Source organism: Sycon ciliatum, chromosome 5, assembly GCF_964019385.1.
Source record: "Sycon ciliatum chromosome 5, ocSycCili1.1, whole genome shotgun sequence".
Taxonomy (NCBI): domain Eukaryota; kingdom Metazoa; phylum Porifera; class Calcarea; order Leucosolenida; family Sycettidae; genus Sycon; species Sycon ciliatum.
The window spans coordinates 27,403,940-27,476,028 of NC_088647.1; the positions used below are offsets into that span (position 1 = coordinate 27,403,940).

The 72,089-nt window shown below is 47.8% G+C and overlaps 2 protein-coding genes across 2 annotated transcripts; both read right to left on the reverse strand.

Moving 5' to 3' along the window:
- Positions 1–1,572: 1,572 nt before the first annotated feature.
- On the reverse strand, positions 1,573–24,506 carry LOC135816947 (uncharacterized). Its single transcript, XM_065330052.1, has 3 exons — positions 23,530–24,506; positions 11,495–11,627; positions 1,573–3,762 (listed from the first exon to the last, which is right to left on the reverse strand). Exons 1-3 carry the CDS (start codon positions 24,504–24,506, stop codon positions 2,248–2,250), a joined length of 2,625 nt encoding a protein of 874 aa, XP_065186124.1. The 3' UTR covers positions 1,573–2,247.
- Positions 24,507–54,678: 30,172 nt separating this feature from the next.
- LOC135818220 (Krueppel-like factor 14) lies at positions 54,679–58,382 on the reverse strand. Its single transcript, XM_065331577.1, has 2 exons — positions 57,802–58,382; positions 54,679–56,609 (listed from the first exon to the last, which is right to left on the reverse strand). Exon 2 carries the CDS (start codon positions 56,583–56,585, stop codon positions 55,293–55,295), a length of 1,293 nt encoding a protein of 430 aa, XP_065187649.1. The 5' UTR covers positions 56,586–56,609; positions 57,802–58,382; the 3' UTR covers positions 54,679–55,292.
- Between the last annotated feature and the right edge of the window lie 13,707 nt (positions 58,383–72,089).

Sequence of the window (72,089 nt, forward strand, 5' to 3'; positions counted from 1 at the left end):
CGGGTGCGAGTGGCTGTCGCGCGCCATGTGGTGGCAAATCACATGATTCCGTACTTGCCAGGCATGAACTTTGCAGCATGCCTACACCTTAACATAAGCTCCGTTCGCTTGTTGAGGAAGGTGCTGCGATCTGATAAGCTGATGTGCTATTTCTGAGTTTCTCCGTGGTACGAAAATTGCGGCGCTTGGTGAGATTAGTGGGCACGTTCCTTGATGGACCAGCCAATCTCGTAGGTCTAGTTTTGGCGTTTTAGGCGACATACGTACTTCGCCAGCTCGGTATTTGTTTCATTGAGTACTCTAGCAAAACTGACAGCTCACTGTGCTTCTTGTCTGCTTCAGACAGAAGGCTGTTGGTTTGCGCACTGGAGATGTGTTAGACTAGAGCTAGGTGTCAGGTCGCTCAAACAAAATGTCTCACTTGGCGGTCAGTTTTATGCCCTATTATCACACGTTCTGAATCGATATCATCTTGTTACACTCGTGGATAGTTGCTGCTTAACACGTTCTCATGTGTTTTTTCTCTTAAAAAAAGAATTCATTTTGGTAATGAAGATTCGTGGTAATCTGTGACTTGTGTGTGCACGTATCTGATATGAACTTAAACTACACTCCCTCGCATCGGCTTGGCGGAGCACTATTTCTGGTTAGCGTCACAGAAATCTGCCCGTGTGCAAAGCTCGCCGGGTTGATCGCAGTAACACGCAGTTAGAGCAAACAGAAAACTTTCTCTCTCTTTGATCCTTTCTGCCAGTTAAAAAGCTGTGCCGTTCGTTATACTTCATTTCGATCTGGTAGGCCAGTAGCTGCGAGCTGGGTTGACGAGACGTAATATGGTCGAAACAGCTAACAGTCTGGAGATTGAATATTATACATAATTATGCATATTATGCATGTGTACCATGTACATGTACAAACGGTACCGGTAATTGCAAAACACACATGTACTAACCGGTGGGCCCACTTCATTCCTGATGAAGGTTATTTCATAACCGAAACGTTGAATTAAAATATTTTTCTAGTGAAAAGCAGTGATTGAGTGTGAGCCAGTGTTGCTCACAAACCAAACTTTTACATGTACGTAAAAGTGTAATCGTACTGTCTTCAGAGTACATGACATGATTTAACTATAAGTACATGACATTGTGCACATGTACCATGAAGAATGCACATATTACTCAACACGATACTACCGGATGTATAGTTGAGTTATTGAGTCCACGTCGATTGTTCAAGACATAGTGTATGACATTATGCACCATGGCATGCTATTAGAAACCAAACAAACAACCGACCCACCCTGTAACATGGTAGTGGTGATGAGCGAAACCACCCGAAACAAGGAACAAGAGAACTTGTCAAAAAGTTCAAAGCCCTGCCTATCCTTTTTGCCTCCGCCATCATTTGGGTTAATTCAAACCGATAGAAACGTCTTTGCAATGGCTGCATGTTTTTCGTGTTTTAGAGTCGTTACTTTCAGTTTGACTTCCATGCATGAAAACCTTGTTTTACACGGGCGTACGGTGTGAAACTCCTGAGTACCGCACGAGCACAAACCCACAGCTGAGTCAATTCAAAGGTGCCAGACAAAACTTTTGGCCGAAACGGCTCTAGACGGTGCAATACAGTTCATATGAAGAATTGAATGAATAACAACAACGCGTATGGTATCATGATATAGGGATCATCCAAAGCCCAAAACAGGAGCAAACAAAAATAATTGAGTTTTATCAACAACATTAGCACAGCAGCGGAAACAGAGTCACGCTAAAAAGGCTAGCAGCAACATCAGCAGCAGAGACGATCACCTGTATTTACACAGCTTTACATTCAGTACGAAGAAATGTTTCACTCCTAGGTGACTTGGCAATGAAAAAGAGAGTGGGTCGCACACACATCCACACAACATTAGTTTTTTTAATTTTTTCACCGGTGTGAGGGAACGATACAACGGGGAAGAGAGAGATTGGGCGTAAAGTTGCCAAGTCTTCAGACTTGGGGCTATGCAGCAGCAGTTCCAGCGCGAATGATATAGAATAGAGCTGGGGACTTTTAAATGCCAAATCCACACATGCCCACACCATTACACCCACATACACCCACACTCTCTCTCCCTTTTCTCACATACACATACACATACACTAAATATACACTACATTGGCAATAGCATGCCAGTCCAGACCAGTGCACAACGCAGCATATGTTGTCCTTTTGGGACTAGACGATGTTTTGGATACTGAGCCGAAGTTATCCACGAGGAATGTCCGCTTGACCAATCATGCCAGTACCCTGCTCTGGTTCTGGAACCACATCTGGAGCCAGATGCTGATGGTACTGGTGCTGCTGGCCTTGTGGCTGCTGCTGCAAATGATGTTCCTCCTGCGGCTGCCGTACGTTTACCGTGGATGAGACACCCATGGAATAATTATGATGCTGTGTCGCGGCGGCGGCGGCGGTGCCCATCGATGCAGCACACCCATTAAAAGGTCTAGCGGAGGCTGCACTACTAGCCGGCGGAGTTGCTGTGGCAGAGAACTGGCTGGCTGTACTCAGTGCGGGCAGTGATGCCAAGCTCACCATGTTTGTAGCCAAAGGCGTACCACCGAGACCTGGTGAGTGTCCGTGCTGCACTCCTAATGCTTCGCTTGACTCTAGCAATTTGTGAACTTTTTTCATATGGCGAAGCCTTTGGTCAGACCGGGCAAACTCCCTAGGGCAATGCGGACAATGATAAGGCTTCTCCCCGGTATGTGTGCGGAAGTGTGTCGTGAGGTGGTCCTTCCTTGAAAACCATGTATTGCAAGTTTCGCATTGAAACCGCTTTTCGCCTGTATGCGTACGTGTGTGGCGGTTCAGCTCGTCTTTGCGTGGGAAGCGGCGACTGCAGCCTTCATGACCACACGCAAAGGGCCGCTTCTTCATTAGTGGTGACGTAGGAAGCAGTGATGACGTCACGACGTTAACACCTCCATTCATCCCTTGCTCGTGATTGTGGGGAGTTTGTATATGGTCAGGACCTAGCAGTGATGGTGGCCCGGTGGAATCGGAACCATGTGCATTCACATTTCCCGGTATTCCTTCATGACCACACGCAAAGGGCCGCTCCTTCATTGGTAGTGACGTAGCATGCAGTGATGACGTCACGACGTTAACACCTCCATTCATCCCTTGCTCGTGATTGCGGGGAGTTTGCATATGGTCAGGTCCTGGCAGTGATGGTGGCCCGGTGGAATCGGAACCATGTGCATTCACATTCGCTGGAATACCAGGAAACGGATGGTCTGAGACGGTACCTTGCTCCTGCTGTTGTTTATCCGCAGTGGCAGACTCAGCATGAGCACTGCCGGAAGAAGTCATGTTGGAAGCTGTTGAGATTACTGGCACTTGATCAACTGCTGGGCCAGTCATTTCACTTCCCGGACTTTCGGCTTGTAGCCATTCGTCTAGCAAAGCCATCACTGGCATCAGCTCTTCATCCCCTGCAGCCAAGCCCAGGTCTCCATGCCCCGCTAGTGTACCCCAGGCGTTTGGAGCGTGGGCTAGTAATGCCTCCATCTCCTGCATAATATTACTGTCAGGCGGGAATGAAATAGGCACGGCAGTACAACCCAGCGAAATGTTCAAGTCCTGCATATTATCGTAACCAGTCGGCGCATCGGAGATTTCCACATTGTTGCTTGCCTCTTCTATCGGGCCCTGAGCTTCATAGCCTTGTATGGATGGTTTGGACAATCGCATCTTTTGTTGATGAGTTGTACTAGCCTGTAAGGAACCATGAAAAAATACAATCATAATAATTAAAAAACCAGTTAGTATAATAATATTACGAAGTAGTGGTTGCGACTTCAGCGATGATTTGTAAGAAAGGGTTTGCTCCCCTCACCGGAGCTCGCGCTATTCTGCCACCGTCCAGGAGCGACACTGACTCACGCTGCTATCTGGTGTTCACGAGGTGTTTGTCGCGCTGGAAACGGAGCGTCTCTGTAAGTTTGTATCCCTGGTGATGGTTGTGCCTGGACAGCACTATAAGTGGTGCTCTTCAGGCACAATCCTCCTCAGCCTACTCAAGCTCAACTGATGAGGGGTGAATTCCCCGAAACACTGTGTGTTGAGCAGGGAGTGGTGCTTTCTTGCAGGTTTGCCGAGTCGAAGGTTCGATGGACTTCTCGTGTGCTCTGGAAGGCAGTCGTGAGTCAGTCAAGTGTCAAGTAAAGTCGGCGGAATAGCGCGAGCTCCGGTGTGGGGAGCAAACCCTTTCTTATAATAATAATATTATTATTATTATGTTTTTTAATGTAAACTAGAAGGAGAAAACAGAAGAAAACTGTTATTATTTATAGGCAACTATTTTGTTGCCCAGGCGGCGGTTTTTGTAAATGAGGTGAACATTGAACTTATACTTGCGGAGTAAATGCTTGGATCAAAGGAGGTGGTGTGTAAATTAACTGCATTCTACTCTATTCTATCCCTCTAACCTAGGGCCCTAGGCTCTATAGACTAGTAATGGACGTGCGCTGCCTGTCTTCAACTTGGAAGTACACATCATGCTACCTACCACTGCGGCTTTGCCTTTTGATCTTTGGTCTCAATGTCATACAGCGAGGCACAGGTGTTGGGCTGGGTTCAGCACTTTTCCCCCTTGTTCCTCTCTAGCGGCTAGGCATCAGCGGGTAATGCTAGCATTAAAACTAGCATAACTATGTCGTGTACAGATTTGACCTTTGGCTACGAGTTGGTTGGTTGGTTGGATTTATTTAAAGTCGTACAACAAACAGGCATATCTGCCTCCTTATATGAAGACGACTTCTGGCAGTAGCCATTGGCGGACTATGCTCGGCCAATCGTCAAATTATGCTTTTGATTATGCCACAATTATGCCAAGAAATATGCTGAATTATGCTCGGTTCCTCTATGTATTCACGCTGTACATAGAGGATTGAGAAACCACGCATACACACACGGCCATGCCCTTAGCATAATTTTTGTCAAAACCGAATGATTATCCACCATGGTTGGTTAACACCCACATCTCCCGTACTGGCTGATTTTCTTCTCATGCCATGAGGTGTTGTCTATAATAATAATAATAATAATAATAATAATAATAATAATAATGTGGTGACAGTCAATTTTTTCATCAGACTTTTCCCGTTTGTCTCTTTCCCTCAAACCAGTTAATAATAATAATAATAATAATAATTATGCCGACCTTACACGTTGGAATCCGAATATTATGCTGGAGCATCATTTTTTGACCAAATCCCAAGATTAAGCCAAATATTATGCCGGCATAATCCGCCAAGGGCTATGATCCGCCAATGGCTATGACAAGGAGTCGTAACTGGAGTATTAAAAAAAAAATATCTGCAGGCTTTCTGACAAAGCTGTATTGTGCCCCTAAGCATAATTTTTGTCTAAACCGAAAGATTATGCCGACCTTACACGTTGGAATCCGTATATTATGCCGGAGCATAATATTTTGACGAAATCCCAAGATTATGCCAAATATTATGCCGGCATAATCCGCCAAGGGCTATCTGGCAGTAAAATATGAAAAAGAAAAAGAGAAAAAAAGAAAAGAAAAGATTATCAAGAATGTATAGACTGAGCATACAGCTAGCCGGAGAGTGACTGGACACGGTCAAATATTCCCCTGGAAATTGCTGCACGCGATGGTGGACGCTGCCACGAGGTGTCAATGTGGAACTTCCACCGGCAATTCGCCCACGCTTAGCGACGGACTCTTTCCCACTTCTCTGGAAAGATCGTTTTCGGGAAATCGCTACTCTGGCTGGTTCGGGAAGACGTTCACAGGCTGTGCTGACCTCGTCCTCTTCGGACCCTGATTCTGAGGCGTCTTCATCGTCAAACTCGGAATCAAAGTGATCATCGCTACTGCTTACTAGATCAACAATGTCTCTGGCTGCTTGGTCGGACATAGCCATGACGTGTGTTCTTCATCAGCAAAGGGTGGTGGAAACAAAACGCTCCCATTCTCACCGCCTTCTCATGTACACCCATCACAAGTTTTTTTCCCAACGCTTGTGCCCAGACTCCCAGCCAGAGTCATAGATCTACTACAAGTGCAAGTAGTAGAGGGAAGATTTGAAGTGAACCAGTGTTTTCGGATGCGAGCACACTTGAAAATCCCATGTTTTGCAAGAATATGCTAGTTTTCGCAAGAATATGCTATTTTTCTGCAAAACCTGCTGATTATGCTAGTGCAATGCTAGTTTCCAGAAAGTGCTAAATATGCTAGATATAATGCTAGCATTATCCGCTGGGGCCTACTCGCAAACCGTGGCACTATGCCGGAATTTTGAGTTTTTCCGGCCTGGAAAGCCTGTCAGTGAAGCGCAAGAACTTTTAAATCATGTCCAGAGGGCCAGCATAGTGGCAGGAGGGTGTGGTGCAAATTTCACTCAAATCCATTGAGAGACACCAAAGTTATGGTCAATTGAATGCCGTATGAAATTTAAGACCACGCTGCTACCCTTAAGTAGCTACCCAGGCCAACAGAACAAAAGGAAACAAAAAAGGTGAGTAGGAGAGTGCATGCAGGCCAGCTTGGATAAGGTTGTACAGTCGTCGCCAAAAAAATCCGGCCAATGCCAAGTATACGCGTACATAGGTATGGTAGGTAGATCTACGCGGTACTTCATCGCGGGTTCATGCACTGGGGAGTGGAGTGGCACATGCACTAGACTCTAGTCTAGGCCATTGTACTGCCACTGCCACTGGCACTGGACAGCACTGAACAGTCTGCGCCGCACTCTGCCTGCTGCAGTCGGGTTGAGCACTGCGCCGAGCCTGAGTCTGACTCTGAGTGAGTGTAGAAGTTGACGGTTTCAAATAGGACCTACCGGTAGGTTACCGGACCGGACTCAATATTCACTTTCTCTCTTGGTATTTTGATTAGAAAACATATGTCACAGTGAGACTACGATGTGTTATAACTTATACTCCGAGCCAAAATTTCATGGCTCTGCGATGACCAGAAGCGCCACACCAAGCAGGTGAGTTTTTGACGTGTTGCTCCGCACTGCGACTTGAGTTTTACGACTTTCGAAAAATCAACTTCTTGTCGCAGGTAAACAGCGGCTCGCCTCTCGCCAATAAAGCACCGCATACCAATCAAAACTAATGGAGAAGCACACACAAGGCTGATTGTTACTCTGTACTGGCCGTCGTGGAGCGATAGCATTTACCTAATTTCAGACTAATAGAGTGAATTTGACGTGCACTCTAAAACCTTGGCGATTTGGAGCCACCTCTGATTTGAAGCGAAAAATTGGGCAACTTGGAGGCAATGGGTCAACACAAAGGAGTGGCTCAGTTCGATTGACTCTGGCCTCAGAGCAAACTTCAACATGCCAGTTTCCTTCCACAAACATATTTCGAGTGAACAATCAACGCTGATGATAGGTTTGCATGGTTTGGGCCTAGACAAATTTGGCTGACCTGTCAAGCCGTTGTCGCCTCTACATGGTGTATGCGGGCCTAGCCTGTCAGCATGTGAACAGTGAAGTAACTGCAGACCCGGTCTACCACGGTCTACCAGTACCACTACCACTAAGTATGAAGTATGATACAGTGCATGCAGCCCAGTACAGCTACCGGTAGCTAGCATTGCATTTGGCCGGATTTTTTTGGCGACGACTGTAGAAGGTACGGGAGGAGATGCCTAACACTAGAAACAGTACTGTGCCCCACTATCGCACATTCTGACTGTTCATCATCTTGTTACAGTCGTGAAGAGATGCTGCATAACTCGTCCTCGTGTATTTTATTCTCTCTTTTTTTACATTTATTCCTGACTCCGTATCCGAGTTTTTCAAGGATTACCGTTACCCAGAGGCTCTACGCCTGTCGAAGGGATTTCCTACTTGAGATATTTCATGATTCGGGAAAGACCACAAGAGTACAAAGAAAGAAAAGAAAAGAAGAGGACACAGCAATTGCGCAAGTCAAGGTGTTGTCATGCCATCCGTGTAGTGAGTGTGTCGTCATGCCATCCGTGTAGTGAGTGTGTCATCGAAAATGCTGGAAGAGTGATTTAATTCCTAGTATAATATTTATTAGTTCCGTAGCTACATGTATGCATAAGTCTTTACGAATAGTACTGTAGTAGCGTTTGGCTCTGGCCAGTGTCCACAGCGCATTATTGCCTACCTATGCGTGCCTATACGTTGATATGCGCGACCATGCGTGTTGCAAGCATGTTCGCATGTCACGTTTCAGGGCCGAAACTCGAGTACTCCAAAGTGCCAGCAGGCGTGGTCTAGCTACTGTACTAAGTGACGGAGTTGTCGGCAGTATGACGTCATGTACATGTACAACAATGTAGTGGGTAGCCATGGCAACTAACTCGTTTGTTGTTGATGACGTTGTCACGTAAACTACAGTGCTGGCAACTGAAATCCGACCCCCTAGCGCCTCGTACGAATCGCTAACGGGCGTAGCGCACCGCTAGAGGGTCGGATTTCAGTTGCCAGCACTGTAGTACGATTACAGTTAAACCTGTAACTAAAGACCACGTGACTAGCGACCAGCCTGGTACTACCGACCACTTGGCCAGGCACGGACGGTCTCACATTCAAAATGCACTGTGACTAGCGACTACCTGCTGAACGCGACCAGCGACCGCCTTTTCTTGTCCCAAAGACGATTTTTGACCCGTGACTAGCGACCGCGATGTAGGAAATAAAATGTTGCTCGAAGCTCCTTCTTCAAATTTTGCTGATTTTCCATGGTCCTGAAAGGAATCTTTCGGTATACAGCTGAAAAAATGAACGCAGGCCATTTTGACTGTGGAGTCGGTGTGGACTGCACTACACCTGTGAGAATTCCAAGCGCTGTCAAGAATAAACATGATAGGAAACGTCTTGGAGAACGCATCGAAAGCGCTCTCAGCTCGATGTTACTACTCGGAGGAGAAGCGAAGACTGAGCGGCTTTGTCACCCCAGTCATACAAATGAATCGACGATGGCGTCAAGGAATCCAGAAACAAAGCAGCACCGCAAGGTCCTGATGCTGAAGGATTGCGTTCGAACAATCGAGAAGTCAAAACAAGGATAGTCGGTACGATTGATCGGATGAACAAATTTGAAGCCCAGCGCAAACCGAAACTTCTACAGGGAACGTTTGACTCCTGGCTTCAGAAGCAGCAGCTGAATTTGACGTCTGCAAATTTTTTATATTCTCTCTCTCTCTCTTTTGCCTCTCTCCATCTCTCCGTCTTTCTCTCCAAGTGTTGATTGACCTGAAATAAGAACGGCATTGCGCAAGTCCTGGGGAATTGTACTAGCTGCATTTTGATTTGCATATCATATACTGGGATCCCTATATGGTCGCACGGTGCAAACCTCTAACTAAAGACCACCTACTACTAAAGACCGCTTTTGCCGGCACCAAGAGGTGGTCGGTAGTCACAGGTTTTACTGGATTACTATAGCCGAACCGATATGTATAGAAAAGGGTGGTTTACGAAAAGGAATTTGAGAATACGATCAATATAAGGGGTATAATATTACTATAGCCGACAACCCTATAGCCGATCCGCACTGTACTGGGCAAAAAAACTTGAATTTCATCTACAAACCTGAACAACTACAAGTGCCTCAATTTGATCACGCAGTTTTTTTATTGGTTACGTACATATCACTTGAAAACACCGCCATTCCGGCAACAGGCTCTCAGCTGCACCAAATAAATAACTTTGCCAATATTTCGCCCATTGGGCATCATCAGGGCATTGCAGCTGAGAGCCTGTTGCCGGAATGGCGGTGTGTTTCAAGTGCAAGAAATACGCTGCAATGGAGTTTGGGAATTCTGAAGAAACGTTACGTACATACCCTCCAAAAATTAAAGAAAACAAGCTGGAGTAACGTCTTACCTCCGGTGTCAACTGGTATCAAGTGGAGTTTATCCTAGGGTAAACGCGCAGATGTCCAACTGCCGATTTCCAACTGCCGAAGATAATTTTCTCTTCACAAAGAACAACATTGTACCTCAAAGAAATTTCTTCACCTTTTCAACTGAACTACTTGGTAGGAATGAGCACAGAAAATTCTACACAGCTACTATTTACATTGAGCAATGTCTGGCCTCGAGAGTGAGGAACTACGTGACATGCGATGGAGGTAGTAACAATGTGTGGGAATATAGTGGCAGCGGATTAAAAAAACAGCCAACCATTAGATTACGAGAATAGCCTAAGTGGGTATCTACATGTACATGTAGTTAACCGTGGGTTGTGGGGGTGGGGGGGGGGGGGGGCGGCGAGGTCATCGAGAGTGGGAAGATTGACAAAACAATTATTTGTGGAGGATTGTCGCGTGAGACGTCAGCGACCAATCGAAGTAAGTGTTCGTGTTTAGCAGTCAAGAAAATAATGTCAACAGTAGTTCAATAATACAAGTACATGTATACAGTTATGATCTGCAGCGTATGGCGTCTCGTAAACTGTACGCATGGGTCGTGCAGGTAACCGAGGTATGTTTTACAATACAGTAGACTGTATAGGAATGGGTTTGCTACCACACTGGAGCTCTCGTTATTCCGCCGACGACTTGACACTTGACTGACTCACGACTGCCATCCAGAGCACATGAGGAGCACGTCGCACATTCCCCTCGGCAAACCTGCAAGAAAGCACCACTCCCTGCTCAATACACAGTGTTTCGGGGAATTCACCCCTCATCAGTTGAGCTTGAGTAGGCTGAGGAAGATTTTGCCTGAAGAGCAACCCATTCCTAAACAAAATCATCGCCGAAGTCGCAACCTCTATTTAGTACACTGTATGTGTGAACTATAAGTTATAGTTATAGTGAACCCTCACACCACAGAAGAGATGCGCCAGTGGGGTGTCGCGAGCTCATATTATTGAACGTGAGCACGACATGATTATTGTGATCATGATGTCATATTACCGTATAACATAGTTCGTGTGAAATGATCAGACTGGGCCGTCTAAGGCCGCCCATCTGAAACATACTTAGTATGATAGGAACAAAATTAATAACGCCATCTATCGGCTATGAAAGAGCGTTTGAAAGACGGGCCATGGGGTCATGTAAAAGTGATAAAGGCTGGGTGTACCAGTACATTGCTATGGCAACTGCCTGATCTCGCTTTCATTTCGCTCTGCAAAGAGCACTTAGGCCAGTTAGGGTTCCCTGTAAAAAGACGGCAACGTCTGTAGGGATTTCCCTAACAAAATAATAAATTCTACTACTACTACTACTAAATCCATGAATTCTCCCGCCTTCTGTGTTCACAGTCCCATACTCCCCTTGGAGTAGTCTGCACGGCGCTGCTGCTGCTGCTGGTGTTGTTGTTGTTGTTTTGAATTCTTTATTCTCACGATGGCACCATCGCCAATAAGAGTTGTTGTTGTTGTTGTTGTTGTTGTTGTTGTTGTTGTTGTTGTTGTTGTTGTTGTTGTTGTTGTTGTTGTTGTTGTTGTTGTTGTTGTTGTTGTTGCTGTTGTTGTTGTTGTTTTTGTTGTTGTTGTTGTTGTTGTTGTTGTTGTTGTTGTTGTTGTTGTTGTTGTTGTTGTTGTTGTTGTTGTTGTTGTTGTTGTTGTTGTTGTTGTTGTTGTTGTTGTTGTTCTTGTTGTTGTTGCTGCTGCTGCTGCTACAGCAGCTACTGCTGTGGCTGTAGTTACAGCCCCTCTCGTTGTCAGGAAATGTTTGCTTGTGCTACTTCTCATCCAGTTGACTTCTTATTATGACTTTGTATGTTATAATTTTCTTGAGCTCCGGTTTTCCCCTTCATTATAACTCAAGCGCAGTTTAGGGCGTATTGGCTTGTGATTTCCTTTCTTCTGTTTGCTTGGCATTTTATCGCTCCACAGGTACCCTCGGTCTCAGGTGCTCTCACATTTGTGCAATTGTTGATTTTGCTCCTGAATTGTCCTCCCTGTTGCTTTGCTACCGTCCTCCTCCTGCCTCCACCTTTTTTTCTTTATTGGCCTCATTATGGCATTCTCTTCCATGTAATTGGGCTTGTAGCCCGTGTGTACTTGCGAATTCAAATAAATATATACATACATACATACATACATACAAATTGTGTTTTTATTGAACGCAAAAAGCAATGAAGATGTGAATGCAAGGAGGGCAGTGAATTCAAAAGGTGAACAGCAAAATTGTAACAAACTTGAAAGATAACAAATATTAATGGCAACAGCAATGTTTATACATGAAAAAAGGGGAAGGAAAGAAAAGAAAAACATCCAAACCAAAACTGCTTGAACACCGCCAGAAATGAAACCATAGAATTGAGATTCACACAAAAGAAAAACTTCAGGACACCGGAAAAAAACTTTAGATCACATTTTCACCATTATACGAGATGATGACAAAGAAAAACTATGCCCTAGAGAGCATTACTACTACTATCACTAAGTACTCGGTAGAACCCACAATTATACCATTATAACCCACAACTATAATATTAACTGTGGTCTGGGGTCGCCCATGGATTTGCACCATGCGGATTTCGTGCCCATCGGCTGAGCCCAAGCCTCCAAGAAAAGGGGGCGTGCGGTGCTTGCGACCCGTGGCTCAGTAGCGCCATGGCATGCCTGCAGGCCTGCGAACGCACGTGCGGTAAGCTCCACTAGACCACCGCCCGCGCCCGGCTGCCATCAAGGCATACTCCGGGGCACCTTGATTCGCCATGTGCGTTGCGCTACCTGCACGGAGGGAGTGGCTACTGTAGCTGGGGCCCAGAACCCTGCGCAACACTACGTTGATGTCATTGCCATTGGGCGCGCGCGAGCCATCGTCCATTGCAGAACTAATAAAGTATTAGTTCGGCAATGGACGGTTGTTCGTCACTACCCCATGCGCTTGATCTGACGTATGCCTCAAGGGCCAGGACGGGGCATATTTTGCGGGTCTGCATGGTGATGCAGCACAATCTCGCCATCACTTGTCAGCTGCGATGTCTTCCAGCGTTGAAGCCCTAAGCTGGCTGTGACCTGAGAGAGCGCGAGCTGAGCCTGAGAGTTTGACCCGACCCTGCTAGTGCTGGCGACGGGGACGTGTACTCGCTGACTCGCAGATTGCTGTCGTCAGCGCGGCCCATACTGGGCCATAGCATGAGCGGTAGCCCATTGCCGGCTATGTCGAACGCTGCAGGAAAAGATGTAGTGCCTTGAGTCGTACGGCTGCGATAGTCTGTCTCCGAGGCTGGGCAGTTGCGTGCCAGGAGAGCGATGCGCGTTCTTTCTCCAGGCCTGTTATTTCACCAGCGCGATGAGCCAGCTGGATGCAAGGACTTCGACAGGTCCTTCCCTGCAGAGGAGGAGCTTACCTCCGAGCTTACCTCCTCCTCTCCAGGGGAGCCACGCAACGCACATAATCCCCGGGCTGGCATGCATTCCGCAAGTTCCTGCAACAAATTCACCGCGACACGCTGTCAGTATACCTGGTCGCAGTCAGATACAACCAGGTTGTATCTGACTGCGACCAGGTATACTAGTACTTTCAAAGACAAAGTGCCGGCACTGACTGGAAGCGGCAAATAGCAGGATATTATCGTGACGCAGTGAGAGCGTGTCGCTGTGAATTAATTATTTGTTGCAGGAACTTGCGGAATGCGTGCCAGCCCCGGGCATAAGGCGTTGCGTGGCTGCTTATCTAATACTAGTATTGTACTAGCATTGAACTTAGAAGTTGCGACTTCGCCGGTAATTGTCATGAAGTTGATTGTTCCAACTAGGAACACACGCTTCTTACCGAACTTGACACTTGACTGACTCACGACTGCCATCCAGAGCACACGACGAGGAGCACGTCGCACCTTCCACTCGGCAAACCTGCAAGAAAGCACCACTCCCTGCTCAATACACAGTGTTTCGGCGAATTCATCCCTCATCAGTTGAGCTTGAGTAGGCTGAGGAAGATTGTGCCTGAAAAGCACCACTTATATACTGCTCTCCAGGCCAAACCATCACCAGGGATACAAACTATTACTTACAGAGACACTTTGTTTCCAGCGCGACAAACACCTCGTAAAGCTCCAGGTAGCAGCGTGAGTCAGAGTCGCTCATGGAGTTGTAAAAAACAGACGTTGAGAGCCAGTATAGCTATTCGCAACGCTTTCACCTCCAACAACTAGTCGCAACTAGTCGCACGTCCGCGTGAGGGACAACAATACGAACTTAGAAGTTGCGACTTCGGCGGTAATAGTCATGAAGGTGATTTTTCCAACTAGGACCACACGCTTCTTGCCGAACTTGACACTTGACTGACTCACGACTGCCATCCAGAGACCAGAGCACACGAGGAGCACGTCGCACCTTCCAATCGGCAAACCTGCAAAAAAGCACCACTCCCTGCTCAATACACATTGTTCCGCGGAATTCACCCCTCATCACCACTTACATGTATATACTGCTCTCCAGGCCAAACCATCACCAGGGATACAAACTTACAGAGTTTACAACTCCATGTCATGAGCGACTCTGACTCACGCTGCTACCTGGAGCTTCACGAGGTGTTTGTCGCGCTGGAAACAAAGTGTCTCTGTAAGTAGTTTGTATCCCTGGTGATGGTTTGGCCTGGAGAGCAGTATATAAGTGGTGCTTTTCAGGCACAATCTTCCTCAGCCTACTCAAGCTCAATTGATGAGGGAATTCCCCGAAACACTGTGTATTGAGCAGGGAGTGGTGCATGCTTTCTTGCAGGTTTGCCGAGTGGAAGGTGCGACGTGCTCCTCGTGTGCTCTGGACGGCAGTCGTGAGTCAGTCAAGTGTCAAGTGTAGTGTTAGTTCGGCAAGAAGCGTGTGTTCCTGGTTGGAACAATCAACTTCATGACTAGTACATGTATTGGGTTATACTAATCATGTACATGTGCATGGTTAAAGTTCACGATAACTCTACTTGGCACTCGGCCTGAAACTTATTTTTTGTATGTATTCGAGATATTGTGAGCATTTCAGTTGCATACACAACGATCGTCTTGTGACGTCACCCTAGTTAGAATCGTAGCGTTTGGCTCCCCCTTAAACTGAGCCTACTTCAATTGACGAAACGATACCAAACCGATGGTATGTTGAGCGCTGGGCACGAGTTCTGTTGGATTCAGCCTAAACGGTCATATGCTGACCAGGTCACTGTAGATTACTATAATTATTGTGAAAAGAAGAAGGACAAAATGTTACGAGTTATGACTAACTGTCCACCAACGTAACCAGATCTTACACAGTCAGCGAGTGCGACAAAATGGCACAAAACTGACAAGGAGTACTGAGACATTTGGCGACCTGACACCTAGCTCCAACATTTCTCCAAGGCGCAAACAAACTAGGAGCTAGGTGTCAGGTCACCGAATGTCTCAGTACTCCTTGTCAGTTTTGTGCCATTTTGTCGCACTCGCTGACTGTATAAGATCTGGTTACGTTGGTGGACAGTGTTAATCATAACTCTTTGCATTTTGTCCTTCTTCTTTTCACAATTATTTAATTGGCTCACCATCCGAGTTACATTATTATTGATGAGCCGTCACGAACCATACGGCGAAACGTACGTCGGGTGAAACAACTTGTTTTGTAGTCAACTAGTCCATCACAATGTCATGCATGAGGAGTACTGTAGGAGTTTGACTTTCGCCTTGAACAATTCGTTTTCGCAAAGCTTCCCATTTCCTTACTTATCTTCGATATTTATGACCCACCCAAGCTGGGTGGTGTGCTGCTTTGCTGCTTCGAATTGTAGTTAGACCGCTTTGTCAAATATCGTACTGGTCTCGTCATCGTCCAGTAACTATCGACATTCTTTGTCCAGTTGGGACTGTAGCTTCTGCTCGTTTCCGTTGCGCTTGCCTTCCCCCTTTGGTCTTTCCATAACCTTAAACCTTCCAAGTTGGAAGGCTGTCGGTTAGCGCTATGGAGATGTGTTGAAGCTAGGTGTCAGGACGTCGAATGTCTCAGTACTCAGTTTTGTGCCTAGTTATTGCACTTTCTGACTGTATAATTATAGTATCATGTTACAGTGATGGAGAGTTACTCTTAACTCGTATTAATATTATTATTTTGAAAGGCTTGGGAGAACTTCAAATTCAAAGAATCAGATGGGGAAGTGAACTGCCTGAAAAGAGAAAAAAAATCGCCAGACCCTCCAACACTCGAACCTGGAGTTAAAAACTTGTCAGCGCCTTCTAGGTTCAACCCAGTCCCATAGCTCAGTGGTTAGAGCATTGCTCATGACAAGCAAGGTCCGGGGTTCGAGTCCTGGTGGGTCTGGCGATTTTTCTCTTTTCAGGCAGTTCACTTCTCCAACTGATCCTTTGAATTTGAAGTTCTCCCAATCCTTTCAAAATTTAATCACTTTCTTTCACTTTTGGTAGGGTCCAGAAACTGACCGTGGTTGGTCCCCTGGGGTAGGGAAAAAGACCCAAGTGCCATCAGTATGTGTGGCACGTGTTGTGAGCTGCCTTTGGAGTGAAAACTTGTCAGCGCCTTCTAGATTCAGCCCGGTTTCATAGCTCAGTGGTTAGAGGATTGCTCATGACAAGCAAGGTCACAGGTTCGAGTCCTGGTGGGTCTGGCGATATTTTTCTCTTTTCAAGCAGTTCACTTCCCCAACTGATCCTTTGAATTTGAAGTTCTCCCAATCCTTTCAAAATTTAATCACTTTCTTTCACTTCTGGTAGGGTCCAGACTCCAGAAACTGACCGTGGTTGGTCCCCTTCAGTGTCGAGGTGACACTCGGGCTGGCATCAAAGCTACAAAAGGAAAAGAAACACTGCTGAAGCACGATCCGTTGTCTGGAAGAGGTCAACAGGGCAAGCAAGATTTGTTTTTCTTTTCAGCAAAACGGGCTGGTGCCATTTGTGATTACGCAGCAAAACAATGCGCATGACGTCAGTCTTGAATGCAGTACAAAGCACTGCAGTGCAGTGAGTGCGCTAGTTCGGATTGTTGCTAACAAGTACTAGCATGGCACAGCTAGTACCATTTTCAGGCAGTTCACTTCCCCAACTGATCCTTTGAATTATTATTATTATGAAATGATGAGATTCATGAACGCCTATGCTCTATACTTTCAGCAGTCGACATGTAACATCTGTTTACTACATGCAATCAAGCGGACATATTTCTAACTCCTTTCCCTCGCGCCACTGCAATGCTGTACCTGCACCACTTTTCCTGTGTGAATACTGTACGTATATCCAAAATAAAATGTTTTTTTTATCAATCAAGGCATGGTTGACAGCATGTTACAAGGCGGAGCGGAGGACGCCCTCTGTTCAAAAAATTGCTCCTTATAGCTTACTACAACCAGCATCAGTTGGTAGATCCCCGTCTGGCGACCACTTGAACCGTAAGAAGGCTGGTACACAATTATATCACCACCACAGCCAGTTAATTAACAGGTTGACCGTTGCATGGTGCGTACGTCTACTGAGCTCCCTCACTCAGAACCTACCTGTACTTATCAGTCATCTTCACTGCCTATACTCATACTTTGAAGTACATAAAGAGAAAAGCCTCCTACAGGCAAAGCAAATGTGCGTACATAGAACACAATATCGAACTGAAACCCGACGCAAATCTAAAACGTTGGCAAGTACAGACAATTGGGGTCACGCGGCAACAAAAATCACCAAACGTAAGCACTAACAATAACAATGCTAAAACATGGTTGGAGACAAACTACAAGTAAGCAAGCACCGCATACAAAGAAACATTCAGACAGTCACACACAGTCTTATACTTATAAGTTATAGTCTAGGCCGCTGACCTGGATAATCAGGTCATGAAGAGTTACCGCAGCTGGGAAGAGAGTGCCCTATGCACCGAGCCGACACACTGTACTCGGTGGAGTGTGCACAATTGGGATGAGCAGCTCCGCACACGTCATCAGGTCTTTACTGTAGCGCACAGCTACGCACACATCAGTTCTGTACTACTGTAGCGTACAGCTACGCAGTCCGCACACGTCAGGTCTGTACAGCTCCGCACACATCAGGTCTGTACAGCTCCGCACACACCAGGTCTGTACAGCTCCGCATACATCAGGTCGGTACAGCTCCGCACACATCAGGTCTGTACAGCTCCGCACACATCAGGTCTGTACAGCTCCGCACACATCAGGTCTGTACAGCTCCGCACACATCAGGTCTGTACAGCTCCGCACACATCAGGTCTGTACAGCTCCGCACACATCAGGTCTGTACAGCTCTGCACACATCAGGTCTATACAGCTCCGCACACATAAGGTCTGTACAGAATCGCACACACCAGGTCTGTACAGCTCCGCACACATCAGGTCTGTACAGCTCCGCACACGTCAGGTCTGTACAGCTCCGCACACATCAGGTCTGTACAGCTCCGCACACATCAGGTCTGTACAGCTCCGCACACATTAGGTCTGTACAGCTCCGCACACACCAGGTCTGTACAGCTCCGCACACATCAGGTCTGTACAGCTCCGCACACACCAGGTCCGTACAGCTCCGCACACATCAGGTCTGTACAGCTCCGCACACATCAGGTCTGTACAGCTCCGCACACATTAGGTCTGTACAGCTCCGCACACACCAGGTCTGTACAGCTCCGCACACATCAGGTCTGTACAGCTCCGCACACACCAGGTCCGTACAGCTCCGCACACATCAGGTCTGTACAGCTCCGCACACACCAGGTCTGTACAGCTTCGAACACATCAGGTCTGTACAGCTCCGCACACATCAGGTCTGTTACAGCTCCGCACACATCAGGTCTGTACTGTGTACAGCTCCGCATACATCAGGTCTGTACAGCTCCGCACACATCAGGTCTGTACAGCTCCGCACACATCAGGTCTGTACAGCTCAGCACACATCAGGTCTGTACAGCTCCGCACACATCAGGTCTGTACAGCTCCGCACACATCAGGTCTGTAGCATACATCTACAGGATACCGTACTGGCAATATATTATGGTCGCAGTGAGGCCATGAAGCGTTACATTGGCACATGTTTACAGCATGCAGGGCGTTACATGCAAAGTCGCACAGGAGCCGTTACACAGGTTTCTATATTGCCGCAGTCCTTTTTTTGCTATTGCCGCATCACTTTTTTGCTATTGCCGCATCATTTTTTTGCTATTGCCGCATCATTTTTTGCAAACTGCAATGAAAAGATCGCCGCACCCCGCCGGACGCGCGTTACGAACGCAACGAAAATTTGTCGCACTAGCCTGGTCGCGCGTTACGCCGCACCCCCTGCGTTACGCGTTACGCGGCAACATATATTGCCAGTACGGTAATTATACAGGTACAGTACAAACAATAGGAGGACAGAGAAAGCGTTTTTACTCCGAGTTTCACGCACTAAGCGATCATCAGAAAACAGCTATGTACAAGACTTACTCAGTCCTGTGAGTGTGCTTCGGAAACTCAAGTTCATTCGTCACGAGGATTAGATGTGACCAGAGTAGCTTTGGCCAGCTAATCTTTTTCTTTGGTTTAGTGAAGATGCCTTTGCTTCAAGTTGCAGCTCGTGTTGTGTAACGTTTATATGAAGGAGCATAACAGATAGGCGAATCCTTGAAGTAAATGTATGGCTTCTTTCATGTGGGCGACGTTATGAAGAAGATATTTATGCAACGAAGGGAAGAGCAACAATGCTATGATCATAAACCTAGTCAGTGCTTGGATGTTGTCGACGCTTCCTCCATTAACCATGCCGTAGCGTCTGATGACTATGTCGGGAAGGCTCAGGAAAGACAGGAACATAATATCCTGGCTGCCTTTCGAGACAACATATGGATAGTGTTCGATAAAATCGTCCGGGAACTGTCAAGCAGCGACGTACTGAACCTCGCCCTGACCGAGAACGACACGTGCGAATATTTGCTGCCTGTTCTGGAGAAAAGGAAATCTGAGTATTGGAAGTTGCTTAGAACACCGAGAGATCATGCATGCGTCATGTCACTTTGGAAACTGGTTGATCCAGACGAGGGGCCAGAAGCGGCCATGCGTCATATCTCTGAGTTCGGAGCCATTTGCTTCACTGGTTGTTGCTCCCCTATGCTTTCTGAAAGTAGGTCTTGCCAACGTATCCTTCGAGATTGGAAACAGACACTGCGGGCCGGCGACAAAGTGACATGCACAATACTACAAATACATGATGTAGTAGCAAGTGAAAGCGGATTAACAGCAACAGCGCTATACGTGGATTTTAAAGTCGTGGAGACAAAGAACTGTAAGAACCATCCATTACAGCTTGCGCCTGTGGCAATGCCTATACGAGTACATGATGCTTTTAGCGCTGAGGTGCATTTTTTATAGCTCGATATAATTATGTGGGTGTCGCTCGTCTGTTTTCGTTATTTACCGTATCCACGGACTCTGTTCCCCAAAACAGTGCAATCGTGTGGCCCCCTATTCCGTATTTTTGTGTACCCTGCGCCTCTGGAACATAATACAATCCGACTGTCATGTCAATCACTCTTTTTCCCTTGCCATTTGATCTCTTTTCTGTTCTTTCCATTGTTTTTGGCCCCTGTATTTTCCTGTTTTTTTGGTATTTTTTGTTTTTGTCCTCGTTTTTTGCGTTTTGTTCACACATACAGTTGTTTTCATTTTTTGGTGTTGTGTTCTAATCATTCGCCATGCAACTGTCAATTGTATTCTGTTTGCCCGTAAAAGAGGCCTTTATATAATTATTTGTTTCTGGCCCACCTAGCAACAGAGCAATCATGATTGTGTTGGATAAATCTAGGAGTGCTCATACGATCAGCTGATTAGAGTATTGAAACAAGGGTATGATGACTCGGCTTGGGGCCTCTGGATGGCTTGCAGCTAAGCCGCCAAATGACTCTGAGTATACCCGCCAAATTGCCAATAAATATAATAGGCACGCGGATAACCACTTGAGAGAATGATTATTTTCTCAAGGTCTCCACAAGGCCGAACCTTTCCGTGACTCCGAGTGTCGTGTTCAGAACACTCATTAGACGAGAATTCATAATTCTCAAGCACAAGTATTATAACAATTAATGATAAAATCACATATACACATATACACAATCAGAGACGCGAGATGAGGACAAGTAGTGGGTAGGTGTGTGGCGAGGACATCTCGCGGAAGCAGATGTTCTGAAAGGGTTCATTAGTTGCAAGCTCGAAGGTCAAAACTGGAATAAAAATGCTGGAGACATGAGACATAGGCATTGTTATAATACTGTTGAGCTCAGTCGGTAGAGCATGGGTTCGAGCCCCACGTTGGGGGCCAATGTTGAGCTCAGTCGGTAGAGCATGAGACTAATCTCAGGGTCGTGGGTTCGAGCCCCACGTTGGGTGCCAATGTTGAGCTCAGTCGGTAGAGCATGCGACTCTTAATAATGTCAGGGTCGTGGGTTCGAGCCCCACGTTGGGTGCCAATGTTGAGCTCAGTCGGTAGAGCATGAGACTAATCTCAGGGTTGTGGGTTCGAGCCCCACGTTGGGTGCCAATGTTGAGCTCAGTCAGTAGAGCATGAGACTCTTAATAATCTCAGGGTCGTGGGTTCGAGCCCCACGTTGGGCGCCAATGTTGAGTATTTCACAACGGACGACGGGACAACAGACGGAGCGAAATGAGTTCTAGCCAAGATCGTCAGTCGGTCGAGTGAGAGTGAAAGGCGAGCAAAACACAAGGCTATAATTATAATGGCCTGGGTAGCTATGGCAATGGATGTACGAGAGGGCGAATGTAGCTACCCAGGCCAAATGAATGATACTTGAGTGCGAGAAGTAAGTTGTAGGTGTGAAGCGGGAAAGGGTGCATGCCGTGTGTATGAGTGCGTGTGTACATGCATATGTGTGATAAAGGACGTTGGTGTGAGAGTGCGTGCATACATGAACTTGTGGACCTAACAATAATGTAAGCCATGATTGAGAGTTTAGCATGATGGACGATTGACAGCATGCCAGGCTTTATCCGGAGCAGAGTCTTGTTCGAATTGGTGCAAGAGCCATGTTGCTGACCGTCTTGTAGATTTTCCCACAACAGGCGCGGAAACTGCAGTCTTAATCCACGAATGGAATCATCAGCATACCACGTACATGTATGGCAAATGGGGGTATCTACCTGGACTCCTGGAGCCGCTGCACTAATGGCAGTGTCGCAAGGGCATACACACCATTGAAAGCTGTAAAGCCCTCTCGCGAGGACAACTTACCACGGCCCGCTACAATTAATGATTTCTAACGATGGACAATAAGAATTCCAGCAAGTGGGCCAGCACACTTCTGGATGTAGCACACCCTAGCCCTAGGTCGGCGTGGCTAGTCCCTGAGTGAGAGCCCCTACCAGTACATTGCCTGTCTTCCTCTTTTGCTGTCTCGATCATTATTTTCTTTTGTTTTCTTCTTCTCCTCTCTTTGTTAAAGTCTATCAGTAGGAGGTGGATTCAGTAAAAAAAAAAAAAAAACACTTCTCCGATCCTGAAGTTCGCGCGGCACCTTTAGAATTGAAACAGTACATAATGTGGTGATAGCTGTGCTGATCGATGTTTTTTTCAAAGAAGTTGCCTAACCGCGTCTTGTGCACCATCGGATGAGGTGATGACATCGGCAAGATTCAAAGTGCCAGACTCAAGATCCAAACGACGCAGTGCTTCTTGAACCCTTCCAAGTGCCATACCCCTGTCGAATTTGCTTGCTTCATCCAGAACACCACGTAGCACCCGGCCCTGGTGCAACTGCTGGCGCATTCAAATTTACCTGGATACACGGGTCATTCTCCACGAGTGCTTCGTGCTCTTTGCTGCTTCAGATCGAGAGCCAACGCCGAAGGTGATCGCTCTGCTGTTGATCACTGCAACAAGCTCTTAGTCTCTGCAACGCAAGAACAGGAAGGACGGAGAAGCATTATACTATAGCGAATCGGCATCCTCGCCTCTGGATTCGACATACTAAGGCCGCGTTCGAATTGTCTTCATCAACTGTTCGAACAAATGTGTAAAAGAGATTAGTTGAAGTGTCCATCGATAGGAATGCAGCTAGGGAGGGAGGGTGATCAAGTGAGAAAGAGAGAGAGAGAGAGAGAGAGAGAGAGAGAGAGAGAGATAGATAGATAGATAGATAGATAAATAGATAGATAGAGAGAGAGAGAGAGAGAAATAAATAAAATAAGACAAGAAAGAGATGAGAAGAGAAATAAAATAAAACAAGAGAGAGATGATGGACGAGGGTAGTTGCTCATTGACGGGTGGCATAGCCTCACAGGGGGTCCGTAGCCCAGAGCCAATTCTTTTGACGCAAGTGGCGATGGACCTTCGTCTTGACGGATTGGAGAGACTTCAACTGGGGCATCGGATCCGGAAACATGTCTAGCGGAAGCCTGTTCCATTCATCCACTACACCATATGGGAACGAACGCTGGAGAAAGTTGGGGGCCGTAGGGAGGAGCACTACTTGTAGCTGATGCTGGTGGAGGACACGGAGCTGCGACCTTGTCCGCGGGACGAGGCTAGCTTCCTGGCGAGGCGGCACGAGCGCAGAGAGGTCTGGATGGTCTTGAAGGCACATTAGCTTGTACATGTACGTGAGAATGCACACTTGGCGGCGGGCAGCTAGGCTCTGCAGCAAGGCGTCAGGACCAATGATAGCAAGGGCCTTCCGCTGTACTCGGTCGAGACTTTGCAGGTGAGAGTTGGCTGCGCCCATCCATGTCAATGGTGCGTATTTGAGTACATGGCGTACAAAGCCTCTGTACGTTGTCAAGCGTCCTTCACGACCAAGGAAACTTGATGCTCGACGCAGAATTCCTAGCCGGGCTACAGCACAAAGAGAAACATTGCGGAGGTGGCGTCTGAAGGTGAGTTTGCTGTCGAAGGTCACTCCCAGGAGCTTCAGCTCGTCCCCGCAGGGAATATAATGGGCTCCGAACATTAGGTCTGGGAGTGGCCAGGGGTTGCGGTGGTGGCCAATATGCAGCAGCTGCGACTTTGTCGGCTCAAAGCGAACTCGCCATTGTTCTCCCCAGCTACTCAATCGATCCAGGCTAGATTGCATGTCTGCAATACTGCCAGCAGAGTCATCTCTGGATCGTATGATGGTGTACAGCGTGGTGTCATCTGCGTACACACCCATTCGCGTTGATGGGGAAAGGCAGGTCTCAGCATCGTTGACGTACATCAAGCATAAGGTGGGTCCCAGGATGCTGCCTTGGGGTACGCCAGCTTTAATCTGGAATTGAGCAGATTCCTGTCCATTGACGATTGCGCTTAGTGTGCGATTCCGCAAATAGTCCCGTAGCCACTGCAGCAGGCTACCGCCAATACCGAGAGTGGCTGCTTTGTGTAGAACGCCGGGGTGCGACACGCGGTCAAACGAACCAGCAATGTCGACAGCCAGGATGTGGGCACAGCCACCAGAACCAGGTGCCAGCGACCAATCATGCCCAAGCACTGCTAGTAGGTCCGCTGTTCCAAGGCCACTGCGAAATCCGTACTGCTTGGTTGACAAGAGATGATGTTTTTCAAGGTGATTCACAATTTGACAGTTCACAATACGCTCCATCACTTTGGAGATGATGGGGAGGAGGGAGACTGGGCGGTAATTCTTAGGGTTGGATAGGCTGCCCTTCTTGTAGACTGGCACAACTCGAGCACTCTTCCAGGCCTCTGGATGAACCCCTTACGGAAGCACAGGGCGAAGAGAGACGTGAGAGGCGATGCAAGTTCATGGGAGCACTCTTTGAGCACTCGGGCAGGGATGTTGTCCGGACCGGACGCCTTGCCAACGTCGAGCTGGTTCAGGAGGCGTTTCACTGTTTGCAGGTGGAAGTGGATTCGGCTAAGTGGGGTGACCCCGGGTTGGCGAACATGAGGGAGATCCCCCGAGCCCAAGTCATCATCTCCAAGGCTACATTTATTGGCGAAGTAGCGACCAAGGCCGTTCGCTTTGGCAGCATTCATACGGAGTTGGTGACCAGCGTCATCTACCAAGCATGGTATAGACGAGCCATGACTGGCGCCAGCAGCAGATTTGAGCACCGACCACCATTGCTTGTCTCTCAGTCCTCCGCGTGACAGTTTCCGACGAACTCTCAGTTCCCAGGATGTGCAAGCTCGCACATTCGCGAGGATAGCATCTTCTACTGAGCGCATGAAGCAAGCCTTGTGGGCTTCGCTGAAAATATTGTGTCTCCAGGCCTTCCATGCCTTGTCTTTAGTGTTCAATGCTGTGGTTCACTCAGGAGTGCACCATTTGGGGTCTGCTGGGCGGGTAACAAGCTGCTTGGCGGGGATACATTTCTGCATGCCACTGGAGATGACGTCACTTAGCTTCCTGCAGGACTCTTCAGGGTCGTCAGTCACAATGGTGGACCAGTCAGTAGCTCGATAGAAGGCCCGCAGGCGCCCCAGTCTGCCTGATTGTAGCGCCAGACAGTCCTGGAGGTAGCTTGCTCAGCATCAGGGGCGAGATAAAAGTCGGCAAGAACAACCCCATGGTCAGAGCGACCAAGTGGCGCTTTGACAGTGGTGTCGATAGCAACGGGCATGTTGGAGAGGATGAGGTCCAGGGTGTTCAGACCCCTAGTCGGCTGCAAGACATGCTGGTGGAGTTGATGCTCAGCACACAATTCTTCCAAGGCCTCTCCAGCTACAGTTGTTTTGCTGCTGCAGAGCCAAGTCTCGTGATGGACATTAAAATCCCCAGCTACCACTATGTGAGTACCGTGAGTGCGGGCCACGTCTAGTGCAGGTCTAAGATCCTCAATCAGACAGGTGTCGCTGTCCGCACAGGATCCAGGCCAATACAAGGCACCGATAACAACAGATTGTTGCGTGGAAAGACTCATGGCGAGCCAGAGGACTTCGTGGTCATCAGGGGGAATCTGGTCGAGGTGCTCCACTGGGAGGCCGGACTTCAGCCATACAGTAATGCCGCCACCAAATGCATCCCGGTCACGTCGGGTGGGAGGCGAGTATCCTGGAAATATTGTCTCAGAGGCTACAGTCTGGGCGGAGAACTTCGTTTCTGTGATAACTGCTATGTCGACGTTATCGGTGAGCAGTGCATGCTGCAGCTCTCCCAGCTTGTAGGTGAGGCCAAATGCATTGGTCACCAGCCAGCGGAGCGGCGGAGCTGCATTGATCATTGCGGGGTGCCAGCAGATGCCATGCTGTCGCTGTCAGCGCTGTCAGCATCATCCAGTGTAGGTCACCTCTCGCAGCGCCGGCAGGGTGGTGTCGATTGGGCTTGGGGCGGTCTTGGTACTCCCATGGCCGGGCGTATAGAGGCCTTGGCCAGAAGTCCGGGGTTGTCAGGAGGCTCAGGTCTGTGGCATCTATACAAATCCTAGCTGACACCTTTCCTGTCTGCGTTGTGTGGATGCTGCTGTTGTGAACACTGGCCGTTGATCCCACTGCCTCAGCGCGCCGCTTCACGAAAGTTTTGATGCTCTCTTCAGAGCAGTTTGTACCTAGGTTGCCCACAAAGATTACTGGTTTCTTGGCCCTGGGGGGTTCCTGTGCAACTAATTGCCAGCTGTCGTCACCAATGATGTCCAGAGTCTGGGGCTCGTTGTCGTCGTCCTCCAGCTCCAAGTTGCGCTGGCCAGCATGCTGCACGCCGCCCTCATCAGTCGTGGCCCGCGTGGCATCCTGGGACTGGTCCCGCGTGGCATCCTGGGACTGGTCCCGCGTGGCATCCTGGGCCTAACCCCTGCGCGTACGGGTACGGGTACGCCGTCGACTCTGCGGAGTACGAGTTCTCTGGGGTTCGTCAGCGCTGGCAGGCCGAGGAGAAGCCGCAATGGCGGACTCCCTGAGGGCGACAACCTCCTCGTTCAGCCCTGCAATTTGCCTCGATAAGTCGTCAATTCTGTTATTCAGTCGCTCCTCGAGGTCTGCGGACTCCGTTACCAATGCTGCTAACGTCTTCATCACATCTACTACCGACGACTCGATCCCGGGGAGGGAGCACAACAGCTTTACCTCGGAATTCGCCAGCCAGTCCACGAAAGGCAGATTTAGTTGGAGGCATGGCGGAGGTGACCCAACGCTATCGGATGCCTACCTAGTTTTCTACTACTACTGAAGTACTACAAACTAATACCTAAATCCTCAAAGCCAGCTGACTGGGTCTTTTTGTCTTTTTGCGCGAAAGTTTATGTGGTGAACTGTGTTGGCAACGTTGGTAAAGATGAAGTCATTGAAGATATCAGTCAATGAAATTTGCTATTTTTCTTGTGTCTAACCAACCCTGTACGGATCGAACTGACGATTCCCGAGTGCGACAAATGTCCTGAAGTCTGCTCCTAATCCTATTAGCTAGTAGCACTTTCCCAAAGGTGCTCGCCCTTTTTTCGCCCTTTTTGGCCCTTTTTGGAAAAGCCCGTTTCTTTCGCCCTTTATTGCGTTTTGCCACTTTTTGGTGAATAAGTTTTTTTGAGCTGAAAAAGTGCTAAAATCTGTTTGCTCATGCATGCGATCACAGTTTCCGAGTGCTCGATATCGCGATGGGCCTTGGCACGCCGCTTTTTGGGGGTAACAAGTTGGTGAAGCTTGTACCCGGTGTACACAATGCTGTAAAAGGTGAGTTTGTTACTTTACTTCCTGGTTTGCCTTTCTAGGACCCATAAATGGAAGAGTGCGTATTCATTTCTCAGCTTGGGACCTTGGGTTCATATCTGAACATGTATTATGGCTATGCTTCACTGAAAAAAGAGCACTTTTTGCCTGTTTTCACTGAAAAAGGAGCACTTTTGCCTGTTTTCACTGAAAAAGGAGCACTTTTTGCCTATTTTCACTGAAAAAGGAGCACTTTTTGCCTGTTTTCACTGAAAAAGGAGCACTTTTACAGCATATTTTGAGGGATGCGCAAAGCACTAAGTCCGAATTAAAAGAGCACCTTTGGGAAAGGGCTATTAGCTAGGAATCTAGAAATTTCAAATTGAGTGTGAAGTGAAGACTTTGCCATTTGCAGACGAGAGAATTCTCGCTTCACGATTTTCGTGGTGTGTGGGCTCGGGTACATGTCCGTTGGAATGCAGACCCACCACACCCGACAATGATGCTTCGGCAGGAATGCAGGTTGGTGCAGATAATTGCTTAATAATATATGTCTAAGCGTGTATACCTTTCCTTCCGTTGCATGCTTGGTTAATCCGACGACACGAAATTATAGACATTTCTTTCCAGGGCAAAATTAACTTCAATACCTTTTGGTCGTTCTATGTTGGTTGGTTGGTATATTTTATTTTACTTCGCCAGAATGAACAGGCATTGCTGCCTTCTTGCCTGGACAAGTGGATTGTCCAAGCTCTCACAAAAAGACGAAGAAAGGAAAGAAATATTACATGAGAGTGTGAAGCATGCAATCTTATAAAATAAAAAATAAAATAAAAATTTCCATGAGAGTGTGACGCATGCATGATGAGAGAGGAGAGATAGATATAGATAGAGAGAGAAAGAGAGAGTGTGAGAGAGAGAGAGAGAGAGAGAGAGAGAGAGAGAGAGAGAGTCTGCTTTATTTCCTGGACAAGTGAACTGTCCAAGCTCTTACAAAATGACCAACAACAACAACAACAGCAGCGGCAACAACAACAGCGACAGCGACAACAACAACAGACCAACAACAACAGCAACGGCAACACCACAGCAGCAGCAACAACAACAAGAGAGAGAGAGAGCGAGAGAGAGAAAGAGAGAGAGAGGGAGAGAGAGAGAGAGAGAGAGAGAGAGAGAGAGCGGGAGGGAGAGAGAGAGAGAGAGAAATTCTCAGGAACGTTCACACTGAATCAGAGATAGATATAGATAGAGAGAGAGAGAGAGAGAGAGAGAGAGAGAGAGAGAGAGAGAGTCTGCTTTATTGCCTGGACAAGTGAACTGTCCAAGCTCTTACAAAATGACCAACAACAACAGCAACGGCAACAACAACAGCGACAGCGACAACAACAGACCAACAACAACAGCAACGGCAACACCACAGCAGCAGCAACAACAACAAGAGAGAGAGAGAGAGAGAGAGAGAGAGAGAGAGAGAGAGAAAGAGAGAGAGAGAGGGGGAGAGAGAGAGAGAGAGAGAGAGAGAGAGAGAGAGAGAGAGAGAGAGAGAGAGATAGAGAGAGAGAGAGGAGAGGAGAGAGACGCTTTACTACCTGGACAGGGAATTGTACAAGCTGTCACAAAATGACCAACAACAACAACAACAACAACAACAACAACAACAACAACAACAACAACAACAACAACAACAACAACAACAACAACAACAACAACAACAACAACAACAACAACAATAACAACAACAACAGAGAGAGAGATAGATAGATAGAGGGAGAGAGAGAGAGAGAGAGAGAGTGTGTGTGTGTGTGTCAGAGACACAGAGAGAGAGAGGGGGGGGGGGGAGGAGGAGAGATATGCGGATTGTTAAGTCTTAGTATTCCCTGTGAGTTTGTACCTTTTTGTCGCACTCGCCGACTGTATATGATCTAGCTACATTGGTACATGGTGGACAGTTAGTCATAACTCGTAACATTTTGTCCTTATTCTTTTTATCCATGCCTTACATTGACTCGCCATCCGAGCTTATTTATATATTTTTGATAGGGCAATATGTAATGTACACACACACACACACACACATACGCACACACACACACCACACACACGCACACACACACACACGCACGCACAAATGCACACACCATCACATTACGACAAAATCAAGGTAATGCCGGCGAAGCTCTAGAATTTTCTTGTGTCCCGTGCTAGGAGCATAATGGTATTGCCCAATAATAGAACTTGGTGTAAATGGGTTCTCATGTTGGGTACTTGTGAAGTACATACATTCGGATGTCTCTTATCCGGGCACCTTGGGACCGGGCACTGCCCGTATCTCAGGATAACTCATCTCCACCATGCATAATATCATCTTTTGAAGAAGTTTGTTGGCACATATTGCACATGTCAAATGTTCGAGCGTTTAAATAATGGTCTTGCAACGCGCAGCCTTGTATCACACACTCTTAAGTTGCCCATGCTCAGAACTGCCTTTGCCCGTCATGGCGCTTCCTTCCAATGTGCTAAGCTGTGGAATGATTTGCACCCTCTAGCTCGCTGTGTGTATAACTCCGCCCGTTTTAAGAAACTGTTACCCCAATGCCTTGCTTTTTCACGCTAGTACTTATGACTTTCAGCTATGCAAAATGCGAACATGATCACCTATCCAATACCGGTAGTCTATTATATTAATTATTCATATCTTTTTGCATCTTTCCCTCGAGTGGGTCTATTGTTATTAGGCAATTGTCTGTAATAGTCAACACTATAAATAAAAATCCAATCCAATCCAATCCATGTTCAGGATACAAAAAGTATCCATTGATAAAAAGTGTGGTTTACACAAGTTGGAAGTGACAAAATTAATAAGCATTTGCGCATGCAAAAAAATTCAAACCCCCAAATTCGAAGCATTTTTGCCATAGGATCTTAAGCTAAAGGTGCCCGGTAGAGAGACGTGCCCGTATCTGAGGGGTTTCGGATAAGAGGCGTTTGAGTGTAATTGTATTATTCGGTTGCTGGCTATCAATTGTGCTGTGAGCATGGCAGAGTGAGATCTTCCAGCATTGTTGGTGTTTGCTTGATCTTGTGTTTACGCTCTGCAGAAAGGATCATATGTAGTACCTGCTCAGCATTACATCCATTGCGTAGCAGCAATGTGCCATCCTTCTGCGACTTGGGTGGAATGACGTGCAAGTGGTGCTCCAGGGTCAACTTCAATTTGCTGAGCACGTATGCCGCTGGCTTAGGGTCAGCAGTTGGGTGCATTTCTCTGTATACAAATCGTGCTCTGTCGTCAACAATATGGCACCCTTGTCCAGCAATTCATGTGCTTTACCAGCAATGACTATATGGGGAAGATAACTCTCAGCACCTTCCGTGAGAGATGATGCTTGGCAATTGGTGGTCTGTGCTTAGTGCACTGTCGGCAGGGAGCATGTCAACTGAACAGTGGTAATAGGTTACACTCGAATGCCATATGAAATTTTTGGGCCTAACTGTCCCGAACCCCCTTAAGGGGGCAGCCTACCCATAAATTTCATATGGCATTCAATTGACCGTAACTTTGGTGTTTCTCAATGGATTTGAGTGAAATTTTGACCACACACTCCTGCCACTATGCTGGCCCTCAGGACATGATTTACAAGTTCTTGCGCCTCACTGACAGGCTTTCCAGGCCGGAAAAACTCAAATTTCCGGCATAGTGCCACGGTGTGCGAGCCACCCAGGAGCCAAACAAATGCATTTACAATTTTTTTCACATTTTCGTGCTCATTCTGTTCGTGCGCGGGACTCAAATCTAGAACAAGTCCAGAAGCAGCCATGGGTGATGGGGGTAGGGCCCCTCAACGAGGCCCTGGAATCTGTCACAACGGAACGAGTGGGCGTTCTCTCACACACTCCCACAGACCCTAGTCAATTTTTGAATTTTTTTAGGTTTAGCACGTGCTACGAGGTCGTACCTTTGATACAACATCCAGTGCTGGGACGTCCACAGCAAGCCATTTCCACAGCGCTGCACACCAAATCCAGGATACCCTCAGAATCCGGCAAAGACTACCACTCACGTTTCACTACTGCCTAGTACTGAATCCTACCTGACTTCTTGACACGACTCAAACTTACCAAAGTCACTAAATCAACGTCAACTACAATAATCAAGCCACATATCTGCAACGTCACGAGGGTGCTGGCAAAAGTCCTGCTGCACAGCGGCGGGCTTTTCCCGCCGCCGTGCAGCCCAATATGTGGCTCAAAAACCTGATTTTTCTGCACACTTTCACGTGTTCCCATGATACGACAAGTTGCGCACGGTCTGCTCACATTCAAATACAGTGCTGCCAACAAATGACAGCATGCAACAAAAAAATCTTTCCTTGCAAGGGCACATTTTCGGCCATAACTCTTGAACGGCCGGTCAGATCGGGACACAATTTTCAGAGAATTTGCAGCTATTCATGTTCTTTCAACTGCCGTAGCACTCAATATGAATTTACAAATTCGATTTTTCAGCGAATTTTTGGGTAGTCTGCCTAAAGGTGGCAGACTACCCAAAAATTTGCTGAAAAATCGAATTTGTAAATTTGTAAAGGCTTTTGAGCCACGTATTGGGCTGCACGGCGGCGGGCGAAGCCCACCGCCGTGCAGCAGGACTTTTGCCAGCACCCTCGTGACGTTGCAGATATGTGGCTTGATTATTGTAGTTGACGTTGATTTACTGTATTATCTCTAATATAAGCACGGTCCTTTATTTTTTCAATGTACCTCCGCCCCGTGCTATTAATGGAGACGTTCCTTTATTGGAGACTGTTCCATTATTATTTCAACCTCATTTCAGAGGCATGTTGCCATGCCAAACTCATGTATGACACACACATTTCAGGGTTTTTTTCGCCGGTACAGATAATGAATTTACACAGTGTGCTTATATTGGAGACTGAGCACTTTATTTTTTGAATGCCGCCCCAAGGTGTTCTATTATTGGAGACGTGCTATTATTGGAGACTGTGCTTATATTAGAGATAATACGGTAGTGACTTTGGCAAGTTTGAGTCGTGTCAAAAAGTCAGGTAGGATTCAGTACTAGGCAGTAGTGAAACGTGAGTGGTAGTCTTTGCCGGTTGAGGGTATCCTGGATTTGGTGTGCAGCGCTGTGGAAATGGCTTGCTGTGGACGTCCCAGCACTGGATGTTGTATCAAAGGTACGACCTCGTAGCACGTGCTAAACCTAAAAAAATTCAAAAATTGACTTTGGTCTGTGGGAGTGTGTGAGAGAACGCCCACTCGTTCCGTTGTGACAGATTCCAGGGCCTCGTTGAGGGGCCCTACCCCAGTGAGGCGCAAGAACTTGTAAATCATGTCCTGAGGGCCAGCATAGTGGCAGGAGTGTGTGGTTAAAATTTCACTCAAATCCATTGAGAAACACCAAAGTTACGGTCAGTTGAATGCCATATGAAATGTATGGGTGGGCTACCCCCTTAACTCCAAAGCACGAAAAAGGCCAAAAACTAAACCAAGAACATGTGCAATAACATGTCATTTAGACAGACAGGACAAGTGAATAATTAGTCAGTCCATTGTTCATGATGATCTCCGACGGTTACGTCGGCAAGCGAGCCTCCGCCACTGCCAAAGCAGCGTGGGCTCCGCAGGAGGGTGCAAATTTCAAACCAAAATTTAAACGCTTACAACCGCGAATGCACATGATACAGGATTTCAGAAGGCTGAAGGAAATCCTGCATCTAACAAATGCCATAACATGAGAGTAATGCTCACCCCTCTTCTCAGCCAACAGATGAGCAATTCGTTTATACAGTGCTGTTGATGCTGGACCCATTCCGCCACTGGCTGACATGACCGCCGGAACAAAGGAGCCTTGCTCAACCTGCCTCACCCGCTCCTCATAGTGCCTTCTCTTTTCTTTTTCATGTCGCTGATACACAATAGTATGTGGTGCAGATCGATTCGAGCTTGAGTGATGATTAAAAACCCGTATATCAATAAGTGTACGCTCAAAACGACTGCCCCACAAACCATTGGCAGCGACATCCAACCGGGCACGGTCTTCCACATTTGCGGTCCGGTAGCGAAGACGCTCCCCCTTCAGCGGTTGCAGCAAGGGCTCGATGGACACACTGGTGCGCACCTCGTCCAGCAGCCGGGCCGTGACGTCCCGAATACCATTGTGTCAAAATGGAGGGAAACCTTCCATAGGGGCACGACAGGGAATGCGCGACAGTTGCCTCTTGGCCCCAAGAGCAGTGTGATGGTACCCTGGCCGGTGTCCATCCGTAACGGAGGCAGAGTCCGTCCCAAAACTCTCCCTTTGTTAAATTAAAATGATATTTCTTAAGTGGACGGCACGTCAGCCAGCTCGACGACCCTTTCTCCTTCGCGACGTCTATGACATGTCGTAGCGACTCCGACGCACTGCCCGATATCGCGTCGAACTCCAGTTTCTGATGACGTCGAGAAGATGCCTTGGCGTCTCTCTTGGCCGATCTGATTAACACTACTGAGTCACCGATGGAGCCATCCCCTGACAAGATTCTCCGAGACAAAGGGTTGGTCATCCGAACCGACGATTCGTATTGTTGGCATAGGGACACAGGGTTAATCAAACCGAGCCCACCCAGACGACACGGCAAAGCCATAAGCCGTCGGAGGGTGTCGCCTGGGGGTGCACGGCAAGTTAAGGCGGGAATCAGTTCAGACTTCACAATGTCCTCCAGCGGTTGGAACATGGGTTCGGGTACCTTCATGGTACGACAGAGGAACGCCCATCTACCCCTGAGGCCCGTCACATACGCAGAATACGCAGCCTGCGGCTGGGTTTGTGCAAATACTGCTAACTTCTTCAGTTCCCCCATCCATTCGTCCACCTTTGTTTTGATATAACTTTGAAGAAAGCTGTCTCGTCCGATTGCTGCGCCAAGATATCGTGATCCCTCGTCCGTTATCATTACACCAGTGTCTCGAAACAATTCAGTCGCCTCCTGGTAACACCTTTCCTTGACGACAAGGACCGATTTCTTTGGGTTTACGTAATATCCATATGCCGGTCCTCTCTTGTCCATTATGTCCCACCATAGACGGAGTCTGCGAAGACGAGCAGCAGCGGATGAATCGTCCGCGAACCATGACTGCACCGCACCCGCCTCATCCGCCAAACGTATCAAGGGCATTATTCCCAACGCGTACATGTACATTGCAAGGGGATCACCCTTTGTTGTCCCTTCTTGCGACAGGATACTTTCACCGTCCACGTAGAGATGAGCTGGATCACGGTAGGTATTAATTAGAACGGTAGCAAGTGATGGACACAAGTGCTGAACATTTCTTAACCCTATAACGCCTATAGGGCGGATATATCCGCCAGACTGTACAGTGCATGCTGAGGTGACTTCAAACTTTCGTCATTCAGTCAATCCTTGTTCGAATTCAACAAACGAAAGGTCTAATCGTATCAGAAAAGCCTCAGCTGTCGGCGCAAGTCTGTCGATTTAGTCTGTTGAACGCATTACTTGCATCCGCTATCAGAATTCCTTCGGTGTCATCCAGCTCAAAGGCCTGCTGCATCGCATGTATTCCCGCCTCTATACCGCAATCCTGGCCAGCGCATAGCTGTATACACCCAACCGCCTCCTGAACAGCTTGGCCTACGACGGAGAGGATGGCCTTGCTTATATTGCGTCGAGCGACCTCACCTATTCCAATCGGCCGGACACCGGGTTGCTTGTCCAACGCTATCAATCTGCACGCAGTGAAAGCCGACAAAGATGCTGGGTGCACGTACGTGGAGGCTAAACGCCTTGCACACGATGCTAGTGCATCGCAAAGGCCCTGTGAGGCGTCAGAGAAACTAGCGCAAAAATGCCGCCAGTTCTCGGCGTCAACACCACTCGGCCCCGCAGCACCCTGCGTACCGAGCGCTGCACTCTTAATCGACTGACGTCCAAGGCTGCTGAAAAAGATCGGATGAGGTGGAGCAGGTGGATCACCACCAATAACGGCGTCCTCGCTCATCGGCTCTGCGGGTGGATGTTTGTCTTTCAGGATATCCCGGACAGTGCGTCCGTCAATCTCGTCATCCAACTGATGCACGCCTCCATCATCACCGCTTGTCAAGCCACGGAGCGCCATGCCCACTTTACCCGAGGTGACATAATCTGCAAAACGCCTAGCAGGGTCAACCGACGGACCCACTGAATCACGTTTATGTTTGTTCTTGGACGATAGAAGAGAGGTCTGTATGGTGTCCGCTTCCCGTTGCAGCTCTGCAAAATCTCCCTTCGACCACTGGTCCATGCGGCGCTCAAGTATTTTACCATATTTATTATTGTCACAGTCCGGCATCTGCAGCATTAGCATCTGGTAGACGGCTGCAATCTTGAGTGCGATCATTTCATACGATCCCCCATCTCCGAAGCAGGAATAGAACGATGTCAAGGTAGTGATAAATCGTCTTCCAATATTTCCAGACGGCACAGAGAAAGCATTCGGGCGAAAGTGAACACATTTGTTATATGCAGCCTCTATGGCTCCAGCTGTCTCCGCTACAGACAAATCACCAAGCCTGAACGACGGGTCGGAGCTAGCTATGGGTTCCGGCTCGGGCAGATCCAAGCCGGTCCGGACATCAGCTGAGCCCTGCACACGCAAGGTCGACATAGCGGTATTCACTTCAACAGCATCCCCGGACGTGTGTCCCCTGGTCTCCCGGGAAGCAGAGTGTAAGTCACTTGTGGCTGGTACCGAATTACCACGCACAAGTCCCCCAGGCAAGGACCCGGTGTCATACACGTCCGGCGAGCATACTGGAGCAAAAGTGTCGACAGCGGAATGCGGATCAACCGCTTCCTGTCCATCAGGTAAGTTGGTATCAGCTCCAGTTTTAAAGGGTTCAATTTGTTTGTCATTTCTAGTATTGTCCATTTCACCATTGTCAGCTACCGGTAATGACCGTGCATCGAGGCTCCTATCCAGCCGGCCAGCAGAAGAGAGAATGAGATCGCCCGACACTGGTTCATGTCCAGGTAGAACCGGCGCTGGGCAAGTAGGAATACCCCGCCGCTGCGCCAAGCTGGAGACAGCACCTCCCAAGGAACCATGAACCACTGTGGTACAGTCGCTTGGTGCATTGGAGTGCGGCGCCATCGGCACAAGACCTCTAACATCAGCTCTAGGTGGATACGGATTGCGACATTTCCCATCCATCATTGGCCTGCAGTTTGTACAGGGCTGCTTGAGGCCGTGGCATCTACAGTCTCTGCACAGGTCACCGTTTGCAGCGCAGCGACAGCACCCCACCTGTCCGCTGTGGCCCTTCGCTCGCTCCCGCTGGCGTACACGGCTGCGCAGCGCGTCTACTTCACGTCTTGACGCTTCCTGCGCCCATACAGATTGGATATCGACATCTTCTCCCATCACGCGTGTACGGTCTGGACACCGCCGTGGCACCTGTGACCATTACACGGTACGGGCTGAATCCGAATGCAGAGTCTCAACTCCATGGTGCTTCGAGAGGGAAAGTGATTCCGTAAAAAGAAATATCGAGGAAAACAACGAGATTCCAAGACCTCCAGCAAGTCCTTCATGCTGTGGGAGAGTGAACGCCCCGAACACTGTGCAATATCCTGTATAGACCACACTTTTCGGGTGATCAGCAGCGCTGCATGCAGCATGAACCAGTGCACTGTGAACGGAACACCGAACGCGAAGTACCAGTAGTTCTGATATAGTCATTTTGTTCGTCGCCTCTCCAGGTTTTGATCCACTTATTGGTTTGACTGAGGCGAATGCGGAATGTCCCACACTTTCTTTCGTTTGTCTCCCAAGACGAAGCCTCATGAACTCAGCTGCTTGTTGGTAGCTGACAAGACCGTGGGGAAAAGCGATACTGATAGCGATCAAGTGAAGACGACGAAATAGTAGATACATGTATTGTAATTACACAAGAGAGAGTTTGGAAGCTTTGTCACAACTCCGAGTTTCACGTATCTCTACGATCATCAGGCAACTGATGGTTCCAAAACGGGCAGCCAGAACATAAGGGGGAGCAAGGTGGGATTTTCCGAGGGGTGTCATAGGCGACGCGTATCATAGCGCAAGAGTCAGGTGCAGGCGTGAAGTTGCCAAGTCTTCAGACTTGGGGCTATGCAGCAGTAGTTCCGGCATGAATGATATAGAATAGAGCTGGGGACAAATGCCAAATCCACACATGCCCACACCACTACAAAAACATACACCCACACTCTCTCCCTTTTCTCACATACACATACACTCACACGCGCGTCCGCACACACATTCTCTAAATCTCTCTCTCTCTCTCTCTCTCTCTCTCACACACACACACACACACATTCATTCTCTATATCTCACACATGAACACGCACACACACATTCATTCTCTATATCTCTCTCACACACACACACACGCATTCTCCAAACCTCACACACATTCTCTAAAATTTAATCTTACATAAACACACACACATTCTCCAAATCTCACACAAAAATTCTGTCTCTCTCTCTCTCTCTCTCTCTCTCACACCTGGTCCTGGTCCTGGTAAACACTGCCATTACGGTCACGTGTCCCCTTACGGGGCCGACAATATAGAACGACGAGCGGGACCACGTTCGAGAGAGCCATCTCCAGCAGCTATGGATCTGGCTTATCATCGGAAACAATTCCTCTCACGGCTGCCGCTAGAACTGGTCCATCACTCTCCACAACAGAGCGAACATTCCATGAGCCAACGCTCTGAGTCGTTCCAAGTCGTCGTCTTCGTGCGGTAGTTTGCTCCTCTCGCGGGCTTGCAAAGCCTCGCGAAGGACTCCGAGGTGGGGGGCGACGAGGAGAGTGTCGGCATCGTAACTATCCGACCAAGTCTCCTGTCGGTGAATACCCCACCTCAGGCACTGTTGGCTTCGACGGCTGGGGACACCCCAGGCCGTCCACAACGGCGAGAACAAGCACGGACGGAGGCCAGAAACAAGAGCCCGAAAAAGTACAACCGTCCTCCACCAGAGCAGAGAACACACACATTGTCAAGATGTTCAAATATTTGAAAGATTTTCTTATCGTCGGAAACGATTCCTCTCACGGCGGCCGTTCGAACTGGTCCATCACTCTCCACAACAGAGCAAACATTCCATCAGCCAATGCTCAGAGTCGTTCCAAGTCGTCGTCTTCGTGCGGTAGTTTGCGGTAGGCCTTGCGAGCCCGCGAGGGGAGCAAACTCTCTCTCACACACACACACACACACACACACACACACGGCCACAATACTCATCCTTTCATTCTCACACCTACCACACACATACTTGCACCCGCACTTATCCAATCACCCACACGCACTCTCTTTCTCACGAATGCACACAAACACACACACACACACACACATGCGCGCTCACACTCACACACACACACACACACACACACACACACACACACACTTGGCAGGGGGACTACCAGCTAGATTCACTTGACCTTGCGCGCAAAGTTACAGAGGTAGAACTTGTTTTCATGACGACACTTGGACACAAGCTCTGACCTCTTGTTGAGGGAGCGGGTCTTGTCGGCCCAGGCAATCTCCAGCTTCTCGGCCAGACACAGGTTGCAGCGCTTCGAGATGTTAGAGTATGGTGCGGCTCTCCTCACAACGGACCACCTGATACTGTAAGGTTTGTTTTGATCCTTCAGTCTCCAGATGTGTCTGGACAGTCTCGTTGAGGTCGCGTGCTTCTTGTGGCGAATAGTATGTTGATGACCATTGAATCGTGTCTTGAATGTCCCTTCCGTTAATCCAGTGTACTCCTTCATGTAGCTGCCGGTTACATGTGCCCTGTACACAATGCTCGATGCTAGACAGTTTCCTTCCAAGGGGCAATCATTTTTGACACGGCAGTTGCAGGTTCTCACATCCTTGGTCTTATTCTGGTGGTCGCTGCGGAGGATACTATTGTTGTGTTGCTTGATGATGGTGGCGACATTTGGCATGCAACTGCAACTGAACTTTAGCGTGTTCCGGTTAAATATCTTGTATAATTTGCAACCTTTGTGGAAGTGCTTGCTGACGAGTTGCAGGAATCGCTGCCCAATGTTCGTGGACACATTCTTACTGAACGGTGGGTTAAACCATGTGATATTCCGGTGTCTCTTCCTTTGTCTCTTCCTTTTCCCACTCTTCCGTTCCTCCAAGAACTGGACGGTCTCATTGTACCTGCTGTCTCTGAGCGCATTGTTGTACATTTGAGATGCGTCCTGGAATGTCTCCTCATCCGTTGATATGTCCGTTAATCGTCGGCTGATGGAAGCGGGCAAGTTCTGGATGATGATTGGTGGGTGGTTGGATTTGTGATGGACATACAGTGGCCGGTCGTTGGGCTTCCGATATGGACGGTATTTGCCAGTGCGTAGGTCAAGCGTGATGTCTAGGAAGTCGACTGATTTCAGGTTTGCCTGGATGGTAATTTTTAGTCCTAGGCTGTTGAAAACTTTGGTCATGTCCTTTCTGATCCTATCCACTTCCGGTCCCGATACGTTCCGAAACACTGCCAGCCCATCGTCGCGGTAGAGTCCAATGTCACTGCCATAGTACACCTCGGATAGTTTGGCCAGGGCCAGCGTGCCGACCAACGCACAGACTTCAGCACCTTCATAGCATCCCATCGTCACATCGAATACTTCGCTTCCCTTCTTCAACCACTCTTTCCCGAGGCCGAATAGCAGGGATTTCCGTGCATGGAGGATAGCTTCCTGGTCCTCCGAAGACACCGACGTGAAGCCTCTGGCAAACTCCAACGACGTTAATAATAGTTCTTCCGAGATAGACGGGTAGAACTCCACGACATCAAAACATACAAAAACGCAGTTTTGCTTTTCCTCCAGCCCCTCGAACCTGTCGATCACGGCGGATGTGTTCTTCCAGGCAGTTGTTGGCAGTTGGCGCCGGATATCCTGAATTATCCTTTCCAGGATCGCCTTTGATACCTTTCCGACCTCGCTCTTCGCCGGATTGATGAGGCGGCATGGGAGGTTGTTGTTAAAGTTGTCTTTGTGGTCTTTTAGAGTCACGTACGCGTCCTTTTTTTGCCATACAATCCATTCTCTCGTCCAATCCACGCGCATTGGCTATATTCCTAGCCTCCACATTTATGTCGTCGTATGTCTGTTCCGGTGCTTGCTTGTAGTTCTTGGTTACATTGTCATGCATCATTTTCTCGTAGCAGTCCTTGTTGACGGCATACATGTTCCTTGTCTTGTCCGCCGCCACGAAGATGTCGCTTGACTTCCGGATGTGAGCGATGTCATCCTCGAGCCACCGCTGGAAACTGTCCGTTGTCCTTTTAAAATCTACACTCTCCACCATCCTCAGCAGATCATTCTCGAAAGGCTCAAGTTCCTCGACCTGCGGTGGACATTTCCGGGACTTCAACCCGAAGTTGTCCTGCTGTTGCTGTTCAGCCTCGTCGTCTTGCCCTTTCATAAAGAATATCGCCCGCCAACGCATCCGCTGATGAGGCTTTCCACCATTTCGATAAGCCTGGTTGTGTACTGGGCTGGCGACGGAAGGGGGATGTTCTTCATCGAGTAGTTCAAGTCCGCCCGTTTTGGCGCCTCCATCCTCCGACACGAACAGTAAAGCGAGAGTGCTCTACCATTGTAATTATTTGAAAATAATTTGAGGTGCTCTGTTCGTTTGTCACCTACCAGCGTGGAGGCGATGTATTCCCTACAAATCAAAGACTACAATGCAGAATTGTCAGACACTGACGTCCGTCCCATGGCTTAGTCAAATGTTGTAAGAGTATCCGAAATAAGATGGATTGTTTGTGATCGTGTGGAACAAATTTGACAAGACCAGTAGAGCGTGAATGGGTACATCTACACGTACATGTAGAACCAATGACATTGAGTTAGTAGTAGGCTAACTGCTGCAAAGATCTATCTTTCAGGTCTGTGAAAGAAGGAATTTTCCAAATACTGTACTAGAAACCAAAGTTTGCATTGAACGGCGATGCTCATTACTATGCGTCTTTGTCATTTCGTCCAATGTTTCTATGACAACTCGTGTGCTGGACGAGCATTTGTTGTCATTGACTCAATTTCTTTTACTCTCCATAGGCTATTGGATTATTTTCCTTACTAGGTCTATTTATAACCAGTATCTATATGAGAGTGTGATGTGTCTCGATGGTTACTGGTATTCGGCACACGTGGTTCATGTAGTATGTTGCAAATTAAGATGCTCTTGTTTGTTGCTGATAGAAAGATTTCCACTTCCCCAGTTTTGTTTCACCAATATGCTTTTCTTTTGACAACTATAGCCACTTCCCCTTTTTAGACCTTATCTGGAAGACCCATTCTTGGATATTCAAGCAGCAGCCAAGGGAGCTAGCTCTCTTGGTTATGCTGGTAGAAGGACTGGTTCCGACCCACCGTCCAAGGGGATCCACAGGATTTCCTGTGGATATGAGATCCCCTCGTTTGAGGGGATTATGAGCCATAATCCCCTCAAACTAGGGGAAATATCCGTAGATCACCTGAAAAGGGTGGTCTATACACGAGGACTCAACTGTGCATAGGCTGTAATACATGTAATATGGAAATAAGAACGGTCTGGGCTATAGGAGGCTGACCCGGTACCCCCAGTTCTTCGGCGCCCGACTGTACTGTACGCAGCAAAACAAAGCACATGACGTCAGTCTTGAATGCAGTACAAAGCAATGCAGTGCAGTGTGTGCGCTAGTTCGGATTGTTGCAAACAAGTACACATGAACTAGCACAGCTAGTACCATTTTCAGGCAGTTCACTTCCCCAACTGATCTTTTGAATTATTATTATTATTATTATGAGATTCATGAACGCCTATGGTCTATACTTTCAGCAGTCGACATGTAACATTTGTTTACTACATGCAATCAAGCGGACATATTTCTAACTCCTTTCCCTCGCGCCACTGCAATGCTGTACCTGCACCACTTTTCCTGTGTGAATACTGTACGTATATCCAAAATAAAATTTCTTACATGACACGTGGTCGTTGCCGGGGCCATGGCCAATAGGCGATCTTCCAGCCGCGGGCATAATCAGGCCATCAGGACCGTTTGACGTCATTTCGGGAGTATCAGGACCGTTTGACGTCATTTCGGGAATGTTCGGACCATTTGACATCATTTCGAGAATAATTTTTCGACCTTCGACCTTTCCACCTTTGACCTTCCCTAATATGTTGCTTCGCGCTGTAAGAAATCAAATCAAGCACGCTCTGTCTGTCAGGATGGCTGAATCTTGCCCTTGCCTGCAGCCCTCGGGCTGTGGGCTCAGGCAAGATTCTGCCATCATGACCTCCTTAGCGGGCTTGATTACATACGTTTTTATCAATCAAGGCATGGTTGACAGCATGTTACAAGGCGGAGGACGTGTTCAAAACATTGCTCCTTAAAGCTTCCTACAATCATCATCAATTGGTAGATCCCGTCTGGCGACCACTTGAATCGTAAGAAGGTTAACCCTGGTACACAATTATTAATTATCACCACCACAGCCAGTTAACAGGCTGACAGTTGAATGGTGCGTAGACTCTACGTCTACTGAGCCCCCTCACTCAGAACCTACCCCTACCTGTACTTATCAGTCATCTTCACTGCCTATACTCATACATAAAGAGAAAAGCCTCCTACGGGCAAAGCAAATGTGCGTACATAAGACACAATATCGAACTGAAACCCGACGCAAATCTAAAACGTTGGCAAGTACAGACAGTTGGGGGTCACGTGGCAACAAAAATCACCAAACGTAAGCACTAACAATAACAATGCTAAAACATGGTTGGAGACAAACTACAAGTAAGCAAGCACCGCATACAAAGAAACATTCAGACAGTCACACCCAGTCTTATACTTATAAGTTATAGTCTAGGCCGCTGACCTGGATAATCAGGTCATGACGAGTTACCGCACCTGGGAAGAAAGTGTCCTATGCACCGAGCCTACACACTGTACTCGGTGGAGTGTGCACAATTGGGATGAGCAGCTCCGCACACGTCATCAGGTCTGTACTGTAGCGCACAGCTACGCACACATCAGTTCTGTACTACTGTAGGGTACAGCTCCGCAGTCCGCACGAGTCAGGTCTGTACAGCTCCGCACACATCAGGTCTGTACAGCTCCGCACACACCAGGTCTGTACAGCTCCGCACACACCAGGTCTGTACAGCTCCGTACACATCAGGTCTGTACAGCTCCGCACACATCAGGTCTGTACAGCTCCGCACACATCAGGTCTGTACAGCTCCGCACACATCAGGTCTGTACAGCTCCGCACACATCAGGTCTGTACAGCTCCGCACACATCAGGTCTGTACAGCTCCGCACACATCAGGTCCGTACAGCTCCGCACACACCAGGTCTGTACAGCTCCGCACACATCAGGTCTGTACAGCTCCGCACACATCAGGTCTGTACAGCTCCGCACACATCAGGTCTGTACAGCTCCGCACACACCAGGTCTGTACAGCTCCGCACACACCAGGTCTGTACAGCTCCGCACACATCAGGTCTGTACAGCTCCGCACACATCAGGTCTGTAGCATACATCTACCATGATCTACAGGCTATAATTTTACAAGTACAGTACAAACAATAGGAGGACAGAGAAAGCGTTTTTACTCCGAGTTTCACGCACTAAGCGATCATCAGAAAACAGCTATGTACAAGACTTACTCAGTCCTGTGAGTGTGCTTCGGAAATTCAAGTTCATTCGTCACGAGGATTAGATGTGACCAGTAGTAGTTTTGGCCAGCTAATCTTTTTCTTTGGTTTAGTGAAGATGCCTTTGCTTCAAGTTGTAGCTCGTGTTGTGGAACGTTTATATGAAGGAGCATCACGGATAGGCGAATCCTTGAAGTATGCCTTCTTTCATGTGGGCGACATTTTGAAGAAGATATTTATGCAACGAAGGGAAGAGCAACAATGCTATGATCATAAACCTAGTCAGTGCTTGGATGTGGTCAACGATTCCTCCATTTACCATGCCGTAGCGTCTGATGACTATTTCGGGAAGGTTCAGGAAAGACAGGAACATAATATCCTGGCTGCCTTTCGAGACAACATATGGATAGTGTTCGATAAAATCGTCCGGGAACTGTCAAGCAGTGGCGTACTAAACCTCGCCCTGACCGAGAACGACACGTACGAATATTTGCTACCTCTCCTGGAGAAAAGGAAATCTGAGTATTGGAAGTTGCTTAGAACACCGAGAGATCATGCATGGGTCATGTATTTCTGGACACTGGTTGGTCCAGACGAGGGGCCAGAAGCGGCCATGCGTCATATCTCTGAGTTCGGAGCCATTTGCTTCACTGGTTGTTGCTCCCCTATGCTTTCTGAAAGTAGGTCTTGCCAACGTATCCTTCGAGATTGGAAACAGACACTGCGGGCCGGCGACAGAGCAATACTACTAATACATGTACTTGTAGCATGTGAAAGCGGATCAACAGCAACAATGCGATACGTGGATTTAAAAGTCGTGGAGACAAAGAACTGTAAGAACCATCCATTACAGCTTGCGAATACCTATCGAATACATGATGCTCTTAACGCTGAGTTGTATATTTTATAGCTCGATATAATTATATGGGTGTCGCTCGTCTGTTTTCGTTATGTACCGTATCCGCGGACTCTGTTCCCCAAACCAGTGCAATCGTGTGGCCCCCTAGACGCAATAATTATCATCGAAGAACATTCTCGAATACCTGGGTGATGCACGAATTTTGATAGTGCTCACTTCCGTTAATCGTTTTTCTTTGTAATTTTCCATTCATTTTCTGCTTTAATTCATATTTGCTTTGTTTTCCTAGCTTACTATTGCCGTGGTTGGCTCAACGCCCTTGTCTCAGGGGATTCTGTCCCTGCATTAGCTATGCTTGTCACATGCTATGAGATTGTGTCTAATAATAATAATAATAATATTCCGTGTTTTTGTGTACCCTGTACCTCTGGAACGTAATGCTATCCGACTGTCATGTCAATCACTCATTTTTCCCTTGCCATTTTATCTCTTTCCTGTTCTTTGCATTGTTTCTGGCCCTTGTATTTTCCTGTTTTTTTGGTGTTTTTTTGTTTTGTTTTTTTTTCTCGTTTTTTGCGTTTTTTCACACATACCGGTACAGTTGTTTTAATTTTTTGGTGTTGTGTTCTAATCATTCGCCATGCCACTGTCAATTGTATTCTGTTTGCCCGTAAAAGAGGCCTTTATATAATTATCTGGCCTAGAGTATGAGACTCTTAATATTCTCAGGGTCGTGGGTTCGAGCCTGACGTTGGGTGCCAATGTTGAGCTCAGTCGGTAGAGCATGAGACTCTTAATCTCAGGGTCGTGGGTTCGAGCCCCACGTTGGGCGACAATGTTGAGCTCAGTCGGTAGAGCATGAGATTCTTAATCTCAGGATCGTGGGTTCGAGCCCCACGTTGAGCGCCAATGTTGAGTATTTCACAACGGACGACGGGACAACAGACGGAGCGAAATGAGTTCTAGCCAAGATCGTTAGTCGGTCGAGTGAGAGTGAAAGGCGAGCAAAACATAAGGCTATATAGGGCCTGGGTAGCTATGGCGATGGATGTACGAGAGCGCGAATGTAGCTACCCAGGCCAAATGAATAATACGGGAGTGCGATAAGTTGCAGGTGTGAAGCGGGAAAGGGTGCATGGCTTTCGTCCGGACCAAACTGTCCTTCAGCCTAGTGAGAGCCATGGTTGCTAGTCTGCGCGGCTACCGGCGTTCTTCAGTGCCACTTCCTGTTCACTCGGCTGTTCTGGCGGCTGCTGAGTGTTCATTGTGAGCGTATGACACAACTGTACTGTTGATGTACATTGAGTTGCTTACCTCTCTTTCTTTCTTATGTTTTCTTTGCATTCTTCTCTCTCTTTGTTTACCACGGCGACCCCGTGTGCTGTACACTACTTTTTTATTTTTTCTCTTTTACGTTTACTTTATACCAGGCGTGGGCCATCCCCTGTACAGAGGTGCCACCATTTTTCTTTGTTTCAAGTGCATGCCGTGTGTATGAGTGCGTGTGTACATGCATATGTGTGAGAAAGGTCGTTGGAGGACGTTGGTGTGAGAGTGCGTGCATACATGAACTTGTGGACCTAACAATAATGTAAGCCATGATTGATAGTTTAGCATGATGGACGATTGACAGCATGCCAGGCTTTATCCGGAGCAGAGTCTTGTTCGAGTTGGTGCAAGAGCCATGTTGCTGACCGTCTTGTAGATTGTCCCACAACAAGCGCGGAAACTGCAGTCTTAATCCACGAATGGAATCATCAGCATACCACGTACATGCATGGCAAATGGGGGTATCTGCCTGGAGCCGCTGCACTAATGGCAGTGTCGCAACGGCATACACACCATTGAAAGCTGTAAAGCCCTCTCGCGAGGACAACTTACCACGGCCCGCTACAATTAATGATTTCTAACGATGGACAATAAGAATTCCAGCAAGTGGGCCAGCACACTTCTGGATGTAGCACACCCTAGCCCTAGGTCGGCGTGGCTAGTCCCTGAGTGAGAGCCCCTACCAGTACATTGCCTGTCTTCCTCTTTTGCTGTCTCGATCATTATTTTCTTTTGTTTTCTTCTTCTCCTCTCTTTGTTATGGTCTATCAGTAGGAGGTGCATTCAGTAAAAAAAAAAAAAACACTTATCCGATCCTGAAGTTCGCGCGGCACGACCTTTAGAATTGAAACAGTACATAATGATTGTGGTGATAGCTGTGCTGATGGATGTTTTTTCAAAGAAGTTGCCTAACCGCGGCTTGTGCACCATCAGATGAGGTGATGACATCGGCAAGATTCAAAGTGCCAGACTCAAGATCCAAGCGACGCAGTGCTTCTTGAACCCTTCCAAGTGCCAAAACCCTGTCGAATTTGCTTGCTTCATCCAGGACACCACGCTCCGTAGCACCCGGCACAGGTGCAACTGCTGGCGTATTCAGATTTACCTGGATACACGGGTCATTCTCCACGAGTGCTTCGTGCTCTTTGCTGCTTCAGATCGAGAGCCAACGCCGAAGGTGATCGCTCTGCTGTTGATCACTGCAACTAGCTCTTAGTCTCTGCAACGCAAGAACAGGAAGGACGGAGAAGCATTATACTATAGCGAATCGGCATCCTCGCCTCTGGATTCAACATACTAAGGCCGCGTTCGAATTGTCTTCATCAACTGTTCAAACAAAATTTTAATGTTTAAAAGAGATTAGTTGAAGTGTCCCATTACAACGGTTTCTATCATTTTAGAGTTTTCAGTGGAATTGTCATGGCGATGATGACGTCCGATCAGATCGACCATCTCCACGTACTACGTCTACGTGACGTAGATATTCCAAACTCTTCGGAACTAATCCACCTCTCCCATCGGATGAGGTGGTGGAGTTGCGAGGAGTTTCGAGGAGCTTCGTTTTTCCAATAAGGCCACCTCCTCAGAAAAACGAACATCCTCGAAAAGTCAAAGAGTGACAATTCGAATGCGCCCTAAGACTTATTAATTTTTCATTTTTTCATTTGGGCCAGTAGCTAGTATCGTTAATTTCATCTGGGGGGGGGGGGGGGGGTGGGGGTAGACAAGAGCAAGTAGCCTCATGAGTCATGACTCAGCACAGCCCAAGACAATATCCACGTGACAGTAAAACGTCCATATTACAAGTAGGTAGAGAGAGAGCCCACAAGTACGCAAGCTGGGCCCGTGATGCGTGATGGATGGAGTTGCGCTACACGCGCAGTCGATGCGCAAAGCTCTAGACTACCCAAAATTCGCTGAAAATCGAATTTGTAAATTGAACTAAATTCATATTGAGTGCTACGTCAGTTGAAAGAGCTTGAATAGCTGCAAATTCTCTGAAATTTGTGTCCCGATCTGACCAGCCGTTCAAGAGTTATGGCCGAAAATGTGCCCTTGCAAGGAAAGATTTTTTTTGTTGCACGCTGTCATTTGTTGGCAGCACTGTATTTGAATGTGAGCAGACCATGCGCAACTTGTCGTATCATGGAAACACGCGAAAGTCCAAAAATCACGTTTTTGAGCCACGTATTGGGCTGCAAGGCGGCGGGCTTTGCGCGCCGCCGTGCAGCAGGACTTTTGCCAGTACCCTCGTGACGTTGCAGATATGTGGCTTGATTATTGTTGTTGACGTTGATTTAGTGACTTTGGCAAGTTTTAGTCGTGTCAAGAAGTCAGGTAGGATTCAGTACTAGGCAGTAGCGGAACGTGAGTGGTAGTCTTTGCCGGTTTCTGAGGGTATCCTGGATTTGGTGTGCAGCGCTGTGGAAATGGCTTGCTGTGGACGTCCCAGCACTGGATGTTGTATCAAAGGTACGAACTCGTAGCACGTGCTAAACCTAAAAAAATTCAAAAATTGACTTGGGTCTGTGGGAGTCTGTGAGAGAACGCCCACTCGTTCCGTTGTGACAGGTTGCAGGGCCACGTTGAGGGGCCCATACCCCACCACCCATGGCTGCTTCTGGACTTGTTTTAGGTTAGGGTCCCGCGCACGGACAAAATGGGCACGAAAATGTGAAAAAATTGTAAATGCATTTGTTCGGCTCCTGGGCGGCTCGCACACCGTGACACTATGCCGAAAATTTGAGTTTTTCCGGCCTGGAAAGCCAGTCAGTGAGGCGCAAGAACTTGTAAATCATGGTCTGAGGGCCAGCATAGTGGCAGGAGTGTGTGGTCAAAATTTCACTCAAATCCATTGAGAAACACCAAAGTTACGGTCACTTGAATGCCATAATATGAAATTTATGGGTAGGCTGCCCCCTTAAATGATTTTTTGCGCACTCGCAAAAATATGTTAACACAGAAGGCGCATGCTCTGTTCCCAACAAACTCTCACGCGCTTATTGTTCTCCGAAGTCCACTCTTCCTGATTTCAGTTCTTGCTTTGTCCGCATTGGCAGTGGATTTCTCTCTCAACCTCAATCTCAAGGTTTACCATAGCTCACGGAGATGCCCCGTGCACGTAAGCAGTCGGCTCCCGGGCCCAGGCGTTCCAGCCGCAGGCGCGCCTCGTCGTCCCCGTATGCCGACACTCCGAATCGAGCCCCTGCGGACCATGCGGCCGATCGTTCCGGCAATATCCGTGCGGATCGTTCCGGCAATGCCCGTGCGGAGCAGGACGATATCCCGTCCGCCGTTCCCCAGCCGGCTAGCTTACTCCCAACTGGCCTAACTGCACGTTCCGTGACGGCGGCCGTGTCGACGGCTCTGCACCCCCTGCTGGCTCGAGTCGAGCGCCTTGAGGAGCGAATTTCAGCTCGCCAGGATCCGGACGGCCAAGATCAGGCGGCGGTCCCCTCAGTGGCAGATGTGGTCCAAACCGCGTCCAACGCCGTCAACAAACACCCGCCGCAGGTCGACTCCGGCCCCATGGACATTTCCCTCATGCAACCCGCGCTGCCTCCGATCGCAGTGCCCATGGCGAACACTCGTGAGTCCAGCTCTATTGTTCCCACGGTCCCGCGTAAGTTGCTCGACAAAATCACGCGCGGCGAATATATTGAGCTAGAGGATCTCCTCCCGGAGAATGTGGGCGCAGGGTCCGAGCCCTTGGAGCTCAGTACCGCCAACGGAGAGGGCCGGCGTGTGTCCCTCAATTTATGTGTGACTAAGAAGCGCTCCATTGTCGACTTCACTGCCTGGCCGGAAGCCTACACAATCTACATGGCCTGCGCACTGAAACATGTGCCATTCCGAGCACAGGAGCTGGTGACGTACCAGCACATTATCTGTACTGCCAACCAGCAGTTTGCGACCCCAGCTGTACTGGGGTATGACCGTGCCTTCCGTGCAGCGGCCGCAACAACCTTGGCTCGTTGGGACACAATCGACCAAAGCCTCTGGAGCCTGCACCTGATCCGGGCACCCCGACCATCATGTCCGCGCTGCACAACGCACCACAGCCGTGACTGTTGCCCACAGTAGTTGGCAGGGCCACATGCTCCAGCTTGCACCAGCACCAGCCGAAGTACGCAGCCATTTCTGGCCGGGGCGGGCAGCACCCGCCAGATCTGCCTCAACTTCAACCGTGGCCGCCCATGCCAACACCAGCCCTGTGAACGCTAGCACGTCTGCTCAACCTGCGGCGACCGAGGTCATCCCGCCGCTCGCTGCACCAACGACGGTCGCCGGGGACCCCGCCAGACGGACAAGCCTGTCGCAGCGAAGTAGTCTCCCCACGCCTCTGTACATAGCCCGCCTAATGACTCTTTTGCCCCGTATTTCTAATCGTGTCCTCTCTGACTTTATCCTTAATGGCTGCAACACGGGTTCCACATTGGCCACTCTGGTGCTTCTGTATCTATCATCTCTGGCAACCTCCCAACTGCCATTGAACATGCTCAGTTTGTACAACAACAAATTGCTGACCGGGTCCGACGTGACGAATCGACCGGTCCTTTCTCTGTCCAGCCTTTCCACCCATTTGTATGCTCTCCGCTTGGCGTAGTGCCCAAAAACAACGGGAAATTCCGCCTCATTCACCACCTGTCTTACCCTGATCGTATGTCTGTCAATGATGGAATAAACAAGGATTCGTTCTCCCTACATTATGTCACAGTGGACGATGCCATTGAGCTTCTGCAACGTCAAGGTACCAGTGCCTTGATGGCGAAGCTCGACATACGCAATGCATTTCGAATGGTCCCTGTCGCACCCACTGCATACCATTTGTTGGGTTTCCAGTGGCAGGGCCAATTCTACTATGCCAAAGTACTGCCATTCGGGCTGAGGTCCGCCCCCTACTTGTTTAACTACATTGCGGACGCACCTGCTAAAGGTGCCCGGTAGAGAGACGTGCCCGTATCTGAGGCGTCCGGATAAGAGACGTTTGAGTGTAATTGTATTATTTGGTTGCTGGCTATCAATTGTGCTGTGAGCATGGCAAAGTGACGTCTTCCAGCTTTGTTGGTGTTTGCTTTATCTTGTGTTTACGCTCTGCAGAAAGGATCATATGTAGTGCCTGCTCAGCATTACATCCCTTGCGTAGCAGCAATGTGCCATCCTTCCGCGACTTGGGTGGAATGACGTGCAAGTGGTGCTCCAGGGTCAACTTCAATTTGCCGAGCACGTATGCCGCTGGCTTGGGGTCAGCAGTTGGGTGCATTTCTCTGTATACAAATCGTGCACTGTCGTCAACAAGATGGCACCCTTGTCCAGCAATTCATGTGCTTTATCGGCAATGACTATAGGGGGAAGATCACTCTCAGCACCTTCCGTGAGAGATGATGCTTCGCAATTGGCGGTCTGTGCTTAGTGCACTGTCGGCAGGGAGCATATCAACCGAACAGTGGTAATAGGTTACACTCTGATGGAAACAAGCCTACATGTATGTTCTACTGATCTCACTAAATAGTTGTTCTGCTTCTTGTGGTCGGTGCTTCTTAGAAGTGGCCTTTAAAATCCGTTATGAGCAACCCAGTAGTAGCTATTTGTATTAAAGGTGCCTGAAGCGGGGCACGGATCAAACCCACTACCCTGACATCAAGACTTGGTTGGTTGGTTTAAAAGTGTTCGTCTTGCCAAAAAAACAAGTAATGCAGCCATCCTGCATGATGGGCAATGTCTAAAAGCCTCTTGTGCTGACAAGCACGATTTTAAGAGTAGACTAATCAACCAAAGCAATCCCCAATCCAAAGGAAAGCATAACACAGAGTTAGTGATCAGTCTAAAGACAAGGATAGTCAGTACATATTGAACCAATATGATACAATCATGTATATGTACCCGTAAGTCACACATGAAGGGAAACTACACGTCTATAGCGAACTTTAAAAAGGCACAAAAGCAGAAAAAGGAGAATAATTCTGTACGTATTTAATAATAATAATGTATAATTAATAATAATTATGATAATAGAATTAGACCAATAGTAAGCAGACTACACAGTAACAGTTTTAGAACTCTATGAAGATGGAATTTCTCTTGCTGTAGAAAGAATAATAATAATAACAATGATAATAGAACAGTTTGCTTTCAAGGCAGCAAATGCTAACCTTCCGCTTCTAGCTCTGCTACATGTGATGGTTGTGAAAAAAGGAAAAGAAAAAAAACCCCAGAGAAATGAAAGTGCACAACCGGATAGAGGTGTGTATCGAGATGGGTGTATGTAAGTACACGCATGCATGTGCTAGTGTGCGTGCGGGGAAGTGTGCGTGCGCGTGTGGGAAACGGAGTGCAAGCACTAATAGTTACTGAGCGGCCAAAATGCAGCGGTTACTGCTTGAACGTTAAGAACGGAGAAAGAATGCGGTAGTAATAAATTTCTTTAGAGACTGTGCTAATGATTTGCTCCTCTTTGAGCTGAGATCACAAAAGTACAGTGTAGGTGCTTATACAGTTTTCACTGCAGACTATGGTGCGCTCGGTGCATACAGCCTGGACATACTCTTTGCTAAAAAGAATAATACAGCCTTGTTTGTCACCGGGCATCGGCCGTAAGATATTGCACACCTTTTCAGTTACAGCTAACACAGCCTTTTGCACTGTTGTGTGTGTACATGTACATGCACATGCACATGTATTTTAGTCATCTTAGTGCTTCTTGTGACGAATGTGCCCACATATCCACCTACGCAGGGCACCAGAATCTTCATCGACATCAATCTGTCCATATAGGCATACATGTATCAAAGAAAGAAGACAGTGCACGTTTCACCTTTTGCACAGACTCGTTTTCTTTGCACGGTAAGGCTAATGCAAAGTTCTAGAGAAAAATCCGACACCATTGACACCAAGAACATGGATGGATACATTTTTTTTGTTTTTTGTTTTTTTGTTTTTGTTTCATTGAACACTCTAGCAAAAAGGGACAGCTCACTGTGCGTCTTGTCTACTTCAGACAGAAGGCTGTTGGTTTGCGCACTGGAGATGTGTTAGAGCTAGGTGTCAGGTCGCTCAAAAAAATGTCTCACTTGGCGGTCAGTTTTGTGCCCTATTATCACACGTTCTGACTCGATATCATCTTGTTACGGTCTTGGATAGTTGCTGCTTAACACGTTCTCATGTGTTTTCTTCTCTTAAAAAAAAGAATTCATTTTGGTAATGAAGATTCGTGGTAATCTGTGACTTGTGTTTGCACGTATCTGATATGAACTTAAGTACTACGCTCCTTCAGCCTCGCATAGGCTTGGCGCAGCACTATTTCTGGCCAGCGTCACATAAATCTGCCCGTGTGCAAAGCTCACCGGGTTGATCGCAGTAACACGCAGTTAGAGCAAAAAGAAAACTTTCTCTCTCTTTGATCCTTTCTGCCAGTTAAAAACCTGTGCCGTTCGTTATACTTCATTTCGATCTGGTAGGCCAGTAGCTGCGAGCTGCGTTGACGAGACGTAATATGGTCGAAACAGCTAACAGTCTGGAGATTGAATATTATACATATGCATGTGTACCATGTACATGTACAAACGTTACCGGTAATTCCAAAACACACATGTACTAACCGGTGGGCCCACTTCATTCCTGATGAAGGTTATTTCATAACCGAAACGTTGAATTAAAATATTTTTCTAGTGAAAAGCAGTGATTGAGTGTGAGCCAGTGTTGATCACAAACCAAACTTTTACATGTACGTAAAAGTGTAATCGTACTGTCTTCAGAGTACATGACATGATTTAAAACTATAAGTACATGACATTGTGCACATGTACACGGAAGAATGCACATATTACTCAACACCATAATACCGGATGTATGTTGAGTTATTGAGTCCACGTCGATTGTTCAAGACATAGTGTATGACATTATGCACCATGGCATGCTATTAGAAACCAAACAAACAACCGACCCACCCTGTAACATGGTAGTGGTGATGAGCGAAACCACCCGAAACAACGAACAAGAGAACTTGTCAAAAAGTTCAAAGCCCTGCCTATCCTTTTTGCCTCCGCCATCATTTGGGTTAATTCAAACCGATAGAAACGTCTTTGCAATGGCTGCATGTTTTTCGTATTTTAGAGTCGTTACTTTCAGTTTGACTTATATGCATGATACCCTTGCTTTACACGGGCGTACGGTGTGAAACTCCTGAGTACCGCACGAGCACAAACCCACAGCTGAGTCAATTCAAAGGTGCCAGACAAAGGTGCCAGACAAACCGAAACGGCTCTAGACGGTGCAATACAGTTCATATGAAGAATTGAATGAATGACAACAACGCGTATTGTATCATGATATAGGGATCATCCAAAGCCCAAAACAGGAGCAAACAAAAATAATTGAGTTTTATCAACAACATTAGCACAGCAGCGGAAACAGAGTCACGCTAAAAAGGCTAGCAGCAACATTAGCAGCAGAGAAGATCACCTGTATTTACTCAGCTTTACATTCAGTACGAAGAAATGTTTCACTCCTAGGTGACTTGGCAATGAAAAACAGAGTGGGTCGCACACACATCCACACAACATTAGTTTTTTCAATTTTTTCACCGGTGTGAGGGAACGATACAACGGGAAAGAGAGAGATTGGGCGTAAAGTTGCCAAGTCTTCAGACTTGGGGCTATGCAGCAGCAGTTCCAGCGCGAATGATAATAGAGCTGGGGACTTTTAAATGCCAAATCCACACATGCCCACACCATTACACCCACATACACCCACACTCTCTCTCCCTTTTCTCACATACACATACACTAAATTTACACTACATTGGCAATAGCATGCCAGTCCAGACCAGTGCACAACGCAGCATATGTTGTCCTTATGCGATTAGACGATGTTTTGGATACTGAGCCGAAGTTATCCACGAGGAATGTCCGCTTGACCAATCATGCCAGCACTGTGCTCTGGTTCTGGAACCACATCTGGAGCCAGATGCTGACGGTTCTGGTGCTGCTGGCCTTGTGGCTGCTGCTGCAAATGATGTTCCTCCTGCGGCTGCCGTACGTTTACCGTGGATGAGACAGCCATGGAATAATTATGATGCTGTGTCGCGGCGGCGGCGGCGGTGCCCATCGATACAGCAGTCCCATTAAAAGGTCTAGCGGAGGCTGCACTACTAGCCGGCGGAGTTGCTGTGGCAGAGAACTGGCTGGCTGTACTCAGTGCGGGCAGTGATGCCAAGCTCACCATGTTTGTAGCCAAAGGCGTACCACCGAGACCTGGTGAGTGTCCGTGCTGCACTCCTAATGCTTCGCTTGACTCTAGCAATTTGTGAACTTTTTTCTTATGGCGAAGCCTTTGGTCAGACCGGGCAAACTGCCTAGGGCAATGCGGACAATGATAAGGCTTCTCCCCGGTATGTGTGCGGAAGTGTGTCGTGAGATGGTCCTTCCTTGAAAACCATGTATTGCAAATTTCGCATTGAAACCGCTTTTCGCCTGTATGCGTACGTGTGTGGCGGTTCAGCTCGTCTTTGCGTGGGAAGCGGCGACTGCAGCCTTCATAACCACACGCAAAGGGCCGCTTCTTCATTGGTTGTGACGTAGAAAGCAGTGATGACGTCACGACGGTAACACCTCCATTCATCCCTTGCTGGTGATTGCGGGGAGTTTGCATATGGTCAGGTCCTGGCAGTGATGGTGGCCCGGTGGAATCGGAACCATGTGCATTCACATTCCCCGGAATACCGGGAAACGGATGGTCTGAGACGGTACCTTGCTCCTGCTGTTGTTTCTCCGCAGTGGCAGACTCAGCATGAGCACTGCCGGAAGAAGTCATGTTGGAAGCTGTTGAGCTCACTGGCACTTGATCATCTGCTGGGCCAGTCATTTCACTTCCCGGACTTTCGGCTTGTAGCCATTCGTCTAGCAAATCCATCAGCTCTTCATCCCCTGCAGCCAAGCCCAGGTCTCCATGCACCGCTAGTGTGCCCCAGGCGTTTGGAGCGTGGGCTGGTAATTCCTCCATCTCCTGCATAATATTACTGTCAGGCGGGAATGAAATAGGCACGGCAGTACAACCCAGCGAAATGTTCAAGTCCTGCATATTATCGTAACCAGTCGGCGCATCGGAGATTTCCACATTGTTCCTTGCCTCTTCTATCGGGCCCTGAGCTTCATGGCCTTGTATGGATGGTTTGAACAATCGCATCTTTTGTTGATGAGTTGTACTAGCCTGTAAGGAACCATGAAAAATACAATCATAATAATTATTATTTTAAAACCAGTTAATATAATAATATTATTATTATATCTCTTTGGTCTTTCCATAACCTTTAACCTTCCAAGTTGGAAGGCTGTCGGTTAGCGCTACGGAGATGTGTTGAAGCTAGGTGTCAGGACGTCGAAGGTCTCAGTACTCTGTCAGTTTTGTGCCTAGTTGTTGCACTTTCTGACTGTATATAGTATCTAGTTACAGTGGTGGAGAGTTACTCTTAACTCGTTTCCATATGTCCTTTTCCTTTCTACTTTTATTATTGGCTCAATACCCGAGTTTCAAATTGCACACCTGATGAGCCGTCACGAACCATACGGCGAAACGTACGTCGTGTGTGCTGTGAGCACGGTGGCTCGGCAATGGCTTTATTTATTGATATTATATCCTCTTCCTGATTTTTTTTTTTCATAATTGGATGCATAGAGATAAGAAAAATAAGCACAAGATACTGCTGCTAGTCGCACAGCAAAGCACACAGAAACGACAAGATGTTACAATGAATGTAACAACACCCGTCCAAGCTAAAGGACCTACATCCCTGCCCCAGGACGGTATCTTGAGAAGAAAAAAACCCACACACTCACCACACGGTCATCATCCAGCTTCAGTTCAATCACAATACAGTAGTATTCTTCCCATGCAGATTCAATTGAACTCCCCTGGCACTAGCTATAAAATCTGAAGCTGTACGTAACCATACAAAGGCCCGCGACGCACACACCACCCCTACGTTTTTTAAACTAAAAAAAGAAAAGCAGTCGCAACTGCCACAGCCACATGGCCAATAAGAAAGCCGAAAAGATTATATCGATAAACACATACCCAGAAGTCAGGGGTGGGAGGGTGGGATAGAAACTGCACCAACGAAAAGCCACTGCGAAGTGACAGGAATGCGGTCAAGCACAGCATTTTTGCTGAAGCAAAAAGTTGCAGGGAAATCCCAAAATCAGTGCGATTTTACATGAGCCCCGAATGTTCAAGTTACCCACAAAGACACAAGCTTTCCAACTCTCTTTGGCCGTTGGAAAGCGTACCGTCTTTGTGGTCCACTTTCACGACAATAACACACACAGAAGTCTCTGCTGTGAGCACGGTGGCTCGGCAATGGCGACAGAAAAGGATAGCCTGGGTGCAACATACTCGGTGTTACCTGTCAAGCTGTGTCCTCCGGTTCGGCGGCATAGCGCTTGCCTAGATTCCAAATGTTTGGCAATATGAGCGATGGATTCGGCCAGCAAGGCAGACTGCATTATCCATGTTCCTGAACACCACTCTCGTTAACTTCCTCCTCGCGCAGCATCTATAGAAACAGCTCTCAGCCCAGGTATACGTCATAGAGTCACAGAGACGTAACGGTCATGGTAAATGGCAAGTATGTGTTTCGCCATAGAATGGCTGGCCCAGCTGCTGATGTGATTGTACCAAGAACGTCTTTATGTAGGCCAAAGCCCCTACTGTATGGTCAGGGCATCGACTCGGTAGGTACCAAATGGCCCCCTGAACCCAGCTATTCTTCGTGCCCTTCAGACCACTGCGATAACCACACAACTAAGTGCAAGGTTAAGACGAGATATGGCACCTCCGTGCCCCAAGCCTCCACCTGTGAAAACACACAAGTTACAGAAGCGAAGCACAAACACCACACACAACTGCAGGCCAAAGGAGGTACTGTATTTCTCACCCATCTTGTATGAGCTCAGCACAGGAGACTATGGTAAGATCATACCATCCCCCTTTCATGCCACACAGGAGTTTTCTCACAGTGCAAATTCACATTGTCACTCCAGTCCAATTCTATCCCCACCTCATTTATACTAGTATAGTTATACTTTCTCAACTCTCTGAGACTGCCTACAAAAATAATGATGGTTTATCTGGGCGTTCTCTAGCCCAAGTTTCCGAAAATGCAGTGCCATGCCGACAGTGTCTTTTAGGCATGATTCTCTCATTCATTGCCTGCAGTCATTCACACCTGCCAAACTGTGCTGCTTTCGCAATCTCTCTCGCTCTCTCTCGTGCGCTCTCTCTCTCTCTCTCTCACTCATTGCCCGAAGGCATTCGCACCCACCAAACTGTGCCACTTCGGCATTAGCTCTCTCACTCCTTGCCCGAAGGCATTCACACCCACCAAACTGTGCCACTTCGGCATTAGCTCTCTCACTCATTGCCCGAAGGCATTCACACCCACCAAACTGTGCCACTTCGGCATTAGCTCTCTCACTCATTGCCCGAAGGCATTCACACCCACCAAACTGTGCCACTTCGGCATTAGCTCTCTCACTCCTTGCCCGAAGGCATTCACACCCACCAAACTGTGCCACTTCGGCAACCTGCGCCACTTCGGCATTAGCTCTCTCACTCATTGCCCGAAGGCATTCACACCCACCAAACTATGCCACTTTGGCATTATCTCTCTCACTCATTGCCTAAAGGCATTCACACCCTTCACACTTCTGAGCCGCACTGGAGCTCTCATACACTTCACTGACAAGGAAAAGGGGTAAGAATAGGGTACCAGATATCCGGTAATCGCCTACACAACTATTGCACACTTTTCAGTGTTTGTTTCATTCAGGCTCCTTATCCCTTATTCATGCTTCCGTAGGTACCCGTATACCTTATAATAGTTGTGTTTTTTCATGTCCATGGATCATAGTGATGTTACATCATGGGTTTGGCGTAGGGCAAAGCACCGAGAATTACGAGTAACTATAACCCTCACACAGAAGCTGCACGACCCACCAGACCCCTACATCATATTCATCTGCTTGTAAGAAGCTTGTTGCATGGCCTAACCACTAATTCAATGCAAATTGAATACCTTATGCCAAAAATAGATATTGTTTATCATCAAGTACACTTGCCTGATGGATAATTCAGCCGAGGTGGTATCTGAGGGAATTGACATGCCCTCGGCACATGAATGGCTATCCCGCATCGCACTTGTCAGATTGCCGCTGTGGGTGATACCGGATTTTTCTTGATGCCTAGCCGCTGCCCAAAACTCGGCTAGCCTCCTCTGCTGCAATACCGCTACTGAGGCAGCCACATCAAATCCATCCACTTCCGCGCCACTCCAATACTGCAGCATCTCTGCCATCATGGTTTGATCATTCTTCACGGCCTCCAGACTTAAATGGATGCCGGCTCTCGCACTACACCCAAATCTCTTGCTGCTCATGCAGAGGTTGCTTGCAGAGCGGTCGGGGTGTTGCAGCTACTTACTGGACCCCAGAATAATTGTGAAAACCTCTCCACTCGTTCATGTGGCCGCAGAGCCCACGCAGGGGCAGCACTATCCGGTATATCCATCATTACCGTGATGTGAGAAAACTCGCTGGCTAGTTGCAGCAACATGTGCGACTGAAGGCAATACACGACATACGGGTACCGACCGACCGACAGTAGTCGACATATACGGCGGACTGCCAGCAGGAAATTAGTGGCCGACTGGCTGCTAAGGGCAAATATGGGTGACCCGCAATATACTGTCTTCTGAACAATGTGCACTTTCTGACTGTATCTTTACTTATATTAAAGAAGAGGCACCTGTGACGTGTGTCTGTGTGTTACGCTCAGGCCATCCTGCGGAGCAGCGCTGCCCTGAGCACGCGAAGCGTGCGAACAGTGTAGCTAGCGGCCGCAGAAGCACTGAGCACGCGAAGCGTGCGAATCGTGTAGCTAGCGGAAGCAGCCACAGAACTTCAGAAGCACTGAGCACGCGAAGCGTGCGAATCGTGTAGCCACCACCACGTGCTGAGCACGTGTGCTGTTCATGTACTTGCTTTACCCGCATGCCACGTTCGCCAGGCAACGCTGGCCGGGTGCTGCTAGTATCTTTACTTATAAGTTATAGAAGAGGCACCTGTGACGTGTGTGTGTGTGTGTGTGTGTCACGCGCGAAGGACTAAAGGGACCGTCACTTAATTTTTGCCGACTACCCGCCAAAAAAATCTTTTCGTTTCACGTGTCAGACACGTCCGCGAGCGCGTACGACTCGCGCTCGCGCTCGCCCGCGTACGACTCGCGCTCGCGCTCGCCGCGCCCGCGCTACATGCATGTTGGCAGTTGCATGTGTTTTGGTTTTCAGTTGTCTTCATTTGTTTTGTGTGGACGACAGTTCAATATTCTAGCAGTTGTTGCACTTCTTACATTCCGTAGTTATCTGCGGTTGGTGTTCGAGAGAGCAAACTGTGTTCTTCTCCAGAGTGGAGTAAACCATTCGCTTGTGTCTGAGGAAAACCCTGTGTGTTGACGAAGAGGTTGACTTGGTTGTAGAGTGAAAGTACCACATGGTCACATGGTCCACAAAATCTTAGAACTAACTTAGGGTCTTCTGGCGTATGGTATAATTATATGAGCAGCATGAGAGTGAAGTAAAAGACTATTAGCTCAAACATTCAGTCTTTCAAGAGTAGGTGTTTCATCACGGAATAGGTTCTGCAGTTCACTTACACACTGCAACAATGGACCAGCAGTGTCCAGCAAACAATAGAGTCATGTGAATATGTATCGTATGCATACTCACAGCTGCAAGGCCTGCGCCCCGTGGCTGCTTGACTTGTCAATCGATATAAATATTCACAACAGTAAGACTCTGTGATCAATCAGAGCTGTGCTTCGAAGTAGTCACAAATGCCCCATGATCAGTCACAAAACAAAACTTGGCAACCAGTCACAGCTTCCACGGTGCCCCAAGACCAGTCACCAGAAATGACCGTAGTAAATCTGCAGGGAGTTTCATAATCTGTTCATTGCAGAGTCCACTATGCTATGATTCAAGTTTGCCCTTAGCATGGCCTTGTCATGAGGGTGCCACATCCGTGGAAAGGCAACATGCCGGCTAATCTCCCTGAGAAGTTGAGTGGTTATCAGCAGGCGATGACGCTGTGTCGATGATGACCTGTTGATGCCCGACAGGAACCTTGCGAGGAGAGTCATTGGGCCCGACGGGTAGGTAAAGCCAACTTCCACATGAAGTTAGCGGATGGCCGACATGTAGACATGGACAGATCGGGGCTGAAAAGTTCTGAACAACTCGGCAGCAAAATAACACATAAAGTAAAAAGTCATCACCTGGCAATGGATTCCAGTTATGCCCTTGACAGAACTGGAAGTAACGGGTATCGGCGGAAATATATTTCCGGCTGGTGCCAGTGCTGCTAGCTGCAGCACGGAGTCCGGCAACTGAGAGTTGGCAAGACTGGCTGATCTGGCTCAGCTGCTGCTTCCGGAGCCCTCGATGGTTCAAACACCATCGGCGCAGGCCACGTTTTTCGGCACCGACGATTTGTTCGTCCACCAAAAGGCGAAACAAATGTTTCTCACTTGAACACTCCGTAGAGCTGCCGCTGTTGTGCCAAGGCCCATTGGCGCATGGTGTGTATGCTCCAAATCTACATGTATGATGATGGGTCACTGCTGACGTTTCTGCTCTTGGACAGTGCAACGCCGCATGAAGATATGTTGTGGCTCCACAATCGCTGAGAATGCTAGTGTGCGTCCATGGAATACTAAAACACAATAGGCGCGGCGCAGCTAACGCCCACTTGGATGAATCGGAGTGGTGGCGAGTGCATTCTCCTTCCTCGGTGAACACTGCTGGTCACCCTGTTTGATGATCCACCAAACACCATCGGTGCAGGCCGCGTTTTTTCGGAACCAGCCATTTATTCGTCCACCAACAATAGAAATTAATTTTTCTCACTTGAACACTCTGTAGAGCTGTCGCTGTCGTGACAAGGCCGTGTATACTCCAAGTCTACATGTAGGATGAAGAGTAACAGTTACTGCTGATAATGAAGTTTGCGCTCGTGGACAATACAACGCTGTGTGAAGTAAATTGTGGCTCCACAATCGCTCTGAATGCTAATGTGTGTCCATGGAATACTAAAACACAAAAGGCGCGGTGCAGCTAACGCCCAACGTGGATGAAACGGACAACAGAAGCGACTAGAGCGTTCTCCTTCCTCGGTAAACACTGCTACAAGACATTATGCTTGATGATTCACCAAACACCATCGTTGGGGGCCAAGTTTTCCGGCGCCAGCGAGTTGTTCGTCCACCAACTAACTTTGATGAGTCTTTCTTCAACACTTCGTAGAGCAGCCGCGCAAGGCCTTTCCTTCGCGTTAGGGTAGCGATCCTTCCTAGATGATATCGCTATTCATTGTTACTTTTTACTACAATGAGTAGTGTTTCTCCGAAAATAAAGTCAGCTGCCTGGGCATTAGGCATTAGTACTGCCTAGGCCTAGCGCCTGGACTTGGAAAAAAATTGATTTTGAAAGTCTTCAATCATGTTTGCATGTACGCGCTATCCAGCCATGTGGCGTGAACAGATTGCCTGACGTGAAAGGTAGCGCGGGCGCGCGCGCGCTCGCGGACGCGCTCGCGGACGCGCTCGCGGACGTGTCTGACACGTGAAACGAAAAGATTTTTTTGGCGGGTAGTCGGCAAAAATTAAGTGACGGTCCCTTTAGTCCTTCGCTTACCCGTGTTAGCTAGTTGCCAACAAGGCGGGCTTCGGCAACAGGAACATCTGGAGAGGCGTCATCCATCCCCCTATGCCAGGGAAATGGTGAGCGAGCCCCCCGCAGACACATGATGTTAGCACGCAGCAAAGCAAAGGCCAGCCGGCTCCGGATAAGCGAGATATGGGTATGATACCCAACTGATCCACGCTCCTCCATAAGGACAGCCAGCCGCCGATAGACATCGTGGCATGATTCTATCGAGCCTCACCAGCAGGTTACTAAAGCCATTACATATAACCGCAGTAAAATACGCGTAGCATGCGTTTTAATTCACGGACAGACACTATGGACTTCATACAGTCGGGCAGGCCATTCCAGAGTCGGCAGCTGGCTAGAAGCGGTCGGAATGCGCCAAGAGCACTGTGGACCAGGGGGAAGGGAAGGTTGCGTCCTAACTGACCTCGAGTGGTCATGCCTGTCGGCCGGCCTTGCAATACAATTCGGGACGTGTGTGTGTGTGTGTGTGTGTGTGTGTGTGTGTGTGTGTGTGTGTGTGTGTGTGTGTGTGTATTTCTTTCATTCTCCTGGGTGGTTACCAACAGCCAGTGCATGCCGGAGTGTGTGGTGTGATGTGTGCGCGGGAAACAAAAAGAGACTAAAACGTAGGGATTCACTGGCCAGAAAAAGCCACTTCATAGCTGTGTGGTGTAGACCAGGCTGAATAGTGGCGGCCGATTCTTCAGCCTTGCAAGCTGTTGAATAGTGCAATCCCAGCACAAGTTGCTATGGCTTCTGCTGTAGCATCGCTATCATCGCCTCCGGCGGTGTGCGTCCAATGGTCCATGTATGACAGAGAGAGAGAGAGGGGGAGAGAGAGATAGTGTGTGTGCATGTGTGTGTGTGTGTGTGTGTGTGTGTGTGTGTGTGTGTGTGTGTGTGTGTGTGTGTGTGTGTGTGTGTATGGGTGTGTGTGGGTGGGTGAGAGAGATAGAGAGAGAGCGAGAGTGAGTGAGAGAGAGAGAGAGAGAGAGAGAGAGAGAGAGAGAGAGAGAGAGAGAGAGAGAGAGAGGGAGGGAGAGAGAGAGTGCGCGAGAGAGACGCGAGCCAGAGAGTGAAAGAGAGAGAGAGAAAGGTTCCTCACCCAGTGAAAATTTACACATGCATAACTTGCGGCCCGCGAGGCACATACTAGAAGCAAGAGATGGCATGGGAAAGCCGTTGCACATGTATTTATAACTACATATACATGTACTCAATCTGCGAACAGAACTCTTTCGTCCTTTGTGGACTCATCAGCGCAGCACAGAGGAAATGAGGCCGAACCTGATAGCAATGAAAAATAAATTAACTACAAAATATAGGCTTAAAGGACGTGTTATTTGAAGCAAGCAGATTACATCATGGATGCTAGCCTGTCTGCGTTAGCTGGTGATCATGCCAGTGAGAACGTCTGAGTGCCTGGACAAAGTAACTAACTTCATTGCATTCCTCTTTCCTTGAAGGTGGATATTTTAACAATGCTACCATGGCTACTAATGTAAAAAACCTCCCGGAATCCGTAATTACTAATGGTGAAATGTTTGTAACAATAAATATATAGGATAGGTACTTCTAGTTGACAGGATTTGTTGTGTTGCCTTGGTGCAGCGATGGGTTTACTGAACACTGCCATCGAAACTCAACGTCGTAGCGCAGTGTCCTGGTTCTTCTTGCCTGGCAGTGTGGTGCTGTGTGGGCAGAAGATGCCGCACCACGCGCACCAGGCCCTAAGCGCCTCCCCTTCTTCTGGGATGTAGGCCCCGAAATGTGGTGACAGGCCACGCGTCTTTCCAGTAATGCCACCTATATGCCCAAATGCTTAATACGAAACAAGCCAGGATTACGCAGATGTGGAAAGCCATTGGGAGGGTAATGCTGCGCTGCTGAATGAGTGAGCAACCCTGCGACAATGATCCACTTGTCATTAAGCACTCACTGTGTGATCGTGTCCCGTCTTCGTCCAGCTCCACGCCGTCATTTCTGACTTCATGGATGTATGCTGGAATTTGAACCATGATCACCGCCAGGATGCACACAATGGCCACCAAGAGGTACACGGACATCAGCTTGAGGAGCCGTAGTAAACCATGATGCGTAGACTCTGACCTGGCGGCCCCTGCCCTCTTCTCAGACTGACATTGACGACTGGCATGAAAGGACAAGCCTTGCCGAGATTTCAATATCGTCCTCAGGCGTGGCATTGTGATGATCAAACAAATTGTGCCATAGCTAGCCACAAGAAGATATGGCACAGTGAATAAGTAAAATACTGTCTTGATGTTGGCCACACACCAGAAGTAGGGAGGGGCACCATAAACCCGCTGTACGGCCATGATAATGCTGGTCAGGACCATGGACACAGACAGAGAACACGCTAGGTATAAACGAGATAGGCGTGCATCCCTGCTTCGCTGCGCTGGCAAGGAGGCTGTAGTCAACTTTACCACCAGCCCGTACCAGGCATGTCCGCTGCAAGCACCAGACACTGCAACGAAATGCGCCGAGAAGAAGTTGCGAAAGGAGCTGAATCCGCAAGTGGTGAATCCAGTTGAGGCCAGGTCGGTGAGAGCATTTCCCGCTGTACAAGCGCCGTTGGTAAAGACGGACGCGTTCTTGAATGGAATCAGGGAATATTCCAGTATAAAGAATGCAATGCCCAGGTTCATGCAGGCGATGGCATGGCGTGCAGGCGACTTTAGCTGATGGCGATTTCTTACAAATGTGAGCAGGGCAAAGAGTGTCGACAATTAGGTGGTAACGGCTAACACCCACACCACATATATCCATCTCTTAAGCAACCCTGACTCACTGGCGTCCTTGAACCACACCGCTTCGCATATAACACTGCAATGTAGTAGCGTGCTGGGGACGGAACAGTCTGATGTGTTCAAAGCATCACACGCTGTTCGAATTAGTTTTGCAGCCAGCCATTTCATCTTGTCCGATTGTATTGCATCTCTGGAGACTGGTACGAATGGATATTGACATGAGATGTTGATGTAGACTGTGGACGTACAATATTGGTATTGATGAGCATCAGCCATTGATACTGAGTATCCTCCAGCAGTAGTTATGTTGGAAAACGGTGTCACTGTCACGCATGTTTTGTTCTGTTGGGAGTATTCTGAAATCGAAGACTGGTTGGCCGCAGGGCATTGATTGACTTCTGGCTTCATACACTCCACGCTGAATATTCTCTGGAGAAACTGCAATGTTTTACCCTCTGATGATGGTTCTGCGAACACATCAGGTTGAATTGTTGCAAGAGCCTCGAGGAGTTGAAGTGTGTCAAAGCATTGACTGGGACAGATCTTCATGTGAGCAAGTTTTGAATTGCCCTTGCTGAACATCGATGTGCACATAGTACGATAAATGTCTTTAGCTATGTCCCAGGTGTAATGATACTTCGGACGGAGAACTGTTGAAAGACCATGTCGGAAGTGATTTAGGGCAGTCTCTGCCTTTGCCATGGACTCCTGCAGCTGAGCTTGTTTATATAAGATGGTTGATTGGTTCAGATAACAGGACAGCATTGAGAGGTCTCCATTTGCATTGTTATCAATTGTTATGTTGAACATATCCCCTGTGCAACAAGCATGGTGTTTCTGCTGAAGACACTGAGGTCCATTCGTGAATGCAGTTCCATTTGTATGCACATCATAGGTACCGTTTGTGCCAGATTGGACATCAGTTGCTATCATGAGCAGTTGATCAATACGACAAAATTCTTCGATGTGGTGCAATGTTGTGACAAGAATCTCCACAGCTTGTGCAAAGCAATATCGAAGCTTGTGAAAATGTTGAATTATCTCCTCGGAGCTATTCACATTGATGCATCGATTGAGGATATTGTCGCAACCATTGTTCCACCAATCATCTCCCAACACAAGCGTTCCTGAAATATTCACTGCGACTTGCTCCAGGATACCTAAGGAGATAGTCTTGTGTATGTGTTCATTCACAGATTTCTTCAACTGGTTGACCAGTACTTCTATTCTTGCCGACTCCCTCAACGAACTTCCCACTGCGTTCACGATGCCAGTGTACATGTACGTATCACCTCCGACGGTGGTGACGTCACACTGCGTTCTGCCCATCAAGAAATTAATGCACGAAGGAATGTCGACAATGCCTGCATCCATAAACACCTGCTGGGCGTCGGTCCAGTTGCATTCCTGGGTTCTGTCAAATGACCAGTTATCGAGACGTAGAGGTCCAGGTTCAGCAGCTACAGCGGTTTCCCTGGTCGATAATTATGCAGTTAGCAGACAACCAGACTAAGGCCACATTGAGATACAGGAAGGCAGCGAGTTTACAAGGGAGTTTGCTCATGCTGCAGGTAGCGACGCCAACGCGTCGTTGTATAGTGACCTGTTCCATTCTGTTCATTGCTACTCTCGGGCAATGTTCGCACAACTTCCCCACGAGTCTACCCACAGGGCCACACTATAAACAAGTCGTAGAAGTTTCTTTGAAGATTTTCGGAATTCAACTTTCGGCGTTTGTCACTCTACCAATTATGATGTACAATTGCCATACTAATGAGCCGCTTGTAAACTACGTTGTGAGAAGGACTCAATATAACTTACTGCTGCGGAGGTGGCAAGCTATGCACGTTCGTAGACACCTTACTGCAGACACAGGGTGTTAGCGGCCGTCGTGAGTTCCCTTCGGCGACAGACACGATAATTCTCCGTATCTTACCTACTGCAATCACAGTCTAAAGTTGTCTACTGTAGAGAGAGAGTAGATAGCGCTGATATGTTTGCTGCTGAATGAAATCCGATCAGGCCGGTCAATATAGGCGGAGCGCCGTACATTCCCATGCATGTGAACACTGGGCTGTGCACTGGTGCAGGGCGCAAACTTGACTCACAGGGTCGGATTTCATTGAGTAACGCAGGCAGTATATCTGACATGCGGTACATGTACTACAAAGACGATAGCACATACGCGTGCTTTGATTCACAAGAAAACAAGCTGCGCGCTGGCACTACCTGAGAAAATAGGTTTTGTATTGCCACTGCACTTCACGTCCTCCGCAAACGTTTAAAAACACAGACAGGATCAGTAACTCATCACTAACCGGATGAGACCGCCAAACAACTAAAATACTTTCAGATAGCACAAGCCATGTACAAATACACCGGCGTGTCCGGCGTGTCGATCTATTTCCTTCCTATTTGCATGGTCTGGCATGCAGAAGTCATGCTCAAATTCTGCTCCACCCTGCTTGCACAAACTCAATGCTATGTTCTTTTGACTCGGATACTGAGCCAGTAATAATGTAATGTAAAAAGGAGAAGAAAACAGATGAGAACGAGTTATGCAGCAACTATCCACGACTATAACAAGACAGGCTACTGAGACATTCAGTGACGTGAGACCTGGCTCTAACACATTTTCTGTGCGCAAACCAACAGCCTTCCAACTTGTAAGGTTCATGGGCACGTAGGACCGATGTCTTAGTGGCCTGTCAGTTTTGTGCCCTATTATCGCACTTTCTGACTGTTTATCATCTTGTTACACTCGTGGATAGTTGCTGCATAACTCGTTCTCATGTATTTTCTTCTCTTTTCTACATAATAATGTTCTTTTTTTCATTTTTTTTTCATGAAATATAGCAGCAGCAATAATTGTCCACTTGTCCATGGTCATTGGTTAATTAACACTAGTTTGTCAATTTGACAGTGCAATAAGAATCGACGGCACAGATTGGGGCTCTCATTTAGTACATGTACCTTCTGTACTGCGCTTGCCTGGGAACCAAGAGGTCCTGGGTTCGATCTCACCCCCCCCCCCGTGGTCGCACATCTGGCGAGCTGTACTTCGGGTGCCGCGAGGCGGGCTCAAACCCAACCAATACATAGTACAATAATTATTATGGCTATACTGGTCTAAATGAAAAATGGAAATACTTCCAATACTGCAATAATCTCTCTTCTCCTCCATGCGCTCTCACCCGGCACGTTGCTACCCTCGGTAGCCATTACACACACCAAAAGGTCCAAACAACGAAGGGGTAACGGTTACTTCAGGTGTTGTTACTGACAATATTTCAAATACGTGCAGTTAATGTTCCCCGTGTGCTTCACAATACATTACGCACTAGTAGATTCCTTTCTCTAACCTTGCTTTTCCCTATATTGTATTGACGAACCTTCGTTGCACTTCATTAAAATTTAAAACAATAGAACTCAGATGGTGAGCCAAGGAAAAGTGCTGGATTGTGCACGTCTGATTGTTCAAAAATCTGATTTGGTTGGTGGACTCGATCGCATAGCATGTGCCCACATTTTTCCATGTTACTATTCATTAGAATTGGGAGATTTTTGACAAGATATTACCAGTAGTTACTTTTGAGGGAAAGTTGCAAGCGGGAATACACAGTTGTTGAATATTATGGTGTGTCAGAACTGTTAATATAAATATAGTGTTCGGCTAGACACATATCTGTAGGTATGATTCATTCCTTGCAGCGAGTAAAGATTATCATAAAATAATATAGAAGAATGCACTGATGTCTGGAATTTGTCAGTGTTATACACATTCAATCACTGGCTACGCTTTGGAACTGTTTTCGTTGCCTATGTCCTCATCTCTCTTCGTTTTGTGTTCGCTGCCTGGGCTCTCATTTATCTTTGCTTGCTTGCTTGCTTGTATTGCTGAGGGAACATAATATGCTGGTTTGTATTCGTGGGTTCCCATGGTGCATGGGCCACGCGTACTCATCCCGCGGATATGTGTGAATAATACACAGTAACACTGATACTTCCCCGTCACAGGCTGAGAGGGTGAAGTACTGATGCTGCCAATGTTGTTCCTGCTGGTCATGAATTTGTTTTCGGCGGTGTGGTACGTCGGAACCCGACAATATCAACCATCCGCCTCCACATTCTAGATGCCATTCCGTTTGACGGAAGACTGTTGTTGATACAGCGTTCGAAATGGCCACACATCTTTCCAATAGTCCATACTGTATGCCCATGCGCTGAAGAAGACGCAAATACCTGCCGTGCAGACATGGAAGGTCATTTCAATGGTTAAGCTCGTCTGCCGGATATGGGAACAGTTCTGGGTTTGCGAATTGGTGGTCATTAAACACTGGCTGTGTGGCAGTATCCCATCACTATCTCTCTGCATGTCATTGTCCGTAACTTCACTGATGTAAGCAGGAATTTGATAGACGATGAAGGCGAGAAAGTGTAGGGACGCTGCAAGCAAGTACGCGGACAGCAACTTGAAAAGCCGAAATAGACCCCTAGCAGTTGCCGATCTGGCGTGACGACCTCTGCCACGTTTCCTAGATGCATTGGAGCCTTGGCGACTGGCATGGTAGGACAAGCTGAGACGTGATGCTAACAGCCTCTTCAATCGTGGTAAAGTCCGGATCAAACAAACAATTCCATATGTAGCCACAAGGAGATAGGGAATTGTGAGTGTATAGAAGGCTGTTTTGATATCTGCTAAACACGTGTAGTATGGAGGAATACCTCGTACTGTCTGCACTGCAAGGGTAATACTGGACATCACCAGAGATCCTGACAGAGCACACGCGAAGTATACATAGGATATGCGAGCATGGCTCCTGCGCTTTTCAGGAGGAAAAGACGATGTCAGCTTGATAACCAGGGAGTGCCAGGAGTGCCCTATAATACCTACAGATATGGTCACAAAGCGTGAGGAGAAATGAGCTGCAAAACTACTGAAGCTACACGCACTGACGTCTGTAGAGCGAAGCATAGTGATTGAATTGTGATCTGTGCACGCTCCATTGACAATGACGGAAGCGTTCTTAAATGGCACAAGTATGTAACCCATCAGATACATGAACATACCAAGGTTCATACAAACTACAGCACGTCGTGCAGGTGACTTGATTCTGTGATGATTTCGGATGAATGTTATCAGCGCAAAGGCGTTAGATATGCACGCCAACATGGCGAACGTCCATACCACGTAAAGCCAACGTTGTAGCAACCCTGACTCCCTGGCTTCCTCGAACCACACAGCCTCACAGATCATATTGCAGTGCAGTAGCGTGCTGGGGACTGCACAATTTGATCTGTTCACAGCACCACACGCTGTCTTAGCTAGTCTTGTAGCCAGCCATGTCATCTTGTCAGATTGTATTGCATCACTGGAGATTGGAACGAATGGATATTGACATGAGATGTTGATGTAGACTGTAGACGTACAATATTGGTACTGGTGAGCATCAGCCATTGATACTGAGTATCCTCCAGCAGTGGTTATGTTGGAAAACGGTGTCACTGACATGCATGTTTTGTTCTGTTTGGAGTATTCTGAAATCGAAGACTGGTTGTCTGCAAGGCATTGATTGACTTCTGGCTTCATACACTCCACGCTGAATATTCTCTGGAGAAACTGCAATGTCTTACCCTCTGATGATGATTCTGCAAACACATCAGGTTGAATTGCTGCGAGAGCTTCTAGGAGTTGAAGTGTGTCAAAGCATTGACTAGGACAGATCTTCACGTGAGCAAGTTTTGAATTGCCCTTGCTGAACATTGATGTGCACACAGTACGAGAAATGTCTTTAGCTATGTCCCAGGTGTAACGATACTTCGGACGGAGAACTGTTGAAAGACCATGTCGGAAGTGATTTAGAGTAGATTCTGCCTTTGCCATGGACTCCTGCAGCTGAGCTAGCCTATATAAGATGGTTGACTGGTTCAGAAAGCAGGACAACATTGAAAGGTCTCCAGTTGAATTGCTATAGATTGTTATGTCGAACGTACCCCCAGTGCAACAAGAATGGTCTTTCTGCTGAAGACACTGAGGTCCATTCGTGAATGCAGTTCCATTTGTATGCACATCATAGGTACCGTTTGTGCCAGATTGGACGTCAGTTGTCATCATGAGCAGTCGGTCAATACGACAAAATTCTTCGATGTGGTGCA

Bases quoted from the DNA above. Each gene is read 5' to 3' on its own strand.
- LOC135816947 (XM_065330052.1), bottom strand. From the start codon at position 24,506: ATGGAGCGTATTGTGAACTGTCAAATTGTGAATCACCTTGAAAAACAT. The intron at 11,628-23,529 runs GTACATGTACAA...GCAGCAGCAGCA, and splicing joins CGCCAAGTGTGCATTCTCAC to GCAACAACAACAAGAACAAC. The intron at 3,763-11,494 runs CAACAACAGCAA...GGTTCCTTACAG, and splicing joins AACAACAACAAAAACAACAA to GCTAGTACAACTCATCAACA.
- LOC135818220 (XM_065331577.1), bottom strand. From the start codon at position 56,585: ATGCGATTGTTCAAACCATCCATACAAGGCCATGAAGCTCAGGGCCCG.